The sequence below is a fragment of the Leptodactylus fuscus genome, chromosome 1 (genome assembly GCF_031893055.1).
Source record: "Leptodactylus fuscus isolate aLepFus1 chromosome 1, aLepFus1.hap2, whole genome shotgun sequence".
In the NCBI taxonomy this organism is placed as follows: domain Eukaryota; kingdom Metazoa; phylum Chordata; class Amphibia; order Anura; family Leptodactylidae; genus Leptodactylus; species Leptodactylus fuscus.
In genome coordinates this window covers 367,074,072-367,146,160 of record NC_134265.1, presented here as the reverse complement: position 1 = coordinate 367,146,160, position 72,089 = coordinate 367,074,072, and positions in this window count along the sequence as shown.

The window sequence follows — 72,089 nt, the reverse complement described above, 5'->3', positions numbered from 1 at the left end:
CCTGCAGTGTAGCTCTGAAAAGAGCTGTTTTATGAGAATGTTTTCCTGCTTTTACAACACTAAGGGCCCCTTCACACGGTGTAAGCGCTCAGCTCATTCCGAGCCGTACACGCGAGTGCTTCTAAACACTTCCCATTCACTTCAATGGGAGCATGCGTAAAGTCGGCTTTACGAGCGCTCCCATTGAAGTGAATGGGAAGTGTTTAGAAGCGCTCGCGTGTACGGCTCAGAATGAGCTGAGCGCTTACGCCGTGTGAAGGGACCCTAAAATCAGTTTCTCCCACTGACAACAAGCTCTCCCTATTAATCCAAAATGAAAATGAGACGAAGATGGCCGACACTATTCTTATGAATCAGAGGTCACATGCTTTTGGCAGCCAATGGGTTTTTCAAATGTTTTTTTCAATGCCTACGTTGTCGTAGTTCCTGTCCCACCTCCCCTGCACAGTTATTGGTGCAAAAAACGTGCCGTGGGAGGGGATACAAATTTTTACTGAGTTTGCCGCGTGTTTTTCAATTGGAATCGAATACATCAAACAGCCTGATATTCGATCAAATACCAATCCGATCGAACAATGTTCGCTCATCGCTACCAGCCAGTCCCTTTGGTAAATTGCGCCCCCCTGTGGACCCAGATAGTTCTACCTGTCCATTTAATGTTAATCACTAATGTGAACTTCTACCTCTACTACTGCTGGAGACACAATAAGACCCCGTACATGCTGTATTCTCAAAATAATCAAATTGTGCTCAATATTTTTGAAACTAAAGGTCTCGGTTGCAGCACCCTCCTGGTGGCAATGTTACTCCAGTCACTTACAACAACACAGCAACGCAGTAATATTTGGTTGCATGGCTGGCATTGTCACCAAAGATGATGTGTACCCCTAGCTTTAGTCATGACTCCAAACCAAGTTTGTAGCAGTATACATATAGCATGTCATCAGTAGAGATGAGCGAACACTAAAATATTCGATGTTCATTATTCGTTCCTAATAGCATCTCAATATTCGACTATTCAAATGAATATGGAACCCCATTATAGTCTATGGGAGAAAATGCTTCGTTTCAGGGGATCCCACCATTCCACTCAGGAGAGTCACCAAGTCCACTATGACACCCCAGGAAATGATGCCAACACCTCTGCAATGTAACTGGGACAGCAGGGGGCGCATGTCTGGGGGCATCTAACACACCAAAGACCCTCTATTACCCCAACATCACAGCCTAACAACTACACACTTTACACATTCAAAAAAACCTAGTAGGAAAGTGGGAAAATACCTGGAAACCTTCTTTACTCCCCAAATGAATGGACACAAACCCAAATTTTAAGCTAAAGAAACATTACCAAGCCCCCCTTTAAATCACGTTGCCCATGACAACCACAGATGGAATGGACAATGGGAAATGTCCCTTACTGGCCCCTGCACACAGTATTATGTCCCATAGTGGCCCCTGCACACAGTATTATGTCCCATAGTGGCCCCTGCACACAGTATTATGTCCCATAGTGGCCCCTGCACACAGTATTATGTCCCATAGTGGCCCCTGCACACAGTATTATGTCCCATAGTGTCCCCTGCACACAGTATTATGCCCCATAGTGTCCCCTGCACACAGTATTATCCCCCATAGTGGCCCCTGCACACAGTATTATCCCCCATAGTGGCCCCTGCACACAGTATTATCCCCCATAGTGGCCCCTGCACACAGTATTATGTCCCATAGTGGCCCCTGCACACAGTATTATCCCCCATAGTGGCCCCTGCACACAGTATTATGTCCCATAGTGGCCCCTGCACACAGTATTATGTCCCATAGTGGCCCCTGCACACAGTATTATGTCCCATAGTGGCCCCTGCACACAGTATTATCCCCCATAGTGGCCCCTGCACACAGTATTATGTCCCATAGTGGCCCCTGCACACAGTATTATGTCCCATAGTGGCCCCTGCACACAGTATTATGTCCCATAGTGGCCCCTGCACACAGTATTATGTCCCATAGTGTCCCCTGCACACAGTATTATGCCCCATAGTGGCCCCTGCACACAGTATTATGTCCCCTGCACACAGTATTATGTTCCATAGTGGCCCCTGCACACAGTATTATGCCCCATAGTGTCCCCTGCACACAGTATTATGTCCCATAGTGGCCCCTGCACACAGTATTATCCCCCATAGTGGCCCCTGCACACAGTATTATGTCCCATAGTGGCCCCTGTACACAGTATTATGCCCCATAGTGGCCCCTGCACACAGTATTATCCCCCATAGTGGCCCCTGCACACAGTATTATGTCCCATAGTGGCCCCTGCACACAGTATTATGTCCCATAGTGGCCCCTGCACACAGTATTATGTCCCATAGTGGCCCCTGCACACAGTATTATCCCCCATAGTGGCCCCTGCACACAGTATTATGTCCCATAGTGGCCCCTGCACACAGTACTATGTCCCATAGTGGCCCCTGCACACAGTATTATGTCCCATAGTGTCCCCTGCACACAGTATTATGCCCCATAGTGTCCCCTGCACACAGTATTATGTCCCATAGTGGCCCCTGCACACAGTATTATGTCCCATAGTGACCCCTGCACACAGTATTATGCCCCATAGTGTCCCCTGCACACAGTATTATGTCCCATAGTGGCCCCTGCACACAGTATTATCCCCCATAGTGGCCCCTGCACACAGTATTATGTCCCATAGTGGCCCCTGCACACAGTATTATGTCCCATAGTGGCCCCTGCACACAGTATTATGTCCCATAGTGTCCCCTGCACACAGTATTATGTCCCATAGTGGCCCCTGCACACAGTATTATGTCCCATAGTGTCCCCTGCACACAGTATTATGCCCCATAGTGGCCCCTGCACACAGTATTATGTCCCATAGTGGCCCCTGCACACAGTATTATGTCCCATAGTGGCCCCTGCACACAGTATTATGTCCCATAGTGTCCCCTGCACACAGTATTATGCCCCATAGTGTCCCCTGCACACAGTATTATGTCCCATAGTGGCCCCTGCACACAGTATTATGCCCCATAGTGTCCCCTGCACACAGTATTATGTCCCATAGTGACCCCTGCACTCAGTATTATGTCCCATAGTGACCCCTGCACACAGTATTATGCCCCATAGTGTCCCCTGCACACAGTATTATGTCCCATAGTGTCCCCTGCACACAGTATTATCCCCCATAGTGGCCCCTGCACACAGTATTATGCCCCATAGTAGCCCCTGCACACAGTATTATGCCCCATAGTGTCCCCTGCACACAGTATTATGTCCCATAGTGGCCCCTGCACACAGTATTATGTCCCATAGTGTCCCCTGCACACAGTATTATGCCCCATAGTGTCCCCTGCACACAGTATTATGTCCCATAGTGGCCCCTGCACACAGTATTATGTCCCATAGTGACCCCTGCACACAGTATTATGCCCCATAGTGTCCCCTGCACACAGTATTATGTCCCATAGTGGCCCCTGCACACAGTATTATCCCCCATAGTGGCCCCTGCACACAGTATTATGTCCCATAGTGGCCCCTGCACACAGTATTATGTCCCATAGTGGCCCCTGCACACAGTATTATGTCCCATAGTGTCCCCTGCACACAGTATTATGTCCCATAGTGGCCCCTGCACACAGTATTATGTCCCATAGTGTCCCCTGCACACAGTATTATGCCCCATAGTGTCCCCTGCACACAGTATTATGTCCCATAGTGACCCCTGCACACAGTATTATGCCCCATAGTGTCCCCTGCACACAGTATTATGTCCCATAGTGTCCCCTGCACACAGTATTATCCCCCATAGTGGCCCCTGCACACAGTATTATGCCCCATAGTAGCCCCTGCACACAGTATTATGCCCCATAGTGTCCCCTGCACACAGTATTATGCCCCATAGTGTCCCCTGCACACAGTATTATGTCCCATAGTGTCCCCTGCACACAGTATTATGTCCCATAGTGGCCCCTGCACACAGTATTATGTCCCATAGTGGCCCCTGCACACAGTATTATGTCCCATAGTGACCCCTGCACACAGTATTATGTCCCATAGTGTCCCCTGCACACAGTATTATGTCCCATAGTGTCCCCTGCACACAGTATTATGTCCCATAGTGGCCCCTGCACTCAGTATTATGTCCCATAGTGTCCCCTGCACACAGTATTATGTCCCATAGTGTCCCCTGCACACAGTATTATGTCCCATAGTGACCCCTGCACACAGTATTATGTCCCATAGTGACCCCTGCACACAGTATTATGTCCCATAGTGGCCCCTGCACACAGTATTATGTCCCATAGTGGCCCCTGCACACAGTATTATGTCCCATAGTGTCCCCTGCACACAGTATTATGTCCCATAGTGTCCCCTGCACACAGTATTATATCCCTTACTGGCCCCTGCACACAGTATTATATCCCTTACTGGCCCCTGCACACAGTATTATGTCCCATAGTGGCTCCTGCACACAGTATTATGTCTCATAGTGGCCCCTGCACACAGTATTATGTCCCATAGTGTCCCCTGCACACAGTATTATATCCCTTACTGGCCCCTGCACACAGTATTATGTCCCATAGTGGCCCCTGCACACAGTATTATCCCCCATAGTGGCCCCTGTACACAGTATTATGTCCCATAGTGGCCCCTGCACACAGTATTATGTTCCATAGTGGCCCCTGCACACAGTATTATGTCCCATAGTGGCCCCTGCACACAGTATTATGTCCCTTACTGGCCCCTGCACACAGTATTATGTCCCATAGTGGCCCCTGCACACAGTATTATGTCCCTTACTGGCCCCTGCACACAGTATTATGTCCCATAGTGACCCCTGCACACAGTATTATGTCCCATAGTGGCCCCTGCACACAGTATTATGTTCCATAGTAGCCCCTGCACACAGTATTATTCCTCATAGTGGCCCCTGCACACAGTATTATGTCCCATAGTGTCCCCTGCACACAGTATTATCCCCCATAGTGGCCCCTGCACACAGTATTATGTCCCATAGTGGCCCCTGCACACAGTATTATGTCCCTTACTGGCCCCTGCACACAGTATTATGTCCCATAGTGGCCCCTGCACACAGTATTATGTCCCATAGTGGCCCCTGCACACAGTATTATGTCCCATAGTGGCCCCCGCACACAGTATTATGTCCCATAGTGGCCCCTGCACACAGTATTATGCCCCATAGTGGCCCCTGCACACAGTATTATGTCCCATAGTGGCCCCTGCACACAGTATTATCCCCCATAGTGGCCCATGCACACAGTATTATCCCCCATAGTGACCCCTGCACACAGTATTATGTCCCATAGTGGCCCCTGCACACAGTATTATGCACCATAGTGGCCCCTGCACACAGTATTATGCACCATAGTGGCCCCTGCACACAGTATTATATCCCTTACTGGCCCCTGCACACAGTATTATGTCCCATAGTGGCCCCTGCACACAGTATTATGTCCCATAGTGGCCCCTGCACACAGTATTATCCCCCATAGTGGCCCCTGCACACAGTATTATGTCCCATAGTGGCCCCTGCACACAGTATTATCCCCCATAGTGGCCCCTGCACACAGTATTATGTCCCATAGTGGCCCCTGCACACAGTATTATCCCCCATAGTGGCCCCTGCACACAGTATTATGTCCCATAGTGGCCCCTGCACACAGTATTATGTCCCATAGTGGCCCCTGCACACAGTATTATGTCCCATAGTGGCCCCTGCACACAGTATTATCCCCCATAGTGGCCCCTGCACACAGTATTATGTCCCATAGTGGCCCCTGCACACAGTACTATGTCCCATAGTGGCCCCTGCACACAGTATTATGTCCCATAGTGTCCCCTGCACACAGTATTATGCCCCATAGTGTCCCCTGCACACAGTATTATGTCCCATAGTGACCCCTGCACACAGTATTATGCCCCATAGTGTCCCCTGCACACAGTATTATGTCCCATAGTGGCCCCTGCACACAGTATTATCCCCCATAGTGGCCCCTGCACACAGTATTATGTCCCATAGTGGCCCCTGCACACAGTATTATGTCCCATAGTGGCCCCTGCACACAGTATTATGTCCCATAGTGTCCCCTGCACACAGTATTATGTCCCATAGTGGCCCCTGCACACAGTATTATGTCCCATAGTGTCCCCTGCACACAGTATTATGCCCCATAGTGGCCCCTGCACACAGTATTATGTCCCATAGTGGCCCCTGCACACAGTATTATGTCCCATAGTGGCCCCTGCACACAGTATTATGTCCCATAGTGTCCCCTGCACACAGTATTATGCCCCATAGTGTCCCCTGCACACAGTATTATGTCCCATAGTGGCCCCTGCACACAGTATTATGCCCCATAGTGTCCCCTGCACACAGTATTATGTCCCATAGTGACCCCTGCACTCAGTATTATGTCCCATAGTGACCCCTGCACACAGTATTATGCCCCATAGTGTCCCCTGCACACAGTATTATGTCCCATAGTGTCCCCTGCACACAGTATTATCCCCCATAGTGGCCCCTGCACACAGTATTATGCCCCATAGTAGCCCCTGCACACAGTATTATGCCCCATAGTGTCCCCTGCACACAGTATTATGTCCCATAGTGGCCCCTGCACACAGTATTATGTCCCATAGTGTCCCCTGCACACAGTATTATGCCCCATAGTGTCCCCTGCACACAGTATTATGTCCCATAGTGGCCCCTGCACACAGTATTATGTCCCATAGTGACCCCTGCACACAGTATTATGCCCCATAGTGTCCCCTGCACACAGTATTATGTCCCATAGTGGCCCCTGCACACAGTATTATCCCCCATAGTGGCCCCTGCACACAGTATTATGTCCCATAGTGGCCCCTGCACACAGTATTATGTCCCATAGTGGCCCCTGCACACAGTATTATGTCCCATAGTGTCCCCTGCACACAGTATTATGTCCCATAGTGGCCCCTGCACACAGTATTATGTCCCATAGTGTCCCCTGCACACAGTATTATGCCCCATAGTGTCCCCTGCACACAGTATTATGTCCCATAGTGACCCCTGCACACAGTATTATGCCCCATAGTGTCCCCTGCACACAGTATTATGTCCCATAGTGTCCCCTGCACACAGTATTATCCCCCATAGTGGCCCCTGCACACAGTATTATGCCCCATAGTAGCCCCTGCACACAGTATTATGCCCCATAGTGTCCCCTGCACACAGTATTATGCCCCATAGTGTCCCCTGCACACAGTATTATGTCCCATAGTGTCCCCTGCACACAGTATTATGTCCCATAGTGGCCCCTGCACACAGTATTATGTCCCATAGTGGCCCCTGCACACAGTATTATGTCCCATAGTGTCCCCTGCACACAGTATTATATCCCTTACTGGCCCCTGCAGGATCGGCAAGTGAATAGGGCCCGTAACGGCCTATTTAAAAAAAAAAAAAAAAACGCAACGGTAGCGGCTGTCACCGGGCCCCCTAATGGCCCAGGCCCTGTGGCAGCCACCTCCGCTGCCTCTATGGTAGTTACACCCCTGCCTGCACCATCATGCGCCTCTTCCCAGCCACTCCCCATCTCCCAGGCATTTCATTGCAGGCAGCAGTACAGCACAACCCACCCACATGCCCAAGCCTTTAGCGGCCTCATCTCAAAACTGCTGGCCCTGGAGATGTTGGTGTTTATGCTTCTGGATACCCAGGCCTTCCGTCAGCAGATGGCAGCTGGGGCACCTCCCTATGCTGGGCCTAGCCGTTACTACTTCTCTTGGTGTGCTGTCCCTGCCTTGCGCCTGCATGTGTCCCATAATATCAGTCGGACACAGAGCTCCACGCTTTGTTGCAAGGTCCGCTTGACCACCGACACATGGATAAGCGCCTGTGGTCAGGGATGCTGCGTATCTTTAAGGACAGGCAGGGTGAATGTGGTGGAGTCTGGTCCCCGGGTGCAAACTGGGGTGGCCTATCTCCTCTCCCAGCCCAAAATTCATGGCAGGAGTTAACTGAAACCCTACTACTCTGCAACCTCCACCCCAGCTACTAGCAGCAAACGCTGTAACACTGGCGTGGGGAGATGTCAGCAGGATGTACTGAAGCTCATCAACTTGGGGGACAGACAGCACAGTGCCTCCGAGGTCAGGGATGCCATCCTGGCTGAGATAGCAATGTGTTTTTCCCTGCTACACCTGGGGCCTGGCATGTTTGTCTTGTGTGCTTGTGTGATAATGGCCGGAACCTGGTAGCAGATCTGGAGCTTGCCAGACTCAAACACGGTCCACACATGGCCCACGTTTTCAACTTGTTGGTGCAATGGTTCTTTGAAACCTACACCATTGTACCTGATATACAGGTCAAAGTGGGGCCATTTTCGTAAGTGAGAACTAGCCTCTGCTAGGCAGAAAACATTCAAAGCACACTCCTGTCATCTTCGCACCGTTGGCTGGCGGAGGAAGACGAGGGGGATGGAGTGGCATCTGATGTCACTGTCCCACACGAGGCTTGAGGGTGCACTTCAGTGCATCCCATTGCTTCACCACAGATGGTGTAAAGGGGAGTGGAAAATGGAGGAAATGGAGAGTGACCCTTACAGTTGGGGGCAGCAAAGTCATGCCAAGTAACACACTGGCACACATGGCTGATTTCATGTTGGCTTGCTTTTTAAGAGACAAAGGCATAGTTCACATCATGGAGAGCAAACAATACTGGATTGAACAAAAAATTGGATTGAGCTGATATAGCTTGACTGAAATTCTGTCTCTCCCACATAGGTTTTGGGGGTACACACCCTGGATTCCTGGATTGAGCGTACATAGCCTGACCTAAATGCTCTGTATCCTTGTTTTGGGGTTGCATGCATATAGCAAGAAGTAACTGCAGTGGATTGCTGCAATTTTTCACAAAACAACAAAATTCAAGTTTTTTTTTCAGCTATATGAACTTGTAAATGCAGTGGATTGCTGCTATTCTACTTCCTGGTGCCGCACTGAGTGGCAGCCTCGATACAGAGCTCCAAACTGGGAGCAACCTTTATCTTTCCTTTTCACTCTTTTTGTCTGTATCTTCAAGAATCCTCTAACTAAGCAAACTAGTACTATGAATTAGCAACTATAAATCAAATGGAAGATCCTCTTGTTTCTATTGTTAAAGCATGGACAATGACTCAAGACCTGGAGTTTTCCTGTGTGCACATGTGCCTGTTACCATCCCCCCACGAGCTAAGGACAGCATGGACACCATGAGGCAGAGAAAGCTGGAGGAGAGACTTGCAGGAAAGTGTGGACTTCTTCTTTCAAGGAGATGATTGTTTGTGTCTATTGCTGATGTGTGAAGATGCTACAGCTGACTGGTATTTCTTTCTATTACTGTGGACACATGGGACTCTGTTACAACCTGGGAACCTACCATCACCCACCTACCCTATGAGTTTATGGAAGCTTGGCAAGAGAGCAGCACCCTGTCTACTTGGATGGCTTCAGACTTCTCTGGGCAGTAGAACACAGTGGTAAGAAGAAAGGAGGAGGGCTGTGATGAAGGAGATTTGGGGCATTTTTTTGTGGTTAATGGACAATAGTGCTGATACAAGATACTGAACTATCAGCTGTGAGCAGGAGATCTCACCACCTACCAAAGGAACTACCACATGTTATCATGATAGCTGCCTATGTCCCCCACCTCTGCAAAAAAAGTTTTTTGCCTGTTATATCATCATGCTGTAACCCCCCCTCATGCCCTCCAACCACATTCGGCTGTATTATTAACATCACTCCGCACAGAGAACTAAATGATCCTGCAGTGTGTCTGTGTTTCATTCCTTTTTAGTTGCTCTGATTCCTAGGATTTCTCTATCTGCCATGAGCTTGTATGTGTTTCTCTCTTGTTATATACTACTGTACCATCTATGAAACTGTATCACTGAATGTACCCATTGTGGGACTATTAAAGGATTATCTTATCTTATCTCTCTTATGTTTCAGGCCCCCCCAAAATTCAAGGCTTTTTCCAGCTCTATATGATCTAGTCACTGCTGTGTATTCCGGCTATTCTGTATGCGGACAGCCGACAATGAAAGCTGTTTCTCCGCTATATATGAAGTTGTATCTGTTGTGTGTCCCTGTTTTCCACCGTCCGGGGAAAGCTGGACTGATGTCCCTACAGTGTATAGCTCTGAGAAGAGCTGCTGGTTTTCTTCTTTAGTTCTTCCCTGCCTATCGGAAGCTAATCGCTATCTAGCCCTCAGCAGATGTCTTTCTCTCCCTATGTCTGACCGCAAAAATGGCGAATATGCCGGCGGCCGTTCTTATGAATGGGAGGTCACATGTTTTCAGCAGCCAATGGGTTTTTTCAATTTTTTTCACTGCCTCCGTTGTCGTAGTTCCTGTCCCACCTCCTCTGAGCTGTTATTGGTGCAACAAACGCGCCAGGGAAGGTGGGAGGGGACACAATTTTTTACTGCGTATGCGGCCTTGTATTCGATTGTGAACGAATACATTGAACGCCATGATATTCGATCTCTAGTCATCTATAGATCTCTAGTCATCACGTAATATACTGTATAGTTTCTCTAAACAATGCTTCAACATGAAACAATGATTTGTGGAGCAATAACATAAAGCACCGTCCACCAGTCCGGCAGTCGTTCTGCATCGTGAAGAGTATTACTGTATATTCTACACATAACACAGACTGAAAACCAGGAATCACAAAACTTACCACATTGTTTTTCCACATTAATGTATTATCGTGAATGCGCAGCCACCGATCCTGTGGTATGGATTCCATCGGCTGGAAGTAACTATGTAAGTTTGTTTCAAATCTCGCTCTTTCATTGTAATAAAAGATCCAGTTACATAACACCAGGAATGGTGAGGAAATGTATTTTCCCTCCTTAAGTGATATGGTTTCTCCATCACCATTCGTATATTCAAGTTGTCTCACAAAAAACTTTAGCTTTATAAAATATATAGAAAACATTACTTATATATACAATACTAGTTAGCAAAAAGTGCGAGACCCCCCCCACCACCACCACCCAAAATGATATAATAATAATTATATTAATAACTCCAGATTTATGCTTTCTCCCTAACTTTTTGTTTCAATAATTTTTAAGGGATTATTTAAATTTTTAATACAACAGACATACATTAACGAACAAGCAATACATGACTGTATACGGCCCGAGAATGATGGTCAGTGCACCTAGATTACTAGGACCGCTCAGGGAAAGTTCACACAGGAGTTTTTTGGACCGGATTTTGAGGCAAAAGGCCACCTCAGAATCCGGTCCAAAAAATGGCTAGCTGCGACTGGATGCCGATGCAGTGCATACAGTGCACCGGCAACCAGTTAAGGCATTCTGCTCTGTATTAGGCCCAAATAAATGGGCCTAGTCAGGAGGGAATGTTGCGAGGAATCCGTGGAATCAGCCTGACGAAAGAGCATGTCGATTTTTTTTTTCCGCGAGCGGTAAAAAACCACTCGCAGAAAAAAAAGATTTTACGACTCCCATTGAATTCAATGTGCGGTAGGTTTTTGAGACGGATTTTCAAAAAAATTGTCATACAGCTTAGTAGGTGATTTTACCCCCAACACTCCGCAATAACTTACTGCTACTGCCACTGCCTCTGCAAACCCCTGCACCACTGCTGTCTGGGCAGGTATGGTGCTGCAAAGAGGGTGGTCAACCCTAGGCACATTTGGCTCCCAACCTCCCACTGCTGCCACTGCCTTATGTTTATGCTGCCACCCTCTTCTTCCAATGACAATGAAAACACTTCACCATCTGGCTCCCAATTGCGATCTGCTACATCATCATCCACTAATGTCTTTAGGTCACTTATGTCCTACTGAACAATCTCTCAGCCAGAAGACTGACCGCTCACAACACCAGGTACCTCGCTACTCTCCTCATCACTACTTGCCCGCCTACTAGAGGAAGCGGCAGACATTGGCTGAGCAGTAACTGCTGACTGTGTCTATTAGCTCTATTGAATCCATATCAAATTTTCCAAAACTTTGCTCGTATGTCTTGAAGGAAAGTGAGCAAGATCATTCTACTCCGGCTTCCCATCATCTTCCTTGCTGGCAGGGGACTTCCACTCCTAGCCCATGATCATCTGTATCATCGTCATCACCATCGGCTTCTCCTCCTCCATACCAACTTTTGTCATCCATCATGGAATATGTCTCCAGAAAACAGCAATACAGGTCCATTCATCTGGTGTATGAGCAACTTAACTGGCACCTGGACAAGTTCCTAGAGGTGCCATCCCAGCCACATCAAAATGCGTTTCATCAACCGATTGGAGTCAACCTCGGGTGAAGATACCTAGCTACCATTATTTCTCTAGAAGAGCTGTCCTTGTATTAAATCACCATGCACAATGTGACTCGCTCCTTGGATATGCAGAAACTTTCACACCTCAGAGTTTATGGGTAGGGAGAATACATGACTTCAATGATTTGAGCAGCAGTGGCCACAATCCAGAAACACAAAAATGCCAGTCCTGACACCAACCCATTTGTCAAGTTCCAACACCATATGGGACTCTCCACCTCCTCTGGTTCCTCCTCACTGGACCACTTCTTGCCCGTGACTTTATACTCCCCCTCCCTCATTTCATAGGTTTAAGGTGAATTGCTCTCATGCAGGTTTACAGCGAGTGAATCAGAGACGTCACACAGTAGATATCACACTGAAGTCTTCTGATAACTAGAACTGAGTGCTGATGTCATCAACAAAGGCACAAATATTTTGGCTGCACTAGAGTTGGGTAGAATAATGCATTGACCCTTCATGGTGCATGTGCTAAATTTGGTAATACGCCACTTTATAAACATACATAATGATTTAACCACTTCAGTACTGGCCAAATTTGTTCTCCAGGACCAGACACATTTTAGGGTTTTTTTTTGTCTGTGCAGTTTTTGAGGTCTGTAACATTTTTCTCATATGTTTCATTCATCTAATTTCTGCGTCTTTTTTTCGGGGGCACATGGAGCTTTATTTTTATGTTTTTATTTTTGAAGGTGTTTAATTTTTTTTTACATCTGGGAAAATATAAACAAAACAAGAGGGAAATTGTGTCCGGTTTTCAATTTACTTTTTTTTTTTTAAATTTAATAACACAAAGTGCTACTAAAAAATTTTATAAAATAGTTTTTCCTGTCCATCTGATCACTTTTTTCTTGGTTAGGGAGGCTGATTTCCCCTCAACTTGGGCTGGTACATTTAGCCCCAGTTGCAGGAGGAATACAGCCAAGGCACCGCACTATGTGGTGGGACACTGCGATCTTTGGTCTTTTATGCTGTATAAGGTATGTGGTTGGCGTTACAATTGGTGATGTGTTCTTTATTAGAGAGGTATTCAAAATACTCGTACTCAAAATACTCGTACTTGATCGAGTACCACTCACTATTCGAATGGAAAAGTTCGATGCAGAACCAGCATTGATTGGCCGAATGCTATACAGTCATCCAATCAATGCTGGTTCTTCTCCTACCTTTAGTAGTCTTCTCCGTGCAGCTTCCCCGCGGCGTCTTCCGGCTCTTCATTCACTCTGCCAGGCATCGGGAAGAGTACACAGCAGTCTGCAGACTCTGCAAGACAAGCATCAAAGGAGCTAAGGCTGAACACGAATTGAAGCTTGCAAAAGAGACAAAGAGTAAGGTAAAAGGATTTTGGGGATATGTTAAAAGCAAAAGAAAAGTGAAGGTGACCATTGGAGTCCTGAAGAATGACAAAGGAGAAACAGTTAACATGGTGGAACAGCAGGTGGAGCTACTAAATTCATATTTTGTATCCGTCTTCTCCCAAGAAACTAATGGAAATATCGACGTTAATGGTGATGGAGATGAGGGGAAGGAGAACTCCAAGCTGACTATAAGCGAAGGTCTGGTAAGAGAGCACTTAGCCAAGTTACAGGAAACCAAGTCCCCAGGACCAGATGATTTACACCCTAGAGTCCTGAAAGAGATAGCAGAGGAAATAACAGAACCCCTTGCTATAATCTTCGGCAAGTCATGGGAAACAGGAGTGGTCCCTTTAGATTGGAAAAGGGCAAATGTTGTCCCCATCTACAAAAAGGGGAAAAGGGAAGATCCAGGAAATTACAGGCCGGTAAGTCTGACCTCGATAGCAGGAAAAATCTTTGAGCAAATTGTCAAGGAACATTTACTTCGGTACCTGGATGGGAAGGCATTAATTAACCAGAGCCAGCACGGCTTTATGACCAATAAATCTTGTCAGACTAACCTGATTTCCTTCTACAACAAAATCACTGAATGGTTGGACCAAGGGAATGCCGTGGACATAGTATATCTTGACTTCAGTAAGGCATTTGATAAAGTATCACATAACCTTCTTATTGAAAAAATGATTAAGTATGGCTTTGACAAAAAATCAGTTAGGTGGATTCACAACTGGCTTAATGATCGGGCACAACGAGTAATACTAAATGGCTACACATCCAACTGGAAGAAAGTCAAAAGCGGGGTGCCGCAGGGCTCTGTTCTGGGCCCAGTACTTTTTAATATCTTTATAAATGATCTGGATGATGGAATTATTGGGGAACTCATAAAATTTGCAGATGATACGAAGATAGGAGGAATAACCAACACTAGAGAGGAGAGAGAGTGTATTCAAAAGGACTTAGACACACTGGAACAATGGGCTGAGGCGAACAATATGGTATTTAACAGGGACAAATGCAAAGTTCTACATCTGGGTAACAGAAATGTAAAAAACATATATAGTATGGGAGGAATAGAACTAAGTGATAGCATAGGGGAAAAGGACTTGGGCATAATAGTAGATCACAAATTCAACATGAGCCAACAGTGCGGTGCTGCTGCAAAAAAGGCGAATAAAATTCTGGGATGTATTAAGACAAGCATTGAATCTAGATCAAGAGAGGTCATTATTCCGCTGTACTCTTCCCTGGTCAGACCACACCTGGAATACTGTGTACAGTTCTGGGCGCCTCAATTCAAGAAAGACATCGATATATTGGAGCAAGTCCAGAGAAGAGCAACCAAAATGGTGGAAGGTCTGCAAACCATGTCCTATGAGGAGCGGCTAAAAGAACTGGGATTGTTTAGTTTGCAGAAGAGAAGGCTGAGGGGAGATTTAATAGCAGTCTACAAATATCTGAAAGGTAGTCACAGTGCAGAGGGATCTCCCCTATTCTCATTAGCACAAGGAAGTACAAGAAGCAATGGGATGAAACTAAAGGGGAAGAGATACAGATTAGACATTAGGAAAAACTTTCTGACAGTGAGGGTAGTGAGAGAGTGGAATAGGCTGCCACGGGAGGTGGTGGGCGCTCCATCAATGGAAATCTTCAAGCGGAATCTGGATAAACATACAGTCCTATGAAAAAGTTTGGGCACCCCTATTAATCTTAATCATTTTTAGTTCTAAATATTTTGGTATTTGCAACAGCCATTTCAGTTTGATATATCTAATAACTGATGGACACAGTAATATTTCAGGATTGAAATGAGGTTTATTGTACTAACAGAAAATGCGCAATATGCATTAAACCAAAATTTGACTGGTGCAAAAGTATGGGCACCTCAACAGAAAAGTGACATTAATATTTAGTAGATCCTCCTTTTGCAAAGATAACAGCCTCTAGTCGCTTCCTGTAGCTTTTAATCAGTTCCTGGATCCTGGACGAAGGTATTTTGGACAAACAATTCGCGTTCAGTTAAGTTAGATGGTCGCCGAGCATGGACAGCCCGCTTCAAATCATCCCACAGATGTTCAATGATATTCAGGTCTGGGGACTGGGATGGCCATTCCAGAACATTGTAATTGTTCCTCTGCATGAATGCCTGAGGATTTGGAGCGGTGTTTTGGATCATTGTCTTGCTGAAATATCCATCCCCGGCGTAACTTTAACTTCGTCACTGATTCTTGAACATTATTCTCAAGAATCTGCTGATACTGAGTGGAATCCATGCGACCCTCAACTTTACCAAGATTCCCGATGCCGGCATTGGCCACACAGCCCCAAAGCATGATGGAACCTCCACCAAATTTTACAGTGGGTAGCATGTGTTTTTCTTGGAATGCTGTTTCTTTTTGGACGCCATGCATAACGCCTTTTTTTTATAACCAAACAACTCAATCTTTGTTTCCAAAATGAAGTTGGCTTCTCCAAATGTGCTTTTGCATACCTCAGGCAACTCTATTTGTGGCGTACGTGCAGAAACGGCTTCTTTCTCATCACTCTCCCATACAGCTTCTATTTGTGCAAAGTGCGCTGTATAGTTGACCGATGCACAGTGACACCATCTGCAGCAAGATGATGCTGCAGCTCTTTGGAGGTGGTCTGTGGATTGTCCTTGACTGTTCTCACCATTCTTCTTCTCTGCCTTTCTGATATTTTTCTTGGCCTGCCACTTCTGGGCTTAACAAGAACTGTCCCTGTGGTCTTCCATCTCCTTACTATGTTCCTCACAGTGGAAACTGACAGGTTAAATCTCTGAGACAACGTTTTGTATCCTTCCCCTGAACAACTATGTTGAACAATCTTTGTTTTCAGATCATTTGAGAGCGGGCTGTCCATGCTCGGCGATCATCAAACTGAACTGAACTTGAATTGTTTTGTAGAAAGAAATGGTCCAAAATCCCTTCATCCAGGATCCAGGAACTGATTAAAAGCTACAGGAAGCGACTAGAGGCTGTTATCTTTGCAAAAGGAGGATCTACTAAATATTAATGTCACTTTTCTGTTGAGGTGCCCATATTTTTGCACCGGTCAAATTTTGGTTTAATGCATATTGCGCATTTTCTGTTAGTACAATAAACCTCATTTCTATCCTGAAATATTACTGTGTCCATCAGTTATTAGATATATCAAACTGAAATGGCTGCTGCAAATACCAAAATATTTAGAACTAAAAATGATTAAGATTAATAGGGGTGCCCAAACTTTTTCATAGGACTGTATAGCTGGGATGATTTAGGAAAACATGCACTTGCAGGGGGTTGGACCCGATGGCCCTTGAGGTCCCTTCCAACTCTACCATAAGAATATAGAATAAGAATATAAGAGCCGACTGCTTGTAGTGTGGGCATGCGCAGTCGGCTCTGCGCAGGCCCGATGCCTGGAAGAGTGAATTCAGAGCCGGAAGACGCCGCGGGGACGCTGCACGGAGAAGACTGCTCGGAGGATCCAGCCCGACCCTCACTCGTGGACTTGGTAAGTATAATTTGATCGAACATTGCCTACCCTTGAAACGAGCATTTTCCCCCCATAGACTATAATAGGGTTCGATATTCGATTCGAGTAGTTGAATATTGAGGGGCTACTCGAAACGAATATCGAACATTTTACTGTTCGCTCATCTCTATTCTTTATTAATGAATATGTGCCATCTCACTTCCCATGTTCGTCCTTTTTGTTTAGGTCATCTTTACTGACCCTGGATATGTCTGCTATAATCTTAGGGGCGTGGTGGGGCGGTTTGACAAAAAGGTGCGATGCTTCACTACTGTTGCTGAATTGGGATGAGCACTGTTGTAATGGCCTGAACATATTAATGGACTTTATACCTTCTAATATGACAATATAATCTCTGAGTTACTGCTGAATTTGGATTAATATTGATGAAATGGCCTGAACATAATAACGACCTCCACACAGATGTTGTGATAAGCGCTACATTCATTAACTTCTACCTTAGTTTTATAAGGATCTTTCTTATGTTTTTAATTGATATTTCTGAACTTTTAGATGTCACGCAGGTGAAGGACTTTGGAGACCGAAACATCCGATTATTGACATCAAATACCACGTGAAATTTTTTTTTATATTATGGCTATGGGAACATTTTTTAAGGAAATAAAGTTTGTTGATATCCAAAACATTTGGAAGTTCTATATCATCATTGACCCATGGTATTTTCCGATATCTTCAGGCACCGATTGGGGATTGGATATCCATATAATAAAGGAGTCTGGATCTTTTTTTGTATACTTGGGGTTAACTTGCATGAAGGGTCAAATATATAATAAGAATTCTATGGAAGGTTGATAGCGGACACTTCCTGACATTATTATTATTTCTTTACCTTTTCTTTAAATCTTGACATCGGGCGTCCATTATAAAATCTTTTCTGAAACAGAATCATGTCATGAATAGCAATAGCCATTAAAGTCACAGCTGCGTACACATTAGATACAACTGCGTCCTGTGGATATATAGATTCGGTCACAAAGTATTCATCGGAACAATATTTCAGTATCATTTTCTCTTGGTGTCGTATGAAATTATACCTTTCATTTGAGCTGACACAATAAAAGTAGAAAATTTCTCTCAACAATTCATCCTCGGGGTGATCCTTCGGCCTCAGAGAATGAATAAATTTCCAGAGATCGGGTAATGGGGGTAATGCTGGTGAAAAACTCAAACTACAGTTTACTAACTTCATGTACTGAAAGCCTAAGAATGGATGTGCAAACCAGGAGTCATCCAGGATCAGGGTTTTGTCTTCTATAAACTCATAAGATACTAAAAACTTGAATAACACAGAGAAAGAGCCGTATATTACAATGACCTGGGCTCTGTATTTCTCAATGACCTGACGTTGTTTATCACATTCCTCCAAAGTATTTATTCTAACAATATACTCAATGCAGATTCCATGTCTGGACATCTCTCTGCTGAGCTCCAGCACTTCGGCCTCCGTATTGTCATCCCGGGTTGTTATTATCCCAATCCAGTTCCATTCAAAGTGTTTCAAGCAGAAGATAATAGCCAGATGGTGGTTATGAACATCCTGGGCCATAGTGAAGAATGGCTGCTCCAAATCCTTCTTATTGAACAGTTTATCTTTAATCCCATAGTTTATCTGAAGAAGTCAGAAAACATCCTTGTAAAATGTGACCTTTACCCCTCAAGCCTATAACATACTGTAGTAACATGGTGCTCTTGCCCTCAGATAACCAGGTTCTGGGGCAGGTGTTTGGCCTTCTCTTTGGCTTAATCATTCATAAAGATCCATAAGTGGCCATACAGCTTTTTAAGTTTCCTTCTCTGATTTATATTCAATTTACCCTCCTCACTTTTGTATTAATGGCAGCCGAGTAGTCAATAGCGCATTCTTAGCGACAAAGACACTCATTTCCCTTTCAAGACCTTAAATCCTGACTAGGTAACTTCCGTATCATTGAATAAGTCCCCGGTATCCATCTAGAGTCCAATGCTAAATCCGGAAAGCTATGGCTCCCCTAGATCTGCTACATCCCAATATGGACTGTCTTTATTTCACTTTCATTGACTACATTGGTCTTGAATACATAAATGTACAGTCGAGAAGACCTACTCCACCGAATCTTCACTTATTATTGCAGTTCCTCTTGTATTCTATTCTACATAGATGAAAATCTGCTTATGTCTAAATCTAATGGATGCCTCAACATCTCCCAGGTTGCAATGTGACTGCATTAACTTACATTAGAGGAGTTGCAGATAAAGTCACCATGTAGTCCTGGCTTTACACAGAGGGCCAGGGGCCAGGATTGAAGTCGTAAGTGGGGGTGGGGAGGCCTAAACTGAGCTTTCGCACCAGGGGTCATGAGTCTTTAGCTACCCCCTTCATTCAGTACAATATCGCTACATTCTAGCAAGACTCTTCAAAGGTTACAATTCACCTGTCACATACACACATTTATACATGCTATGTAGTATCTTAACTAGAGATGAGTGAACAGTAAAATATTTGATATTCGATATTCGTTTCGAGTAGACCCTCAATATTGGACTATTCGAACGAATATCGAACCCCATTATAGTCTATGGGAAAAAAAAGTTTGTTTCAGGGGAACCCACAATTCGAATCAGGAGAGTCACCAAGTCCACTATGACACCCCAGCAAATGATGGCAACACCTCTGCAATGTAACTGGGACAGCAGGGGAAGCATGTCTGGGGGCATCTAACACACCAAAGACCCTCTATTACCCCACTATCACAGCCTAACAACTACACACTATACACACTCAAAAAAACCTCTATCAAAGTGGGAAAATACCTGGAAACCTTCTTTCCTACCCAATTGTATGGACAGAAACCTAAATTTTAAGCTAAAGAAACATTACCAAGCACCGCTTTAAATCACGTTGCCCATGACAACCGCAGATGGAACCCCTGAACTGTCATTGTGTGTGTGTGTGTGTGTGTATGTGTGTGTGTGTATGTGTGTGTGTATGTGTGTGTGTGTGTGTGTGTGTGTATGTGTGTATGTGTGTGTGTGTGTGTGTGTATGTGTGTGTGTGTGTGTATGTGTGTGTGTGTGTGTGTATGTGTGTGTGTGTGTATGTGTGTGTGTATGTGTGTATGTGTGTGTGTGTGTGTGTGTGTGTGTGTGTGTGTGTGTGTGTATGTGTGTGTGTGTATGTGTGTGTGTATGTGTGTGTGTGTATGTGTGTATGTGTGTGTGTGTGTGTGTGTATGTGTGTGTGTGTGTGTGTGTATGTGTGTGTGTGTGTGTATGTGTGTGTGTGTGTGTGTATGTGTGTGTGTGTGTATGTGTGTGTGTATGTGTGTATGTGTGTGTATGTGTGTGTGTATGTGTGTGTGTGTGTGTATGTGTGTATGTGTGTATGTGTGTGTGTGTGTGTGTGTGTGTGATGTGGTAAGACCTTCAAAAATTCACTTTTCTAGCCCTTAACATGAGCCCTTCCAAATTAAGTTACAGTCCCTTAAGTTGAGCTACTAGCAGAGTTTTTTGCCCTTTTGGTGAGTACAGCCTTGCACCAGCAGAGTGTTAGCCCCTTTAAAACTCTTTGCCCCTAAAACGGTGGTTCCAGAACCATCACTCTCATTGTGTTGGATTGATGCAGTGGATTGGACTGAGGACCCAGACATTAAAGGGGCTCTATCAGCAAAATCATGCTGCAAAGCCCCACATATGTGTGAATCGCCTTTAAAAAGACTATTCAGGCACCACTAAAGTTATATTAAACTACCCCCCCCCCAGTTTTAAAATAAAACCCTAAAAAAGAATGTGCTCTACTTACACATCGTGCATGCTGGGCGGGCATTCAGGGTGCGCCGTCTTGTTCATCCACGTCTCTTCTTCCTCCGATGTCCTTGGGTCCCGTCCTCCTCCGGTGCTCGCGAACTGACGTTGATTTAAAAAAAAAATGGCCTGGGCGCTTGCGCAGTAGCCGTAGTAGAAGCCGCATGCTACTGCGCAGGCGCCCAGGCCATTCTTTTATATCAATGTCAGTTCGTGAGCGCCGGAAGAGGACGGGACCGGAGGACGTCAGAGGAAGAAGAGGCGGGGATGAAGAAGACGACGCACCCTGAATGCCCACCCAAAGTAGATCATATTCTTTTTTAGGGTTTTATTTTAAAACTGGGGGGTAGTTTAATATAACATTTACGGAGCCTGAATAGTCTTTTTAAAGGCTATTCACGCATACGTGGGGCTCTAGCAGCAGGATTTTGCTGATAGAGCCCCTTTAACCTTGATTTGGATTGTGAAATTGATAACATTTTGGCATCAAGTCCTGGGGGTAACTTTTATTTAGAGGGCCGCAAAGGTGGAGAATTGGCTGCAACCACTACTAGCGGTAATGGTCCTCTAATATGGGACTCTACATGACCTATACAGGGTTCTGATCAGGTGTTAATAGTCCAAACAACATGCTCCAGTACTTTACATGTAGATCAGAAACCACTTTCCCTTCCGACACCAGATTTAACCAAGTTTCACCATCATCATCCTGCAGAGATGGAGCCACTAAAGGAAACCTTGCCTTCAAAGGCACGTCCTGGAGCTGCGACTGAGCCAAATCTAAACACAGAGTCCTTTGGAACTGAACAAAATTCAAAGAGTCAAAAGATTTTCGAGACTGTTGAAAGTAGTGTGATCCAGAATGAGGAGTTCATCACAAGGCTGACAGACCCAACTCCACATGCTGCAGCACAAGCAACCAGCAGTCAGACTAAGATGATCTCTTCTTCAAGTAAGACACAAGAATCTTTGGAACCAGAACAGGAGACCCCAGTGATTGCCATTGCAGCAGTGCCTAGGCCATCTCTCAGAGCAGGTCATTCAGATTGAATTGGTGAAAATAAGGACATTTACTGTGATCGAGTCTTCATGCACATTAGTGGGCATGGACAACCTAACATACAAGATCCTCATGCTGAGCTGGCCTCATTACTGAAGACGATCAACCAGGATAATCAGGGCTGGAAACAGCCATCACATCTTACCGAAAGTTTGGAAAGAAGCCATCTAAACATTGCACCTTTAATTGAGTTGAGCATTGCACCAGCAGATTGTTAGGCCCTTGGGGTTAGTTGAGCCTTGCACCAGCAGTGTTTTTGGCCCTTGGGGTGAGTTGAGCCTTGCACCAGTATGTGTCCCGTAACATCAGGCGGGCCCTAAGTTCTGTGCACAAAGTTCCTCCTGACCACCAACGCGTGGACAAGTGCATGCGGCCAGGAACGCTACATCTCAATCATGGCACACTGGCTGAATGTAGTTGAGGCTGGGACCGGGTCGCAAACTGTGGCGGCCTGCCTTCTCTCCCCGCCCCAATATTCATGGCAGGAGTGCTGAAACACCACCCTCCTCCTCCTCCTCCGCCACCGCCGTTATATCGACCCCAGCTATGAGCTGGAAACGCTGCAACACTGGCGTGGGAAGACATCAGCAGGCCGTGCTGAAGCTCAACAGCTTGGGGGACAGACAGCACACTGCCTCCAAGATCAGGGATACCATCGTGGATGAGACGGCAATGTGGATTTCGCCGTTGCACCTGGGCCCAGGCATTTTTTCGTGTGTGATAATGGATGGAACCTGGTAGCTGCTCTGGAGCTTGCCAGCCTCCAACACGGTCTATGCCTGGCCCACGTTTTCAACTTATTTGCAACAGTCTTTAAAAACGGACCCCAATGTTCTTGAGCTACTGGTGAAAGTATGGCACTTGTGCACCCACTTTGGCAAGTCTACAGTAGCTGCTGCTAGCCTCAATACACTCCAGCAACGCCTACATCTGCCTGAAGCACCGGCTGTTGTGCGAGGTCACCACACGCTGAAACCCTAGATACGATATGTTGAGCAGGGTGTGTGAGCAGCAGAGACCTTTGATGGAGTACCATCTCCAAGACCCAAGGGTTCAGCAAAGTCAGCTCAGTTTCTGCACTATGAATGCCCATGGATGGCAGACTTATGTGAAATCCTAGTCCATCCTTTCCACTGGACACTAGAACCTCTATGAAAGTGGATAAATAATTGGAACCCTTTTTTCCTCTACATTAATATGGACAGAAACATAACTTTAAACCGAAAGAAACATTAGCATGCGCTCATCACAATTCCTGATTTGACAGCTACGTTAAGCCGGGTGCAGGGTACAACGCAGACCAGGCCCGAGCACCAGGAACAGGTGTTACAATGGCTAGCAGATAATGCTTCCAGCAGCCGGTCAGCCACTACCTGCAGTCGTGTTCATACCCAAAGGTCTGCCCTCCTTCCTCCCATCATGCCCAATCTTCCCAGCAGAGTGATCCTACCCTTGCCCCCTCCCAGGATCTCTTTTCAGTTCCTTTTACTGTCTCTCCCTCTGTTGAACCACTTCCCGAATCCCAGGAGCTACCAGACAACTTTGTGTGTACTGATGCCCAAACACTGGAGCATCTGTCATCACCTAGCAATTTTGTGCTTGTGGACCCGCAACCAGCATTTTTCGTCCTCAGTGATGATGATGAGACACAGTTTCCATCAGGGCATGCTGTTGCCATGTGCGGTTTGCAGTAAGAGGAGAGTGAGCAACTGGAAGAGGATTTGGTGAACGACGAGGCCACGACCCTAAATGGACAGGGGTGATGTCTAGTGGGGAAAGCAGTGTAGATGTGGAGGCAAGCTAAGCAGGAAAAAAGGTGGCTAGAGGAAGAGGCATGGACAGGGGTGATGTCTAGGGGGGAAAGCAGTGTAGATGTGGAGGCAAGCACAGCAGCAAAAGAGGTGGCTAGAGGCAGAGGCATGTCCAGAGGCACAGGACAACTGCTTCACAGAAGCCAGGCCAGAGGCAGCAAGGCCCAAGATGTTCCCTCTTCTAGCCACCTGAGAGAAACTCCCCCATCAAGGCCACGTTCCTCAATGGTGTGGAGATTTTTCAATGTATACGCGGAGGACAAATTTAGTGCGGTTTGCACACTTTGCAAGTCTAAACGGAGTAGGGGCTCTGAAAAGAGCAACCTTACCACCTCTGTTATGCGCCATCATTTGGAAGGCAAGCCCTGGCCTCAGTGGGAGATAGCAAACGCAGGACAATTGTCGGCCGGTATTGCCAACCCTGACTCTTCCACAGTTTCCAGTCCTGGGGATGCAGTCCAGACCACCTGCCTGGACATCCTCGTCTGCCCCTTTTCCTGCCTCTGCTCCTCTCGCCTGCACCATCATCTTCCCAGCAACTCCCCATCTCACAGGCATTTCATTGCAGGCAGAAGTACAGTGCAACCCCCCCACATGCACAAGCCTTCAACGGCCACATCTCAAAACTGCTGGCCCTGGAGATGTTGGCGTTCCTGCTAGTGTAGACTCAGGCCTTCTGTGACCTGATGGCAGCTGCGGCACCTCGCTATGATGCCCCTAGCCGTCACTATCTCTGTTGGTGTGTCGTCCCCGCCTTGCACCAGCACGTGTCCCCTAACATTAGTTGGGCCCTGAGTTCCACGCTTTGCTGCAAGGTCCACTTGACCACTGACGCATGGACAAGCGCCTGCGGTCAGGGACAATGCTTCTCTGTAAAGACAGGCCGGGTGAATGTAGTTGAGGATGGGCCCGGGGTGCAAACTGGGGTGGCCTATCTCCTCTCCCAACTTGACCACACCTGCGATCTGTAAGTGCTTCAGCACTGGGGTGTGGAGACGTCAGCAGGTCGTGCTGAAGCTCATCAGCTTGGACGACAGAAAAAACACTTCCCCCAAGGTTTGGGATGCCATCCTCAATGCGACGGCAATGTGATTTTCCCCGCTGCACCTGGGCCCAGGCATGTTGGCGTATGTGATAATGGCCGGAACCTGGTAGCAGATCTGGAGCTTGCCAGACTCAAACACGGTCTACACACGGTCTACACATGGTCTACACACGGTCTACGTTGGCTGGCGGAGGAAGATGAGGAGCATGGAGTGGCATTTCATGTCACTGTCCCACACGAGGCTTGAAGGTGAAGTTCAATGCATCCCATTGCTTCAGCACGGATGGTGTGAAGGGGATTGGAAAATGGAGGAAATGGAGAGTGACCCTTACAGTTGGGGGCAGCAAAGTCATGCCAAGTAACACACTGGCACACATGGCTGACTTCATGTTGGGTTGCTTTTCAAGAGACAAAGGCACAGTTCACATCTAGGAGAGCAAACAATACTGGATTTTTGCAAGCCTTGACCCCTGGTATAAGTAAAAACTCTCGTCCTTTTTTCTGGTAGGGGAGAGGAAAAAATCTCCCCTACCACAAGCAACTGGTGCAGAATATGATGGAAAGAGAGGAGATCTCCTCCATGAGGCTAACAACTGCCATCCGGTCCAAAACTACCAGGGGAACACTCTCCAAGGTTCGGGACACGTTAATGCCCCCCCCCCCGTCCAAACTACCACCACTGAGGGGCCTAGTGTCATCAGGAGGGAAAAGTATAGGCACAGGTTGCTTGAATACCTGGCCAACCACAGCTCTGTCTGCTCCAATCCCTCTGCGCCTTACACGTATTGGGTGTAGAAGTTGGACCTGTGGCCCTTGGGGTGAGTGGAGGCTTCCCCCAGCTGAGGTTTGGGTGAGTTTGGCGAGGGGGTGCAAGTACACCCCGCAGTTAGCCTTGAGAGCTGTCAAATGTACAGTATGTATGTGTAAAGGGATTTCATTTAGTTTATTGTAGGACGTGCTCCGTGCCTGGCATTATTATGGAAGGTTGTGTTACATAGAATGACTTGTAGGATCAGTTAATTTTGTAAGCCGGTTTAGAGCAGTGCACCTGTATAATTCTGACACATCAGGCCAGGGTCCGATAGCAATATAAGCCAGCAATAAAGTGCTTGAGTTTATACCTTATGTTAAGTAATGGACAAAAAATTGCAAAGATAAGGGATCCACAGTTTTGACCCTTTGCACTGTACACTATATAGCGAACGTGGAGAGTGGTGGAACTGTACTTGGACTGATTGTGACGTCGGGAGCATGACCAAGATAGCCACGTGTTTTACACAACCAGGAAAGCTGGATTCAGTGTATATATACTATACACAGATTTTCTGTATACCACTTAGGTGTTTGGGGGTACACACCGTGCAAAGCTGGATTGAGCGTATATAGCCTGACTTAATTGCTATGTATCCCACTTTGGCGTTTGAGGGTACACAGTGTGGAAAACTGGATTGAGCGTATATAGCCTGACAAGTGATGTGTATCCCAGTTAGGTTTTGAGGGTACGCACCGTGCAAAGCTGGATTGAGCGTATATAGCCTGACTTAATTGCAGTGTATCCCAGTTAGGTTTTGGGGGTACACACCGTGGATAGCTGGATTGAGCGTATATAGCCTGACTTAATTGCTATGTATCCCACTTAGGTTTTGGGGTACACACCGTGGATAGCTGGATTGAGCGTATATAGCCTGACTGAATTGCTGTGTATCCCACTTAGGTTTTGGGGGTACACACCGTGCAAAGCTGGATTGAGCGTATATAGCCTGACTTAATTGCTGTGTATCCCACTTAGGTTTTGGGGTACACACCGTGCAAAGCTGGATTGAGCGTATATAGCCTGACTTAATTGCTGTGTATCCCACTTAGGTTTTGGGGTACACACCGTGGATAGCTGGATTGAGCGTATATAGCCTGACTTAATTGCTGTGTATCCCAGTTAGGTTTTGGGGGTACACACCGTGGATAGCTGGATTGAGCGTATATAGCCTGACTTAATTGCTGTGTATCCCACTTAGGTTTTGGGGGTACACACCGTGGATAGCTGGATTGAGCGTATATAGCCTGACTTAATTGCTGTGTATCCCACTTAGGTTTTGGGGGTACACACCGTGGATAGCTGGATTGAGTGTATATAGCCTGACTTAATTACCGTGTATCCCAGTTACGTTTTGGGGGTACACACCGTGGATAGCTGGATTGAGTGTATATAGCCTGACTTAATTGCCGTGTATCCCAGTTACGTTTTGGGGGTACACACCGTGGATAGCTGGATTGAGTGTATATAGCCTGACTTAATTGCTGGGTATCCCAGTTACGTTTTGGGGGTACACACCGTGGATAGCTGGATTGAGCGTATATAGCCTGACTTAATTGCTGTGTATCCCACTTAGGTTTTGGGGGTACACACCGTGGATAGCTGGATTGAGCGTATATAGCCTGACTTAATTGCCGTGTATCCCAGTTAGGTTTTGGGGGTACACACCGTGGATAGCTGGATTGAGTGTATATAGCCTGACTTAATTGCTGTGTATCCCAGTTACGTTTTGGGGGTACGCACCGTGGATAGCTGGATTGAGCGTATATAGCCTGACTTAATTGCCGTGTATCCCAGTTAGGTTTTGGGGGTACACACCGTGGATAGCTGGATTGAGTGTATATAGCCTGACTTAATTGCCGTGTATCCCAGTTAGGTTTTGGGGGTACACACCGTGGATAGCTGGATTGAGCGTATATAGCCTGACTTAATTGCCGTGTATCCCAGTTAGGTTTTGGGGGTACACACCGTGGATAGCTGGATTGAGCATATATTGATTCCTCTCCCTGCAGTATAACTATGAAAAGAGCTGTTGTTGTTCTTCAGATTTCCTGCCTAGCAGAAGCTAATCCCTCCATAGCCCCCAGCAGATCTCTGTCCCTATCTCTCCAAGCCGCAAATGAGACAAAGATGGCAGCCACTATTCTTAGAAATCCGAGGTCACATGTTTTCGTCAGCCAATGGCTTTCTCCAATTTTCCGCTGACTGGATTGGTCCTGTTTTCTCCATAGCCCTTATTTCGTCACCCCTGCCCATGTGTAAGAGATTGAAACAGCCCCTGTGTAGTGAATGTGCCTGTTTCTGTAATTGAGTTGGTGTTTTCATAATTTGACATTTTGTTGTTTGACCACAAGAGGTCGCTGTTGTAAGATCACAAGTAAAAGGAAAAAGGCTGTATGCCCCTGGAGGACTGATGTGGAGACCCTGTTTGGAGGAGGTGGGCTCAGGTGCAAGGGAGAGTGTGTGCAGGAGCCATTTTGAGACAGTGTGTGCTTGGATCTGAAGTAGAGGAGAGATCTGTGGAGACATCTTTGTGCGGAGAGGGTCCTTGGAGGGAAAAGCCACAGCAAGTATAGCTGAGAATTCGAGACTTTCAGAGTTTGTTCAGACACCATCCTAAGGAGAAGATTACTGTCAGAGACTTGGCTGAGAAGTGAGACTGTCAGTGAGACCGCATGCTGTCCGAGGAGCTTCTCTTCACCCTGATGCTAACAGAGACTAAAAGGTACCCAACAGAAGTAAGCGTGCACGCACCACACTGCAAGTTTGGCGCCAAATTGCTGGGGACTGAGTAAAAAGCCTGTAGTTAGTTAGTTAGGTATAAACATCACCCCAGGCTGCAATACTGGTGAACTATCTACCTGTCTGGTAAAAGGACTAAGTCACAGAGGATTTCTACAGTTATATCTCCCAGAGAGGGACTTGTAAGGAAGTCTGGGAGCAACATTTAGTTTAACTTTACACTGTTTGGCTTGCAAGCTATCCAACTATTATACTTGCTTGGTTGTACTTGGTTTGGAGGGAATTCAGTAGTATTGTGATAAGATTGTAAACCCTGGTGTTACACCGCCGGATGCCTGTGTCACACACACTGAATTGTTCCTGTGTAATAGGGTAATAACAGGTAACAGGCAGCTGCATAGGGGCAGCCTGCAGGTAGGTAAAAGCTTGGAGTATATTGAAGGCCACACTAGTGGGCACCGTGCTGTATAACACCAGGGTCCCAGCCTCTAGGCTGTGTAAATGTAATACCTGGGAGTGTTCTTTTGCGGAAAAAGAGGTTATCTAAACTAAGTAAAGTCCTATCTTGGTTAAATTTAATTTGACTCACTTCCTTTGTTGGTGACTTCGCTGTATCCTGGGGAGCCCACCTCGGTACACGGCTTACACATTAGCTTTTCTTTTAAAGTCAATTTCAAACTCAGGTTTCTTAAATCTACCTCTAGTATATTCATCTCCGTACTATCCTATCCCCCCATGGGACGTCACCACCATCTATCAGCTACAAGTCAGACTCACCTTGGTGTAGCCGTACAGTTGCAGAATTTGTTCCATCTCAAAGTAATATCCTACAAAACCAGCCACTTCTCCATGTTCCAGGCAGGAATAGTTCGGGACATTCTTATATGCACCAGACAGAATATGTAGGACGCTTTTTATGGATTTTATTTCATCTTCATAAGCATCAAATGCATGATAGCCCAGAGTGATATTGGGGAGAATATCTGGATTGTTATTAATCTCGGCGACAGCATAGAGGAAGGCGAGTAATGCAGCGTAGCTCCTTAGGAGAGGTCTGTGAGATTGGGTTGGAAAGCAAAATTATATGAAAGTGACTATATGATAAAAGATATAGATTATTCAGTGTTCAACTTTGTCGTGAGACACTGTCCCTTTAATTATGAAATATACCTGTATATAGGGTTAAAAACAAACAGGCACAGATTTTAGGGACCCCTTTGCTTTTACTCCACATAAAAATAACACATTTTTTCATTATCTAACTCCTACAATAATAATTGTTATCATTTTCTATTGACCTACCTGTATAGGGGCTTGTGTTTTGTGTACTGACTTGACGTTTTTACCACTTTGGCGACAAGTAATATATTGATAATTGTATTATCTTACTTTTATGTGATGGAGCTAAAAAGGGAAACTCTGCAGTTCTTTAAGCCTAAATACCTTCATACTGTGGCCCCTACCTCCTCGCTGTACAATACTCACCTCCTGATACACCAGTGTAAACATCCAGACACTTGTGGCCAAATCCTGAGGAGCAACAAGACTTACATCACAGTGTTACCTGCACCACAAAGAGGGCACCAGATGGTGACGCAAGACAGGAACACCAACCCCTCAATTATAGTCTGCATCTTAAGGAAACTGACACAATTGGATTACAAGATGGGGAAAGATCTTGGAGTCGCTTCCCTTACAGTCTAACACCCTGTGAGCCTACATGGTTTGCATGTGGCTGAGGTTGGCCATGGCTCCAGGTTCCAGGTTTATGGCAGGGTGTTACTGTTAGCGACTAGAGATAAGCAAGTAGGTATTCGATCAAGTACTATGGTATTCGAAATATTCGTACTCGAACGAATACTACTGCTGCTATTCGCAGTAAATATACAATTCAGAGCCAACGTTGATTGGCCAAATGCTATACAGTGTATAACATTCGGCAAATAGCTCCTCCTTGCTAGTCAGGAGAGCTGGCAGCTTGAGGTTACGAGGGAGCTTACTTTTTATCAGCACAACTGCAAGTGCTGTGCAGTTAAAGCGCACGGATCCCATAGACTATAATGGGGTCCATGCGCTTTAACTGCACAGCGCTCCTCCTAAACACTCTCCTCCGGCTACTCATGGACTTGGTGACTCTCCTCATCTCTATTAGTGACATTTAACACACGTGGAACATTTCGTAATAAAGATCTGTAAGTTACATACTGAATAGTCAATCTGGAGCTTGTGACGCATGGTACAGACACGTAACACTCCCTTCTACATAAACCAGTAGAGCATCATGTTTGGAAGGCGACCTGATCTCCGTGCAGTCACTTTATATGGTTACACATACGGCATTATCTGCCACCTAACAAGGCTCCTTATAGACTCCATATAAACCCTGAAGATATAAACCCCAGTGTCTGGGACAACAGTTCTCACTAATGTGAAATCCCTTCTGCAGCTCCACTACATAGTATAAGGCAGCCAGTGCACATATCAGTGACAAGAGACAAGTAAAGCTCTAGGAGGACGTCATGGAAAGACTTACCGATTGATTCCCAGTCTTTCTTCATATGTTTTAAAGGTCGGTTTTCTCTGATTTATCCACATAACAGAGAAGAGCCCCCCGATAATGACGTCTCCTGTCTTATAATATTCATAGCTCATTCTAGGAGCTGTAAGGCGACATTGTGAGGATGAGGAGGAAAAATCTTCAGTTGCTTTTGTACAAGATGATGAAAACAGGATAATGGTCCAGAATATGAGTGTAAAGACATAAGTTGTGATGTCCACCAGGGAGCGATCCATGGGCAGCGGATTCTTCACTCCATGTTGTCAGTGACAGCTCTGCAGACCTTCAGCACTCCAACATCCCGGGGTGATAATACAGCGAGTGCCTGCACTTTATATAATCCATCTATCATCAGCTTACAGCACCAGGTGCAGAGTAACGTCACCCAGATAAATCCAGACTGGCAGCTAATGTTCTATAAAATGTTGTTTTCCTCAATATTTTAAGTATTTTTTTTAATTATTTTACAAATGGCAAAAATCTCTAAAGAAGTTCAGGAATAATCCCATTCAGTTACCCTGTACACTAAGTCCTATCAGCCTCACTAGTACACTGCAGTATACGTATTCCTATACAATACAGATTTTTTAATAAAATTTGGGAATAAAGTTTTAGTTTTTTCACAATCTTCGATTGAGTCCGTGAGCAATAGACAATAAGTAGCTACAACACTACTGAACCTCATAAATTGTAGAGAGGCAGAAATACAGTTGTAGAATAAAAGGCAATGTGTAAGAGAGTGACGTGAAATTGTGGGACGATCCGTCACAGTGATAATTCTATCCATTGTAAGCCCTGGTCGCATCAAAACAAAGGTGCCGTGCAGACCTGAGCATGATAATGAAAATAAAAATGAATTACTTCTGAGACTGCGGTGGTGATGCCAACTGAACAAAGATTATGCTTGGCTGACATTTGCTTTATGGTTATCGGAATGCCAGAGCATTGCTGATTCCTTAACATGACAAGAACCTATGGAGCTTGGAGAAAAACAATGGCCAATAAGGGATCCTTCAATGTTTTGTTGAGTTGCAGAGGGAGCCGGTTCCCAGCTAGAGACAAGAGAGTTACCTGGGGAAGAAGAAGCTGGGGACACAGAAAGTCTAGGTCAGACAGGGCTTCCAAAGGAAGAAGACTGCAGTGTTGGAGAGCAGAAGCAGTGTCTGCTAATAGAGCTCCAGGGTGGTGTCATGTAGTGACCAAAGCCAAGCAGAACAGCCCAGCCAGGTACAGAAGTGCTGCAGCAAGCAGAGAACATTTCTGCACTCAAGGAGGAGAGCAACACAGACCAGCGCAAGTAAGTCAGCATCACACATCAGAGGATTAGATATGCGTAGATACACCGCTCAGCACACAATATTACAAGTTAGAGGGTTAGATACACAGTTCATCACACAGTATCACACATTGGAGGGTTAGATACACAGTTCATCACACAGTATCACACATCGGAGGATTAGGTACATGGCTCAGCACACAGTATAACACGTCGGAGGATTAAATACATAGCTCAGCATACAGTGTCACACGTTGGAATGAAGGTACACGACTGAGCACAGAGTATCACACATCAGAGGATAGGATACGCTGCTTAGCACACAGTATTTCACATCAAAGGATGAGATACATAACTCAGCACACAGTATCACATGTAAGAGGATTATATATGTGGCTCATCACACAGTATCAAACATTGGAGGATTAGATATGTGGCTTTTCACAACTATCACACATCAGCGCATTAGATATATCTGAGGAGAAGATATGTGGATCAGCACACAGGATCACACGTTAGAGGATTAGATATGCAGCTCAGCACACAGTATCACATGTTGGAGAATTAGATACGCAGTTCAGCACACAGTATCAGATGTTGTAGGATTATATACATGGCTCAGCATACAGGATCACACGTTAGAGGATTTTATACGTATCTCAACACACAGTATCACACAATGGTGAATTAGATACGTGGCTCATCACACAGAATCAAACATCGGAGGATATGATATGCAGCTCAGCACACAGGATCACACATAAGAGGATTAGATATGTGGCTCAGCACACAGTATCACACATCGGAAGATGAGATTCTGGGCTCAGCACAAAGTATCACACATCAGAGGATTAGATATGCAGCTCAGCACACAGTACCACAAGTTGTAGGATTAGATATGCAGCTCAGCACACAGTATCACATGTTGGATGATTAGATACACAGCTCAGAACACAGTATCACACTGCAGAGGATTAGATACACAGCTCAGCACACAGTGTCAAATGTTGGAGAAGGAGAAAGGCAGCTCAGCACAAAGTATCATATGTCTAAAGATAAGATACGTGGTTAAGCACACAGTATCTCTCCTCAGAGGATTAGATACACAGATCAGCACACAATATCACATGTCAGTATAAGATATATGGCTCAACACAAAGAATCATTCATTGGAGGGTTAGATACACGTAGATACATGGCTCAGCACACAGTATCATATGACGGCAGACTAAATACACGGTATAGCACACAGTGTCACACATCAGAGGATGAGATATGCGGCTCAACAAACAGTATCACACATCAGAGGGTAAGATACACATCTCAGCACACAGTATCACACATTGGAGGATTAGATACATGGCTCAGCACACATAATCACACGTTTTAGGATTAGATACACAACTCAGCACACTGTACCACATGTTAGAGGATTTAGATACACAGCTTAGCACACAGTATCACACTTCAAAGGATTAGATACACAGCTCATCATACAGTATAACATGGAGGATTAGATACAGTCCTATGAAAAAGTTTGGGCACCCCTATTAATCTTAATCATTTTTAGTTCTAAATATTTTGGTGTTTGCAGCAGCCATTTCAGTTTGATATATCTAATAACTGATGGACACAGTAATATTTCAGGATTGAAATGAGGTTTATTGTACTAACAGAAAATGTACAATATGCATTAAACCAAAATTTGACCGGTGCAAAAGTATGGGCACCTCAACAGAAAAGTGACATTAATATTTAGTAGATCCTCCTTTTGCAAAGATAACAGCCTCTAGTCGCTTCCTGTAGCTTTTAATCAGTTCCTGGATCCTGGATAAAGGTATTTTGGACAAACAATTCAAGTTCAGTTAAGTTAGATGGTCGCCGAGCATGGACAGCCCGCTTCAAATCATCCCACAGATGTTCAATGATATTCAGGTCTGGGGACTGGGATGGCCATTCCAGAACATTGTAATTGTTCCTCTGCATGAATGCCTGAGGATTTGGAGCGGTGTTTTGGATCATTGTCTTGCTGAAATATCCATCCCCGGCGTAACTTCAACTTCGTCACTGATTCTTGAACATTATTCTCAAGAATCTGCTGATACTGAGTGGAATCCATGCGACCCTCAACTTTAACAAGATTCCCGATGCCGGCATTGGCCACACAGCCCCAAAGCATGATGGAACCTCCACCAAATTTTACAGTGGGTAGCATGTGTTTTTCTTGGAATGCTGTTTCTTTTTGGACGCCATGCATAACGCCTTTTTTTATAACCAAACAACTCAATTTTTGTTTCCAAAATGAAGCTGCCTTGTCCAAATGTGCTTTTTCATACCTCAAGCAACTCTATTTGTGGAGTACGTGCAGAAACGGCTTCTTTCTCATCACTCTCCCATACAGCTTCTCCTTGTGCAAAGTGCGCTGTATAGTTGACCGATGCACAGTGACACCATCTGCAGCAAGATGATGCTGCAGCTCTTTGGAGGTGTCTGTGGATTGTCCTTGACTGTTCTCACCATTCTTCTTCTCTGCCTTTCTGATATTTTTCTTGGCCTGCCACTTCTGGGCTTAACAAGAACTGTCCCTGTGCTCTTCCATTTCCTTACTATGTTCCTCACAGTGGAAACTGACAGGTTAAATCTCTGAGACAACGTTTTGTATCCTTCCCCTGAACAACTATGTTGAACAATCTTTGTTTTCAGATCATTTGAGAGCGGGCTGTCCATGTTCGGTGACCATGAAACTGAACTGAACTTGAATTGTTTTGTAGAAAGAAATGGTCCAAAATACCTTTATCCAGGATCCAGGAACTGATTAAAAGCTACAGGAAGCGACTAGAGGCTGTTATCTTTGCAAAAGGAGGATCTACTAAATATTAATGTCACTTTTCTGTTGAGGTGCCCATATTTTTGCACCGGTCAAATTTTGGTTTAATGCATATTGCGCATTTTCTGTTAGTACAATAAACCTCATTTCAATCCTGAAATATTACTGTGTCCATCAGTTATTAGATATATCAAACTGAAATGGCTGCTGCAAACACCAAAATATTTAGAACTAAAAATGATTAAGATTAATAGGGGTGCCCAAACTTTTTCATAGGACTGTACATGTAGATACACAGCTCAACACACAGTATAACACATTGGAGGATTAGATACGTGGCTCAACAGACAATATCACATGTTGGAGGATTAGATACACATCTCAGCATACAGTATCACACGTCAGCAGATTAGATTCACTGCTCAACACACAGTATCACATGTCGGAGGATTAAATACACGACTCAGCACACAGTATTACACATCGGAGAATTAGATACATAGCTCAGCACAAAGTATTATATGTAAAATGATTAGATATGCAGCTCAGTTTACAGTATCACAAGTCCTAGGATGAGATATGTGGCTAAGCACATAATATCATACGTCGAAGGATGAGATACGCTGCTCAGCACACAGTATCACACATCGGAGGATTAGTTATGAGTAGATATACAACTCACCACACAGTATCACGCGTCAGCGGATTAGATAAAAAGCTGTGCACACCTTTTCACATATTGGAGAATGAGATACACAGCTCGGCAGACAGTATCACTAATCTAAGGATGAGATTCATGGCAGAGCAGACAGTATCACACGTCAGAGGATTAGATAAGCAGCTCAACACTCAGTATCACACTGTTAGGATCGGGTCCCGCAGGCTTCCTGTCCAGCACATAGCGCCACCTGCGGGCCAATCCAACCCTTGCTCTCGGTGTCGTGCAGTGAGGTGTCTGGAATCTAAGTCCAGCTTTCGGCCCACTGAGCATGCTCGGACCTTTTGGAGCCGCTCAGAGGCTAAGTCCCATTCATCACACCAGAATCATCACACCAGAACTGCACAAACACCACTGCCAGTGCAGTTAACTGGTAGTGCGCATTCAGGCAGACGGCTGCCCACCTGGGCCTGTGGACCTCACTGCAGTGCTCTGAAGTCTAGCGGTTCCGTCTTGGTTAAAATTATTATTTTCCATATATATATAGACAGAACCGTAATACACACGTTGGAGAACTAGATAAGTGGCTAAGAACACAGTATCACGCGTCGGAGGATGAAATATGCGGCTCAGCACACAGTATCACATGTCTGAGGATGAGATACATGGCTCAGCACACAGTATCACACGTTGGAGGATTAGATACATGGCTCAGCACACAGTATCACACATTGGAGGATTAGATACATGGATCAGCACACTGTGTCACACATCGGAGGGGAAGATACATGGCTCAGCACACAGTATCACATGTCAGAGAATAAGATATGCAACTCAGCACGCAGTATCAACTATCAGAGGATTAGATATGCGTAGATACAAGGTTCAGCACACATTATTACACGTCAATGGATTAGATACACGGTTCAGCACACATTATCAAATGTCAGAGTGTTAGATATATGGCTCAGCACACAGTATCACATGTCGGAGGATTAGTTACACAGCTCAGAACACAGTACAACACTTCAGAGGATTAGATACACAGCTCAGCACACAGTATCACAAATTGGATAATTAGATACACAGCTCTGCATAGAGTATAACACGTTGGAGGATGAGATACGTGGCTCAACACAGTATTACACATCAGAGGATTCGATACACAGCTTAGCACACGGAATCAAAGGTCGGAGGTTTAGATACACAGCTCAGCACACAGTATAACACATCGGAGGATGAGATATGTGGCTCAGTATCATACATCTGAGGATAAGATACCAGTCTCAGCACATAGTATCACACATCGTGTATTAGAAATGCAGATCAGCACACAGTATCAAACCTTGGAGGATTAGATACGCGGCTAAACAGACATTATCACACGGAGAATTGAATACGTGGCTCAGCAAACAGTATCACATATTGAAGGATTAGATACGCAGCTCAGCACATAGTGTCACACGTCGGAAGATTATATACGTGTAGATTCATGGCTTAGCACACAGTATTACACGTCGCAAGATTAGATATATGGCTCAGCACATAGTATCACAGATTGTAGGCTTAAATATGCGGCTAGGACCCGGTCTTCACTATCTCAGCCTGTTACGTTTGGGTGTGGAGTGTCGGAACGGCATTCTACATGTGAACTGTCCGATGCGCACTAAGGGAATGTTCACACTGGCATGCGGTATCAGCGGTTGCACTCTGGCATGGATTGTGCTATGAGCTGCAGTGCTGACCATTGCTAGTGTGTCTTGGCCTCGGAAGGGGTTACGTTTCTCTGCTGTGTTAGGACTCTATTCAGGTGGTTCTGTTATCCAATTGGCCTTCTCTTTACTCCTGCTGTTGGCTATTTATACTCTGCCTTGCACTCTGTCAGTTGGCGGTCTTAAATCCTCAGTGCCTGTGTCCCAGACATGGTCTGTCTGTCTGAAGCCTGCAATTCCATTTGCATCTGAGTCTTGGCCCATTCAGCTTCCATAGCTGCCTGTTCACACTATATGGATCTTTTGTTAAGTATTGAGCTCCTTATCCAAACATAGTTGTTCCGGGCGCAGTGAGCCCTAGCTTAGTTTTCTGTTTGGAGGTTTGGATTTTTGTAGGTTTTTTTTGTGTGTGATATAAGTTCTGTATTTCCTATATCTTTGCATAGTGTCAGTATTTCTGTGTTTCACATTTATTTTCTGTTCATAGTTTTTGTTCCTCATATTCAGCGTTTGTCCAGTCTGGACATCTGTGGGGGGCTTTTCTGTGTCTTCCCTCCACTCATAAATGTGAAACTAGTCAGGGGCTTCTGTTTCACTGGTAGGTGAGTTATTTCTCTGGCTGTGTCTGCACCCACTCAGGCAAGTTAGTCGGGCCCACAGCTACTTCTAGTGTGCAAGGCAGGGTATAGGAGTATCACACACTAGCTATTCCAAACTGCTCATTACCTTTGTTTTTTCTTATGTTTTCTATTTTACTTGACTGAGAAGTTATCAGTCAGGGGCCAGTCCATGGTCAGAAGTGTTAGACATACATCTCGTAACACAGTATCACTTGATAATGGAATATCTACACAGCGCAGCATGCAGTATAAAGGATGACATGCACGTCAAAGGATGAGATACGCGGCTCAGCACACAGTATAACTTGTAAGAGGATAAAATACATGGCTCAGCACAAAGTATCACACGTCGGAGGATTCGATACATGGCTAAGCACACAGTGCCACATGTCGAAGGAGAAATGTGAAGAGGTAAACTGTTTTCTGTTATGTTTCCATGTGATTTCTTCTTTGTAACCTTAGTGGTGGTATAGCAGTCCCCAGATCTGGTAATATCTCTGTGTGAATGTTCTATTCCTGCCTCTTATTCCTTTCTTTCCTCATTAGGCTGGCCACCTAATGCTCTATTTTCCTACTATTTCTTGTCTTACCATCTGGGAACCATATACTAACACTAAGGAACTGTTCACATTAACATGGATTTATAAAGTGTTTTTTTTTATATATATTTACCTGCATGAGTGGAGTTGCACTGGGTGTGTCCACCCTGATCTTATAAGAGGCAAGTCTGCAGCAACTCCAGGGTTTTATAGGGAAAACTGCAGAGGATTATGGGAAATGTCTAAGGTATAAAATGATTCCAATTCCCAGAAAGCTGGGTATGTGTGTGTTGGTGAAGTTCACATGGTGAATAGCTTGTGAGACTACAGCAGCCTGAGGTACAAGGTGTTTGTTGTATACACTATGGAAATTTTCTGAAGAATTATTTTTTTTTGTTAAAACTGGACTTCCTGAAATAAACTCCTTGGATTCTTTTCATCAATCAAGGTCCGATTGTTTTTTGAAAAATCCCATGCTTCACATATGGTGTCAGAAACGGGATGATTTTTGGAGTATTGCTGCAAGTACTCAAGCCTAAAGAAACAAGGGAGTTATGTACAAGACACGTTCCTGGCGTATTAATGCAAAGCCACCAACTAAGTCTGCAAAGCGAACTGTTGCAAGGAAGCTGGTGAATATGGAAAGTCAAGGTGTCAGATAGAGAGCACTGCTAGAGGAGGATGCAGAAGTGCAAGGAGCCACAGCTGCTCCATTAACTCCAAGTGTTGCTGAGCCTTCTGAAAAGACTTTACCAGAGAGCATTGCTGACCTTATGAAATGGTTAACTGTGCAGCAGATCAATGCAGAAAAAAGGCAAATGGAGGAAGCCAAGAGAAATTGCGAGGAATTGCGACGTCAGGATGAACGCTGGAGGGAGCTGTTTCAAACCCTGAGACCGCCTGTTGCTTGGAAAGACCCTCGCCTGACAAAACTTTCTCCAGAAGATGATATTGAAGCCTATTTAACCACATTTGAAAGAATTGCACATACCTGTCAGTGGCCTAAGGAACAGTGGGTGATAAGACTGGCGCCATATCTTACTGGACAAGCCCAACTGGCATATAGCCACATGAACATGAATGATGCAAATAACTATGACTTGGTTAAAGAGACTATTCTAAGGGGATATGACATCAGTGAGGAAACCTATAGACAGAGGTTCAGAGAACTCAAGTACAGCTACACTGATGGTCCAAGGGAAGTCTTTACTCGCCTGCAAGACTTATATATGAAATGGATGAAACCAGACAACAAGACGACTGAGCAGATTAGTGAAGCGATCATACTTGAACAATTTTTACAAATTCTTCCAGCTGATGTTCTTGCTTGGGTTAAAAAACATCGGCCCAAAAATGCTGACAAAGCTATTTCTTTAGCAGAGGACTTTATCCTAGCAAAGAGAGACCTAAGCAGGTCTGCAACTGGCCCAGCCAAACTATTCAGAACTTTCTCTGGAGGGAGAGGTCAAGAAGCCAGAAGTCCATTAAAAACTGTCACCAGTGAAAAAATGTGCTATATTTGCCAAGAAAAGGGACACATAGCTAAATTTTGCCCCAGGAAAAGCATTAAAGGCACAAAGTCTGGATCGTTTTTTGCTAGCAGTGACTTCATGCTGCCAATCCAAGTTAATGGACAGAACGTGGATGCTTTGCTTGATTCTGGCAGTAAACTAAGCTTGGTAAAGGAGAACCTAATAACTCAGAAGATGGACTCTCCCAAAGTGCCAATTACTTGTGTTCATGGAGATACAAAAAAAATACTCCACATCAAATATTGACCTGCAGTTGGATGAGAAATGTTTTACCATGCCAGCAGTTGTTGTTCCAGAACTACAAGTACCAGTGATCCTTGGAAGAACCACACCCGGATTCAAAGATTTGCTAATGGGGAAAAGCCAGCTGTCTGCTGTGACTACCAGAGCTAAAGCAAAGGCACACAAGAGAGGTGAGACATTGGAGGACATTTTCCCATTTCATGAGGACATCATGGAGCCGCCATCATCAAAGCCTCTGAGAGTTCCAGGACAGCAGGATGTCTCTAGGAGAAGAGTTTCCCTGGATGGCAAGTATAAAAATGCTGACTTGTGGGACACTGATATTACATTTGAACAAAAACAGGACATTGACTTATATGCATTGTATGAACAAGGTTTAACTAACAGTAAAGTGGTTGCAGAAAGTGGTAAGCAGCTTGTTACACCCTATTATCTGGTGGAAAACAATATTTTATATAGAGTGTGTAGTCACCCAAAACCAGGAGAACAAGTGCAACAGTTAGTTGTGCCAAAAAAGTTTAGACCAGAAATTTTGAAATTAGCGCATGATGTTCCTGTTGCTGGACATTTGGGTTATAAAAGAACCTTGGCCAGAGTACTCTATCAGTTCTATTGGCCTGGAGTTTATGATGAGATCACTACTTACTGTCGTAGTTGCCCAATATGTCAGTACACTGCTTCAGCTCCTCCCAAAGCAGAGCTTATACCCTTACCAATAATTGATGAACCATTTAATACTGTGGGTATGGATATTGTTGGTCCACTAGAAAAAAGGTCCAAAGGTAACCGTTTTATACTTACAATTGTAGACTACTGTACCAAGTATCCTGAAGCCATACCTATGCGCACAGTTACTGCTAAAAGAGTTGCTGAGGAAATTCTGAATGTGTTTAGCAGGATTGGATTACCTAAGCAAATCCTTACTGATCAGGGGAGTAACTTTACATCTTCCTTTCTCTTAGAAGTCTATAAGCTTCTTGGTATACAGCCTCTCAGGACTACCCCTTATCATCCACAAACTGATGGGGTGACTGAACGGTATAACCAAACCTTGAAAAACATGCTTAGGAAATTTGCACATAATGATCCAAAACTGTGGGACAAATGGTTGCCCTTTCTGTTATTTGCCTATCGTGAGGTTCCACAAAAGTCTACAGGGTTTAGCCCTTTTGAATTGTTATATGGGAGACGACCCAGGGGACTCTTGGATGTTATTAAAGAGGTATGGGAAGGTAAAGATGGTCATCAGAAGAATGTGGTGGAACATGTATTGGAAATGAGAGAAAGATTAATGAAATTGATTAAGGTAGCTCATGATAATGTCCACAAGGCAAAAGTTTACCAAAAGAAATGGTATGATCAACATGCCAAAAATAAATCAATTAAAGTTGGGGATAAGGTTCTTCTCTTGCTTCCCAGCAGTGAGAATAAGTTGTTGGCCAGATGGCAAGGGCCATATAAAGTGGTTAGACAAACAGGTCCTGTTGACTTTGAAATTGAAACCCCAGATAAAAAACAAAAAAATAAGGTTTACCATGTAAATTTATTAAAACGTTGGATTGAACCAGAGGTTGGTCCTAAAGATAACACTACGTGTACTATTGTAGCAGAGTCTTCACAAGATATGTCTGAAGAAATGTATGATTTGTTGAAAAATTGTGCTCACTGGTCAGAGATAACATTGAATCCAAAGTTATCTAAAGAGCAATATTGTGACCTGAGGAAGATTATTGGGTCTAGTTCACATATTTTTGGAAGTAAGCCTGGCCGTGTGTCTTTAGTTTCTCATACAATAAATACTGGAGATCATCCACCTATCAGACAGAGACCTTATCGAATACCTGAAAAATTAAAGGTTAAGGCTGAAAATGAGGTTCAAGAAATGCTTAAATTGGGAGTTATTGAACCCTCTAAAAGTCCTAGGTCATCACCTGTAGTGATGGTTGGGAAAAAAGATGGGGCAATAAGATTTTGCATAGATTTTCGTAAAATTAATGCTATATCTAGTTTTGACAATTACCCAATGCCGCGTATTGATGAGCTCATAGATAGATTGGGGTGTGCAGAATATATTTCTACCCTAGATTTATGTAAGGGCTATTGGCAAATTCCACTTGATGAGAAATCAAAAGAAAAAACTGCCTTTGTGATGCCTAATGGTCTGTATCAGTTCAGAAACATGCCATTTGATCTTCATGGTGCTCCAGCCACGTTTCAAAGAGCCATGGACTTACTCTTGAAGGATCATATGGAGTACAGTGCTGCTTATTTAGATGATGTGGTAATCTTTAGCAAATCATGGGAAGAGCACTTGTATCACTTGGAAAAGGTGATAACTGAAATTGGGAAAGCAGGATTTACAATTAATCCACGTAAATGTGCTTTGGGATTCCAAGAAACAAAGTACCTTGGGTTTATTGTGGGTAGTGGTAAAGTAAGGCCAGAGATATCCAAAGTACAAGCCATTCAATCTGCGACTATTCCAGCCACAAAGAAAGAGGTCAGATCCTTTTTAGGTCTTGTTGGCTATTATAGACGTTTTATTCCAAACTTTGCTACTATCGTTGCTCCCTTAACCGACCTAACTAAAAAGAACAGTAGAGAGGACGTGATATGGACAACAGAATGTGATTTAGCTTTTGAACAAATAAAATAAATTTTGTGTAAAGAACCAGTCTTACAAAGTCCAAACTTTGACAAAGCATTTATTGTACAGACGGATGCATCTGAGGTGGGACTTGGGGCAGTCCTGAGTCAAGAGATTAATGGTGAGGAACACCCTATTCTTTACTTAAGTAGGAAACTTTTTCCCCGTGAACAAAAGTATTCTACAATCGAGAAGGAAGGGCTGGCGATAAAGTGGGCATTGGAGGCATTACGCTATTATTTATTAGGAAGAGAGTTTACTTTAGTGACGGATCATCATCCCCTCACTTGGATTCATACCATGAAGGACAAAAATGCCAGAATAACTAGATGGTATTTAGCATTACAGCCATTTAAATTTGAGATACAACCTCGGTCAGGGTCCAAGCACCAAAATGCCGATCATTTGTCTAGGTATGGTGCTGAAGTGAAAGCTGTCTGAAGAAGGACAAGCTTCTTCTTAAGGGGGGAGGAATGTGAAGAGGTAAACTGTTTTCTGTTATGTTTCCATGTGATTTCTTCTTTGTAACCTTAGTGGTGGTATAGCAGTCCCCAGGTCTGGTAATATCTCTGTGTGAATGTTCTATTCCTGCCTCTTATTCCTTTCTTTCCTCATTAGGCTGGCCACCTAATGCTCTATTTTCCTACTATTTCTTGTCTTACCCTCTGGGAACCATATACTAACACTAAGGAACTGTTCACATTAACATGGATTTATAAAGTGTTTTTTTTATATATATATATTTACCTGCATGAGTGGAGTTGCACTGGGTGTGTCCACCCTGATCTTATAAGAGGCAAGTCTGCAGCAACTCCAGGGTTTTATAGGGAAAACTGCAGAGGATTATGGGAAATGTCTAAGGTATAAAATGAGTCCAATTCCCAGAAAGCTGGGTATGTGTGTGTTGGTGAAGTTCACATGGTGAATAGCTTGTGAGATTACAGCAGCCTGAGGTACAAGGTGTTTGTTGTATACACTATGGAAATTTTCTGAAGAATTATTTTTTTTGTTAAAACTGGACTTCCTGAAATAAACTCCTTGGATTCTTTTCATCAATCAAGGTCCGATTGTTTTTTGAAAAATCCCATGCTTCACAAGAAGATACATCGCTCAGCAAACATTATCACACGTCGGAGGATTAGATATGCGGCTCATCACAAAGTATCACTCGTCGGAGGATTAGATACGCGTAGATACATGACTCAGCAAACAACATCACACATCAGTGCTTTAGATACATGGCTCAGCACACAGTGTCACACTTTGGAGGAGAATATACGCAGCTCAGCACAAAGTATCACATGTGAGAGGATGAGATTTGTGGCTCAGCACACAGTTTCAGATGTCGGAGAATGAGATACGCAGCTCAGCACACAGTATTACATGTCGGAGGATGAGATATGCGGCTGAGCACACAGTATCACATTTCCGGGGATTAGATATGCAACTCAGCACACAGTATCACTCGTTGGAGTATTAGATACACAGCTTAGCACACAGTATAAAACTTCAAAGGATTAGCTACAGAGCTCAGCAAACAGTATCACTCATCTGAGAATTAGATATGCATTGATACAAAGCTCAGCATACAATATCACACGTTGGCAGATACACAGCTCAGCACACAGTATCACACTTCGGAGTGCTAAATACACTGCTCAGCACACAGTATCACATGTCAGAAGATAAGATACACATAGATACATGGCTCAGCACACATAGTCACACATCGGCGGATTAGATACACGACTCAGCACACAGTGTCACACGTCAGAGGAGAAGATTTTCAGCTCAAGTATCACCTGTGAGGATGAGATACATGGCTTAGCACACAGTTTCAGATGTCAGAGAATGTGAAACGCAACTCAGCACACCAAATTACATGTCAGAGGATGAGATATGCGGCTGAGTGCACATTATCACACGTTGGAGGATTAGATACACAGCTCAGCACACAGTACCACACATCTGAGGATTAGATACAAGTAGATATACATCTCAGCACACAGTAAAACATGTTGACGTATTAGATAAAAGGCTCAGCACACAGTATCACACGTCGGAGGATAATATTACAGAGCTCAGCACACAGTATCACACGTCGGAGGATAAGACACGCGGCTCAGCACACCTTTTCACATATTGGAGAATGAGATATGCAGCTCAGCACACAGTATCACACGTTGGAGGATTCAGAAAGCAATTTAGCACTCAGTATCACACGTCGGAGAATTAAATAAGCGGCTCAGCACACAGTATCACATGTCAGAGGATAAAATATGTGGCGAAGCACACTGTTACACATGTTGGAGAATGTGATATGCAGCTTAGCACACAGTATCACATATCAGAGAATGAGATATGCGACTCAGCATACAGTATCAAATGTCGGAGGATTAGATACGAGTAGATATACGGCTCAACACAGTGTCACACATCGATGGATTAGATACATGGTTCAGCACACAGTATCCAATGTTGGAGGATTAGATACAAAGCTCAACACACGGAGTCACATGTAAGAGAATTAGATACACAGCTCAGCAAAAAGTATAACACGTTGAAGGATGAGATAAGCGGCTCAGCACACAATGTCACACATCAGAGGATGAGATACACATAGTATCACATGTCTGAGGATTAGAAACGCAGCTCAGCACACAGTATCACACTTCAAAAGATGGTGGAACCATTGTTATCATGGATAAGTCCAGCTACACAAAAGAAATTAAACACCAGTTAGCTGACTCCGATGTATACACCCCTTTAACTAGTAATCCTGTCTACAGGATCACCAACAGAATCCAAGGAGCTCTTGATAAATACCTCGAGTACAAAACCATTGATACCTATGCGGCTAACTATTTTAAAAAAAACAGGACCCGGTTACACCGGTAATTTATGTATTACCAAAGATTCATAAACACCTGGTAGATCCACCGGGGTGGCCGATTGTAGCATCGAGTGATTCCATAATGTCACCCCTGTCCATATTCGTTGAAAAGTTATTAACTCCCCACATAAAAAATTCCCGCTCAATTTTACTCGACACTTCCACCTTTTTGAAACTAATACAGGAGACTCTTCCATCCAAATCATTTCTTGTAACTTTTGATGTAGTGAGTCTTTACACTTCTATAGAGCACACTAAAGGCATATACAGAAAAGAGACAGACAGAAATAGTCTTTTACATTTTGACAGTTGCCATCCAGAATCCACCAAAAAAATCACTCCCGAAATCTCAATTTTGTCAGGTCAAACAAATTGTCCAGGACACAGCGACTAGAGAACTTAGGTTTAAGGAGATGGAGAGTAAGTTCAAAGCCAGTGGATACCCAGAAAGACTACTGACTAACACACTGCAACAGATAAGACAGGACGTACCAAACAGGACACTAACAACCTCCAATAACATCACAGGGGACAGCAGGGGCACATTCATCCACACACCTATCATCCATTCACCTACAAGATCCACAGTATTATCAGGACACATTGGCTACTCTTAGCCAGAGCCTACCCAAACATCTCAGTCTTCGCAAACAACTTGTTCGCCCTTGTTTTAGGCATCCACTTAACTTCAGGGATAGATTGGTACAAGCTGTCTTGGGCTCCAGCATTAAAGTTTCACGCCAATCTTTCCTGAGTAGCCCAAGAACTGGCACTTTTCCATTCTTGAGCTACCAACAATGATCAAATGTGTTAATGAGTAACAGAATCCACCATCCTCATACAAGTCAAATACTGACAATAAGGGACTACTTTACGTGTAATTCAAATTTCGTGGTGTACTTAATCAAATGTCCGTGCGGTCTTGCATATGTTGAGGAGACTACCCAACGTGTGCGAGATTGCATAAAACAACACAATTCCAAAATCCGTTGTCGTAACTTGTTACTCCCTATACCTGCACATTTTGAAAAATTTGGACACAATGTCTCGCAATTAAGGTTCCAGGTACCAAGTCGTGGTGGAAATAGGATTGCAATGTTAAAAAGAAGGGAGGCCTTTTGGATACATAAGCTCCAAGCCATGGAGCCAAGGAGTCTAAATCGTGAGTATGAAATCCAGGCGTTCATTTAGAGGTATCACCCCCTGCTTAAGTACACAGTTTTATTACACAACACTAGCTTGTCTACCACCCAAAATTTACTTACCTTTCTCATTTCTTTACAGGCTCCTTAGGACCACCTCTGATTGACTCTCTGGGCCCGCACCCAACCATATCCATTCGGTCATGATAGCATTAACCTATTATTTTCTAGTTATTTCATTTTTACTTTTTGAATGCTTAATTTTTATTTTTTATTTTTAATTTTAATTTTTATTCTTAATTTTTATTTCTTATTTATTTATTTTTTAGCTCATTTTTCCACTTCCGTCTTCCATTGTAGTATGTTTTGTCATGTAACCACTTCTTTCCATCACATTTCATTGTTACTTACCTGTTCTTCTTGTGTATCGCAGTATTGATAGTGCTCTATAAGTATGTATATGGTTCCCTCTGCTGGCGATCCCAGCTTTGCTATACTGCTGTTTGTTCCTTCAATATACTATAATAATACCACATCGTAGAAATCGGGTTATTTGGTTTGTCTCTCAGATAATTCCGGGATTTTTTGGATGTGTACAGTCCCTTCTCTGTATTTCCAGGCTCTTATATGTCTAGATTGCAACTCTTTCCTGTGTATACACTACAGCACCACTCTATATCGTCACACTGCTCCGTATGAGCGATTCCACGCATACACGAACATGCGCGTGCGCATTACACATCACTCTTGATGAGTTCGTACAAGCGCTAATGCGCCTGGACACCGGTGGCCAATCGGACTGGTCCGGCGCCATTTTAAACATATGGAAGACGCTGTACATTTGCGCTCTTCCTCCTTGCCATAGGCATTCATGCTGCGCTGACACTCTGCATTCGGGACTTGTTTCACTTTTTGTGTGGGCCTGGATGGGCAGAACCGGAGGTAAGGACCCCTGACAACGAGCATGTTGTCTGCTATGGTTATCTAGTATATACCCTGATGCTTATCGTATATACCACATCACTTATAGGTATACCGGATTCGTTCCCAGTATACACTGAACTTTGATGTACGATTTGTACTCATATATACCAGGTGAATTACAATTGTGCTCCTATACGATTGTATGTATGCTCTTTATTTGCATTTATACCTGCTATCACCATGTTATATGAATGTAGGATGGTAACAAGCGACCCAGATCCAACTTTATAACTGTTCAGCTGTTACAATGTAAATTATATTTCCTTGACCATTTTATCATACGGGAATAATTTCTACACATTCCAGAAAATGAATCTGTTGTAAGAATCCAGATTATATTTATATTACATTTTGTAGATATTGTATATGAACATCACCTGCATGTGATATATAACATGTAATACTGTGATTACTTGCTCACACTGTGGTTTTATGTTCTTTATGTAGAGTCTGAGGAAGGTCTTAGGACCAAAATCGTTTACTCAACTTAATAATAACAACAATAATAAATAAGAATAAAAACAATAAATGGTGATTGGTTTACGCAATTTTGTGTGAAGTTCATCTACCTATCTATTAGACGGGGTGGGACCCTAACTTCACAAGACGGGACCACAACTGTATCCCTATACAAACATGTCAGAGAATTAGATACACAGCTTAGCACACAGTATCACCAGTGAAGATTAAATTCACGGCTAGAACACAGTATCACACATCAGAGGATTAGATATGCAGCTTGACACACAGTACAACACGTCGGAGGAATAGATACACAGCTCAGCACACAGTAACACAAGTCGGAGTGTTAGATGGGTGGCTCAGCACACAGTATCACAAGTTGGAGGATGAAATTCACAGCTCAGCACATAGGATCACACGTCGGAGGATTAGCTACACAGCTCAGCACACTGCCTCACACGTTGGAGGATAGGATATGCAGCTCAGCCCACATTATCACACATCTGAGAATAAAATATATCACTCAGCACACAAGTCAGAGGAGAAGATATGTGGCACAACACAAAGTATCACACATTGGAGTATTAGATATTCAGCTCAGCAAACAGTTTCAGGTGTCAGAGAATGAGAAAGGTGACTCAGCACACAGTATCACACATCATAGGATTAGATTCCCAGATTAACACACAGAGTCACATTTCAAAGGATTAGATACACAGCTCAGCACATAGTATCACACGTCGGCGGATTTGATACGCGTAGATACATAGCCCAGCACACATTATCACACGTCGGCGGATTTAGCTACACGGCCCAGCACACATTATCACACATCAGAGTGTTAAATTTGTGGCTCAGCACACAGAAACACATCAAAGGATTAGATACACAGCTAAGCACACAGTATCACATGTCGGAAGATTAGATACACAGCTCAGCACAAAGTATCTCACTTTCGAGGATAAGATACAGAGCTCAGCACAAACTATCACACTTCGGAGGATTAGATACGCAGCTCTGGTTACATTATCGCTTGTCTAAAGATGAGTTATGCAGCTCAGCACATACATTGGACGATTAGATCCACCTTTCAGCCCACATTATCACACATTGAAGGATTAGATATGCAGCTCAGCACACAGTTTCACACGTCGGCAGATTAGATACACGGCTCAGCACACAGTATTACATGTCATAGGATGAGATATGCGGCTGAGCACACAGTATCATATGTCGGAGGATGAGGAACACGACTCAACACACAGTATCACTCGGAGGATTAGATACACAGCTCAGCACACATTATTACACTTCAAAGGATTAGATACACAGCTCAGCATACAGTATCACACTTTGGAGGATTAGATACGCGTAGATACAAAGTTCAGCACACAGTATCAAACATCAGAGGATTAGATACACAGCTCAGCACACAGTATGACACGTCAAAGGATGAGATACGCGGCTCAGCACACATTATCACATAACAGAGGAGAAAATACGCAGCTCATCACAAAGTATCACACGTGGGAGGATGACATTTGCGGCTCAGCACACAGTTTCAGATGTCGGAGAAAGAGATACGCAACTCAGCACACAGTATTACATGTCGGAGGATGAAATATGTGGCTGAGCACACAGTATCACATGTTGGAGGATGAGATACACAACTCAGCACATAGTATCACTCATTAGAGGATAAGATACACAGCTCAGCACACAGTATCACATTTCGGAGGATTAGATATGTGTAGATACAAAGCTATACATTATCACACATCGGCGGATTAAATACACAGGCTCAGAACACATTATCACACTTCAAAGTGTTAACAACACTGCTCAGCACACAGTATCTCCCGTCGGAGAATGTGATACACAGCTTAGCACACAGTATCACACATTGGAGGATTAAATTCACGGCTCAACACACAGTATCACACATTGGAGGATTAGATATGCAGCTCAACACACAGTACAATATGACAGAGGAATAGATACACAGCTCAGCACACAGTAACACAAGTCGGAGTGTTAGATGGGCGGCTCAGCACAAAGTATCACACGTCAGAGGATTACATACGCAGCTCAGCCCACATTATCACAAGTCTGAGGACAAAATATGTGGCTAAGCACACAGTATGACAATCCGGAGAATTAGATGCACGGCTTAGCGCACAGTGTCACACATCAGAGGAGAAGATACATGGCTCAGCACACAGTTTCAGATGTCAGAGAATGAGAAACGCGACTCAGGACACAGCATCACACGTCATAGGATTAGATTCCCAGCTTAGCACACAGTATCACACTTCAAAGGATTAGATACACAGCTCAGCACATAGTATCACACGTCACAGAATTTGATACGTGTAGATACATAGCTCAGCACACAGTATCACATGTTGGTGGATTAGATACATGGCACAGCAAACAGTATCACAAGTCAGAGTGTTAGATACACAGCTCAGCACACAGTATCACACGTCGAAGGATTATATATACAGCTCAGCACACAGTATCTCACTTCGGAGGATAAGATACACAGATCATCACAAAGTATCATACTTCGGAGGATTAGATACGCAGCTCTGGTTACATTATCGCTTGTCTAAAGATGAGATATGCAGCTCAGCACACAGTATCACACATCGGTGGATTAGATATGCGGCTCAGCACATAGAATCACATGTCGGAACATTAGATACGAGACTCAGCACACAGTGTCACACATCAGAGGATTAGATTCATGGCTCTGCACTCAGTATCACACGTCAGAGGATTAGATACACAGCTCAGCCCAAAGTATCACAATTCAGAGAACTAGATACACAGCTCAGGATACAGTATCACATGTCTAAGGATAAGATATGTGGCTCAGCACATAATATTATACATCAGAGGATTAGATACATGGCTCAGCACACAGAATTACACGTCAAAGAATTAGATAAGCGGCTTAGAGCATATTATCACACGTCGGAGGATTAGATATACAGTTTAGCGCACAGTATCTAACTTTAGAGGATTCGATACACAGCTCAGCACACAGTATCACTCGTCGGAGGATTAGATACACGGCTCAGCACACAATGTCACGCGTCGGAATAGAAGATATATGGCTCAGCACACAGTATCACATGTCGGAGGATAGGCTATGTGTAGCTACACGGTTCAGCACACAGTATCAAATGTCGGAGTGTTAGATGCATGACATAGTACACAGTATCAACGTCGGAGGATTAGATACACAACTCAGCACACAGTATCACATGTCGGATAATTAAATACACAACTCAGCACACAGTATCACGTCGGAGGAGAAGATACGCGGCTCAGCACAGAGTATCACACTTCGGAGAATAAGATATGCGGCTCAGTACACAGTATTTCTGTAATACTGTGTGCAGGGGCCAGTGTGAGGACATAATACTGTGTACTGAGCCAGTATGGGGACATAATACTGTGTACTGGGGCCAGTATGGGGACATAATACTGTGTGCAGGGGCCACTATGGGACATAATACTGTGTGCAGGGGCCACTATGGGGGATAATACTGTGTGCAGGGGCCACTATGGGGGATAATACTGTGTGCAGGGGCCACTATGGGACATAATACTGTGTGCAGGGGTCACTATGGGACATAATACTGTGTGCAGGGGCCACTATGGGACATAATACTGTGTGCAGGGGCCACTATGGGGTATAATACTGTGTACTGGGGCCACTATGGGACATAATACTGTGTGCAGGGGCCACTATGGGGGATAGTACTGTGTACTGGGGCCACTATAGGACATAATACTGTGTGCAGGGGCCACTATGGGGCATAATACTGTGTGCAGGGGTCACTATGAGACATTATACTGTGTGCAGGAGCCACTATGGGACATAATACTGTGTGCAGGGGCCACTATGGGGTATAATACTGTGTACTGGGGCCACTATGGGGTATAATACTGTGTGCAGGGACCACTATGGGACATAATACTGTGTGCAGGGGCCACTATGGGACATAATACTGTGTGCAGGGGTCACTCTGGGGGACAATACTGTGTGCAGGGGCCACTATGGGGGATAATACTGTGTGCAGGGGCCACTATGGGGGATAATACTGTGTGCAGGGGCCACTATGGGGGATAACACTGTGTGCAGGGACCACAATGGGACATAATACTGTGTACTGGGGCAGTATGGGGACATAATACTGTGTACTGGGGCCACTATGGGACATAATACTGCGTGCAGGGGCCACTATGGGGGATAATACTGTGTACTGGGACCACTATGGAGACATAATACTGTGTGCAGGGGCCAAAATGGTTTTTTTTAGTGTACGCAGAAATGCGTGCGGGGGGGTAGCGGTGGTGGTAGGGGTCAGTTGGTCGAGGTCTTCAGCGTTGGTCGGGGGGGGGCATGTCAGAAGTTCGCCATGGGGCCCCGCCATTCCTAGATACGCCACTGCATTCACGGCTCAGCACAAATTATCACACACCGGAGGATGAGATAGAGTGCTCAGCACACAGTATTACTCATCCAGGGATAAGATACGCAGCTCAGTGTACAGAATCACATGTTGGAGAATGAGATATGTGGCTCAGCACACAGTATCACACGTTGGAGGTTATATACGTGACTCGGCACACAGTGTCACATGTCAGAGGAGGAGATACATGGCTCAACACACAGTATCACACATCGGAGGATGAGATACGTGGCTCAGCACACCGTTACTTATGTTGAAGAATGAGATACACAGGTCAGCACATAGAATCACATGTCGGAGGATTAGATACACGTAGATACCTGACTCAGCAAACAGTATCACACATCAGCAGATTAGATACACAGTATCACACGTCGGAGGATGAGATATGTGTCTCAGCACACAGTATCACACATCGGAGGATTAGATACACTGGAGGCTCTAAGGTGTTACCTCCTAGGCAGAAAATTTATGTTGATAATTGACCATGCTCCACTCACATGGATGAAGATAAATAAGGATAGAAATGCTAGAGTTACCCGATGGTTCCTGTCTTTAGAAGAAAAAAAATCAGTGTGGAGCATAGACCCGGGAAGCTATTGGGAAACACTGATGCCCTGTCAAGGGTACACTGTATGATGGCCACAAATGCCCAGCTCTCTAGTCTGGAGAAGGAGGGGGGATATGTAAGCTGATGGCTGGGATAATACTGGAGGGGGTGTACAGTTCACCCAAATTGCTTAGGCCCCATTCACACGGCACAAAATTGCGACCCCACAGAAAGTGCAGCCCTTCCTACAGTACCTGGCCTTCTAGAGATCGGTTGAAGGGTGACTGTATATTGTTACATTTTGTACAATTTTCTGTTCCAATCTTATATTTCTGGACTCGGCATAATTTTAGTTTCTCAATTTGCAACAAACAGACAAAGACTGATGAAATGAATTGTATTTTAAAGAGCTGCAAAAATATCTGGAAATCTTGAAATATCTGCGCCCTTTGTGAGACTGTATATAAGGCGCTGCCTGTAGCCGGTTAGTCCCGTAGTGCTGCGTAGCTGTAAGGCTGTCACTATGTCCGGGCAATGAAGCTGCTTGGACTGATGATGGATTTGCCTTCCATCCATGTTAGTTATTGTGTCTTCTCCGTACTATTCTATCTGCTGCTCCTGTGTGTCGCGTCCTGTGGAAAGTTCTCATCGAGACCCTTCTCATCCTCATCGTATAAACTCGTTTCCAACAAGCCGACATTCCAGTATAAATATTACCAGGATGGAGACATCATCATCGGAGGAATATTTTCTATAAACTCTTTCATTGCTGGAATCCAGTCTTATGAGTTCTTACAGCCGAGACTCTTTTGCACAATGTGAGTAAATTCTCCGATCTTCTCCTTGTCACCAGATGGATTAGACAGGGTACATTATATCACATACATGGTCACCAGACTTGTGGGTAAAAGTTAAAGTATTTTGCAAATATATATATTGAAAGTTTTTCTAAAATTTTCTTGCAATAGTAGGCCATTGTTTCGATAGATTGCTAATAGATACGACCAAGACTGAAGGAACTTTCTATGTTCTGGGAGTTGCGAGAAACCCAGCCATGATGTTGTCATTGTGGACAGGTTATCAGGCAGAGATACTACATGTATGAGAAGATAATCCGACCACAATAAGGACATCATGGCTGGTTATCAGGAGGACACTACATGTATGAGAAGATAACCTGACCACAATAAGAACATCATGGCTGGTTATCAGGAGGACACTACATGTATGAGAAGATAACCCGACCACAATAAGAACATCATGGCTGGTTATCAGGAGGACACTACATGTATGAGAAGATAACCTGACCACAATAAGAACATCATGGCTGGTTATCAGGAGGACACTACATGTATGAGAAGATAACCCGGCAAAAATAAAGACATCATGGCTGGTTATAAGGAAGACACTACATGTATGAGAAGATAACCCGACCACAATAAGGACATCATGGTTGGTTATCAGGAGGACATTACATGTATGAGAAGATAACCTGACCACAATAAGGACATCATGGCTGGTTATCAGGAGGACACTACATGTATGAGAAGATAACCTGACCACAATAAGGACATCATGGTTGGTTATCAGGAGGACACTACATGTATGAGAAGATAACCCGACCACAATAAGGACATCATGGCTGGTTATCAGGAGGACACTACATGTATGAGAAGATAACCCGACCACAATAAGGACATCATGGCTGGTTATCAGGAGGACACTACATGTATGAGAAGATAACCTGACCACAATAAGTACATCATGGCTGGTTATCAGGAGGACACTACATGTATGAGAAGATAACCTGACCACAATAAGGACATCATGGCTGGTTATCAGGAGGAGGACACTACATGTATGAGAAGATAACCTGACCACAATAAGGACATCATGGCTGGTTATCAGGAGGACACTACATGTATGAGAAGATAACCTGACCACAATAAGGACATCATGGCTGGTTATCAGGAGGGGACACTACATGTATGAGAAGATAACCCGGCAAAAATAAAGACATCATGGCTGGATTTCTGATACGTCTCAGACCCTAGAAAGTTCCTACATGTTCTTATCCATTTGCATGAAGTGAACAGACTGCCAATCTTAGGATTACGAGAGAAAATCTTTAAAACTTTGCAAAATGTTTAATAACTTGTATTTGAAAAAATGTAGAACTTCTGATTATCTACAAATGTTTTTGTTATGATGTTGACGGGAAACCCCTTTATAGACCCTCTAGCCTTATTATCATACAGGTCACCGTGATGTCCTACAGCTCTAGCCCTCAGAACTTCCTGCATTGTTATTGAGTAGAGATGAGCGAACACTAAAATGTTCGAGGTTCGAAATCCGATTCGAACAACCGCTCACTGTTCGAGTGTTCGAATGGGTTTCGAACCCCATTATAGTCTATGGGGAACATATACTCGTTAAGGGGGAAACCCAAATTCGTGTCTGGAGGGTCACCAAGTCCACTATGACACCCCAGGAAATGATGCCAACACCTCTGGAATGACACTGGGACAGCAGGGGAAGCATGTCTGGGGGCATAAAAGTCACTTTATTTCATGGAAATCCCTGTCAGTTTGCGATTTTCGCAAGCTAACTTTTCCCCATAGAAATGCATTGGCCAGTGCTGATTGGCCAGAGTACGGAACTCGACCAATCAGCGCTGGCTCTGCTGGAGGAGGCGGAGTCTAAGATCGCTCCACACCAGTCTCCATTCAGGTCCGACCTTAGACTCCACCTCCTCCAGCAGAGCCAGCGCTGATTGGCCGAAGGCTGGCCAATGCATTCCTATGCGAATGCAGAGACTTAGCAGTGCTGAGTCAGTTTTGCTCAACTACACATCTGATGCACACTCGGCACTGCTACATCAGAGCCGAGGGTGCGCTTGAACCCTTGTGCACACTCTGCTTCATCAAGCTAATAGAATGCATTGGCCAGCGCTGATTGGCCAATGCATTCTATTAGCCCGATGAAGTAGAGCTGAATGTGTGTGCTAAGCACACACATTCAGCACTGCTTCATCACGCCAATACAATGCATTAGCCAGTGCTGATTGGCCAGAGTACGGAATTCGGCCAATCAGCGCTGGCTCTGCTGGAGGAGGCGGAGTCTAAGGTCGGACCTGAATGGAGACTGGTGTGGAGCGATCTTAGACTCCGCCTCCTCCAGCAGAGCCAGCGCTGATTGGTCGAGTTCCGTACTCTGGCCAATCAGCGCTGGCCAATGCATCCCTATGGGAAAAAGTTTATCTCACAAAAATCACAATTACACACCCGATAGAGCCCCAAAAAGTTATTTTTAATAACATTCCCCCCTAAATAAAGGTTATCCCTAGCTATCCCTGCCTGTACAGCTATCCCTGTCTCATAGTCACAAAGTTCACATTCTCATATGACGCGGATTTGAAATCCACTATTCGTCTAAAATGGAGGTCACCTGATTTCGGCAGCCAATGACTTTTTCCAATTTTTTTCAATGCCCCCGGTGTCGTAGTTCCTGTCCCACCTCCCCTGCACTGTTATTGGTGCAAAAAAGGCGCCAGGGAAGGTGGGAGGGGAATCGAATTTTGGCGCACTTTACCACGCGGTGTTCGATTCGATTCGAACATGGCGAACACCCTGATATCCGATCGAACATGTGTTCGATAGAACACTGTTCGCTCATCTCTATTATTGAGACTTTATGTTCTGCTGGTCGTGGGGATTTCATCAATAACCAGATTTAGTCATTTTGGTCAATGTATTAAGTTTTAGATTTAAGTTGGTTTATTGATTGAAGTTTATTTCGATTATTTAAGGCATTCACTAAATTGTAGTCATGTAGTAAGACATTGCAGTGTATTGTATTGTGATCTCCAGCCCTTCCCCCCTGGACTGTAGTATTGATATCTGATAAATGGTGTTGTTGGGGGTCAATTCTAGCGATTCCAATGTTGATAGTTGATAAATGTCCATTGTATGCCAACAACTAAGTGATTTTATATCCTCACAGTCCAAATGTGGAGAACTATGTGGACCTGATGTCTTTCATCTTTGCTATTAATGAAATTAACCAGAACTCAGATCTTCTGCCCAATATTACCCTGGGATATCATCTGTATGATACTTGTGGAGATTTGATCCAGTCTGTGCAGGGCGTCCTGGCCATTTTATCTGGAGAACAAGGGGAGGTCCCGAATTATTCCTGCAGTGAACATGGAGAAGTTGCCGGTTTTGTCGGTGACACTAACCCAATGGCACAATTGCTGGGTATCTATGGGTACTCAAAAGTAAGTCACAATGAAACCTGACATTGCTTTGGTGCAACATCTAGTGTCAAGTGATGCTTGGTATTTACTATATACACTTACTATATACTGGGGCAGAATCTTTAATAAATTTCATATTAAGGCAATGCTGACCTCTTCACAAATCAGGCAACATCCGGGCTACAAACTCAGAAAGAACACAAGTGTATGTATGATGATAATAATAACCAACATATAATATACATGTAAATGAACGGTGCAATGTGCTCTATACATCACATTATATACATGTAAATGAACGGTGCACTGTGCTCTATACATCACATTATATACATGTAAATGAACGGTGCACTGTGCTCTATATATCACATTATATACATGTAAAAGAATAATAGAATAGATTTAATAATAACAGCACCAAATACTACACACCTGTAGAATTCATACAGAAAACCCAATAATACACTGATAACACCAATTCTAAATAATGAGGGACACATTAAAGCAAATACAAAAAAAGAAAACAAGCATCAAAACCCACGGACATAATACCAGCAACCAATAATGGCGTCCACTAACGCTACCGCAACATGTTTCACCATAAAAGGCTTCATCAGGAGTGACCATTACTATATACTGGGGAAGAATCATTTATACCATGGCACCCCTGACTAGAGATGAGCGAACAGTAAAATGTCCGAGATTCGATATTCGTTTCGAGTAGCCCCTCAATATTCGACTACTCGAATCGAATATTGAACCCTATTATAGTCTATGGGGGGAAAATGCTCGTTTCAGGGGTAGGCAACGTTCAAACAAATTATACTTACCAAGTCCACGAGTGAGGGTCGGGCTGGATCCTCCGTTCAGTCTTCTCCATGCAGCGTCCTCGCGGCATCTTCCGGCTCTGAATTCACTCTGCCAGGCAACGGGCCTGGGCAGAGCCAACTGCGCATGCCCGCAGTACAAGCGGACATGCACAGTCGGCTCTGCCCAGGCCTGACGCCTGGCAGAGTGAATGAAGAGCCGGAAGACGCCGCAGGGAAGCTGCACGGAGAAGACTTCTAAAGGTAGGAGAAGAACCAGTGTTGATTGGCCGACTGTATAGCATTCAGCCAATCAATGCTGGTTCTGCATCGAACGTTTACATTCGAATAGCGAGTGGTACTCAATGGAGTACGAGTATTTTGAATACTGTAGTATTCTATCCAATACCTACTCGATTGAGTACTACTCGCTCATCTCTACCCCTGACGTATGAAGAGGTTCTGATTTCTCTACAACCCAGGCACACGTCCGTGCTACACTGTATGGACTGGACACTGTTTACGATGCACGGAGGCCCATACACCGTCTAGTAACGCCTGGAGCTGCAGCCCCGCTCCCAGTCACTTGAATAGGAACAGAGCTTCTTTTGGCTGTATACACTTAGTATATGGCTTTCATTGGCCAAAACATCTTATCAGCACAGGGTCTAGGTGTCAGACCTCGATGGATTTGATACTGATAGGTCATCAGTATCAATTACCTTCAGGTTCTGGACAACCCCTTTAAGTATATTCTTATCTTTCCAATGTCTTAACCATTTGTTCATGGTATGCCATTTGTGTAGATCAGCTACGACTTTCCCGACCCATCATCTAGTGACAGCGATCTACACAACACCTTTTTCACAACCGTCCACAAAAATAACTTCCGATATTTGGCTATTTCGCATATTATACGTAACTTTGGATGGAATTGGGTTGGAATTCTTACACCCTTCGATGACAGTGGAGAAGAAGAAGCACAAAAATTGAGTAAAGAACTGAAACTCCTTGGAATTTGTGTGGCGTACGTAATAAAACTGTCCATGGAATTACCCAGTAATGTGGAAAAACTCAACATCATGGAGCGATCGCGAGCCCGAGTTATCATCATCTGCGGGAAATTCTTTCTACATTACGGCTTCTTGAAATATTTGGATCTTGTCCGAGAAAATACGACCCTGATCCTCCATGATTCCTGGTCTTACGGTTATCACCTAGAAGACATATTCTTACAAACCATTAACTGCAGTTTGGTAATTTCACCTCCTGAATACGATGTTCCCGGACTGGAGAGTTTCCTGAATTCTATAAATGTCGATAACCGTCCAAGCGATCCGATACTGGAGGACACTTGGTATTATTATTTCTCTTGTTTCATTCCAAACCAACAAAAACTTTTTGCTTTTCAAAGTGTTTATGACATCCCGCTCCATAACTGTACTGGTAGAAGATATAGCATTACATCGGTGTTAGTTAAACCTAAGAACCCCAGCTTCTACCTTGTGTATACCGCGGTGTATATATTGTCTTATGCTGTGAGGGATATGATTGTCTATAACAAGGGAAGTCATCGAGGCCTTACAAAGAAATACAGAAATCAGGTAACTAATAGAGATGAGCGAACACTAAAATGTCCGAGGTTCGAAATCCGATTCGAACAGCCGCTCACTGCTTGTTTCAGAGGTATGCACAATTTGATAAAATTATACTTACCAAGTCCAAGTCGGGCTGGATTCCCCTTGAAGTCTTCTCCCGGCGCAGTGCTCCCGTGGCGTCTTCTGGCTGGAATTCACTCTGCCTAGGCATCGGGGCCTAGGCAGAGCCGACTGCGCATGCACGGTCGGCTCTGCCCGGCCTGACGCCTGAGCAGAGCCGACTGCGCATGTGAAGGCATGCCCGCGCATGCGCAGTCGGCTCTGCCTAGGCCGGATGCCTAGGCAGAGTGAATTCCAGCCGGAAGACGCGGTGGGGACGCTGCACAGAGAAGACTTCTAAAGGTAAGAGAAGGACCAGCATTGATGGGCAGAATGTATAGCATGTATAGAATGTATAGTATGTATAGGATGTATAGCATGTATAGAATGTATAACATGTATAGAATGTATAGCATGTATAGGATGTATAGAATGTATAGTATGTATAGGATGTATAGCATGTATAGAATGTATAACATGTATAGAATGTATAGCATGTATAGGATGTATAGCATGTATAGAATGTATAGCATGTATAGAATGTATAGCATGTATAGAATGTATAGCAGGTATAGGATGTATAGCATGTATAGGATGTATAGCAGGTATAGAATGTATAGAATGTATAGCATGTATAGAATGTATAGCAGGTATAGAATGTATAGCATGTATAGGATGTATAGCATGTATAGGATGTATAGCAGGTATAGAATGTATAGCAGGTATAGAATGTATAGAATGTATAGCATGTATAGAATGTATAGCATGTATAGGATGTATAGCAGGTATAGAATGTATAGCAGGTATAGAATGTATAGAATGTATAGCATGTATAGAATGTATAGCATGTATAGAATGTATAGCATGTATAGAATGTATAGCAGGTATAGAATGTATAGCATGTATAGAATGTATAGCATGTATAGAATGTATAGCAGGTATAGAATGTATAGCATGTATAGAATGTATAGCATGTATAGAATGTATAGCATGTATAGAATGTATAGCATGTATACAATGTATAGCAGGTATAGAATGTATAGCAGGTATAGAATGTATAGCATGTATACAATGTATAGCAGGTATAGAATGTATAGCATGTATAGAATGTATAGCAGGTATAGAATGTATAGCATTCTGCCAATCAACGCTGGTTCTGCATCGAACCTTAAACTTCGAACAGCTAGTAGTGTTCGATCGAGTACGAGTATTTCGAATACCGTAGTATTTGATTGAACACCTACTCGATCGGACACTACTCGCTCATCTCTAGTAACTAATAGTAATGTACAGACGTGCCCTGCCTTACCTATTGTCTGCACAGATATGTTTGCTTTATTATATACTACCCCAAAGTGATATGCGACCTGTCCTATATGTGTCTATAGGTGACCACTCACTAATTGTGTTGCCAGATTTCTTTTACTTTATTGTTTCAAAGAGAAATTGTAATCTTTACGGCTAAGACCCCACGGGACGTCCCCCAGCCAAAGAGCGCTGCGGGAAAAACTGCAGCGGGAACGCATCACGGTTCTTCCCGCAGCACTTTAAGCAGAAAGTTTGCAGAGTTTTCCTCTGCGGACTTTCTGTTACAATTATATCTATGGGGAAATCACCGGCATTTCCATAGGTATAATTGATATGCTGCGATTTCCAAAACTGTGCTGGTTTCGGAAAATCGCAGAGTGTCTGCACTGCAAAGTGTGCAAGGGAATCCCATCCACTTTGCACTTACTGTAAAATGCAGCGATTCTTTCTATGGCGTTTCCGCCACGGGCAAATGGTGGCGTTCCCAACCCGTGGGGCTGCAGCCTCAAGGAGTTTTCCATCACCAAATGCATTTTTGATACTGATGACTTATCCACAGGTCATATCTGATGTTTGGACCGTGCAGAGGTCAGATGTTCTGAAGTCCTCAGGTCACCTAGAGGAGTGCATGTTGTCTGCTTCTATACAAGTAATAGGAGCACAGCTGTAGGCCTGCAGCCCCATCCACTCTATAGCGGTGGTGCCCGGTTACTGCGCCTCTGATCCTATTTGGGGAAGGAAACCCCTTTAAATGATTGTTCCAAGTGTTCCGTCCCTGTGTGCTATATATAAGATAATAATGGCTCCTCCCATGTGACATTTCCACCTTTTCTCAGTTACAGCGATACATAAGAAACGTTCGTTACAGAGATCACACCGGACAAACCATCACATTTAATACAGACGGAGAACTGTCCTTTCCCATGTCCTTATATAACTGGATATTTTACTATGGAGAATCTGGGAAAGTCTTCACATCAAACATTATAGGAGGCGTCGAATACTCTGAGGAAGAGAATACATATAAGGTGCACATGAATGACACCGCAATAAGGTGGAAAACAAGTGAAGTAAGCCTCGTATTAGTGTTACCATTATCAGTACTAGTATATCTGCTGAGCATACAAAGATCTGTGGCATGGGTCCTCAATATCAGATTGGTGGGGTCAGACCTGCCATTGGTAGTGACCTGCTGAGATATCATTAGAATGGTGCAACACCAATGCTCAGTGCTCACCGTCATACTGCCTTCCCCCACACACCTTGCTGCCTGGCGACCTCTGTGAGGGCTCCTGTCTCTTTAAGCATTAGTGTTCTTACTGCTAAGCTTCCTCCTGCCAATCCCTGTCTGCCTGTATAGATTTTTAGTCTCAGCAATGATTTCAGTTCTCTGTTCATGTTCTGTTCATGTCAAGTCCTTCCATATGTTATGACTGCAGTATCTCTGTGGCCTATGGCTTCTTCAGTATCTATTACCTGTTGGCCTGTGGTCCTCCGAAGTTATGTCTATTAATTGTGTCCTATAGCTTCTGTGATATATGTTACCTGTGGTCTTTGTCTTCTACAATGCCAACCCTGAAAGTCTGCTCTTCATTTTAAATCCATCCAGTTTTTAGTCCGTGTTCATATTCTGTCTCTCCCATTTTCAGCCAGTGTTCACATGAAGTTATTTTTATGTTTCTGTGATGTTCTGCACCATAGTCCTGATATTGTCCTGTATTGTCAACTATTACAAAACAGGGACCATCTCAGGAGGTAGTATGCCAAGTGGGGGAAGGGGACGAGAAGTAATGAGACAGGAGGGAAGGGCTGGGGATGGGAGGAGTTTAGTGAGGGGATGGGACGAGAAGGGAGAGGATGGGAGGGGAGGGCTGAGGACAAGAGGAGAGAGAGGGCAGATATAGTATGTGACCCCCATCTCCGCAAGCGGCGACACAGAGAATCACAGGATATTATGAAGATGTGCCTGGGCGGGGGGTCACGTTACTACCCTGGCAATCATGGTAAATATTCCCTTTTGATTAAAAAAAAAGTGATTTATAAAGCAGACGGGGTGAAGGGCGGGGTTAGTTTAAGGAAAAAAATGTCTTTTTAACCCAGATAACCCCTTTAATATCCCCTGAACAGTAACATGGGAATGCCAGGACCTCATACACCTGGATGACCCTGCTGTGACGGGAGGCAGTCGTCCCATCTGCATAGGCTGGCCTTCTCTCTTCAATGCAATATACATGTATTACACATATACAGTGTTGGCCAAAAGTATCACCCCCTGCAGTCCTGTCAGATAATCCTCGCTGTCCCCCAGATAATGATTACACAGCACAGACTCTTATATAGTATATAAGTGACACAGGGTATATACAGTATAAGTATCGCCCCCTGCAGTCCTGTCAGATAATCCTCGGTGTCCCCCAGATAATGATTACACAGCACAGACTCTTATATAGTATATAAGTGACACAGGGTATATACAGTATAAGTATCGCCCCCTGCAGTCCTGTCAGATAATCCTCGCTGTCCCCCAGATAATGATTACACAGCACAGACTCTTATATAGTATATAAGTGACACAGGGTATATACAGTATAAGTATCGCCCCCTGCAGTCCTGTCAGATAATCCTCGGTGTCCCCCAGATAATGATTACACAGCACAGACTCTTATATAGTATATAAGTGACACAGGGTATATACAGTATAAGTATCGCCCCCTGCAGTCCTGTAAGATAATCCTCGCTGTCCCCAGATAATGATTACAAGCACAAACTCTTTGGTAATACCTTCATTTATTTTGCTTGCAATGAAAAAACACAAAAGATAATTTAAAAAAAAAGTCACATAATTGATCATTTTACACAAAACTCCAAACATGGTCCGGACAGAAGTATTGGCGCCCTCAGCCTAATACTTGGCAGCACAACCTTTAGACACAATAACTGCGCACAACCGCTTCCGCTAACCAGCAATGAGTTTCTTACAAGGCTCTGCTGGAATCTTAGACCCTTCTTCTTTGGCTCCTGCTCCAGGTCCCCCCTGAGATGTGAAGGGGGCCTTCTCCAAACTGCCACCAAGAGATCTCCCCTCCCCCACAGGTGTTCTATGGGATTCAGGGCTGGACTCATTGCTGCCACTTTACAAGTCTCCAGGGCTTTCTCTCACCACCATTTTCTAGTGCTGACCTGAAGTGTGTTTTGGGTCCTTGTCCTGCTGGAAGACCCCTGACCTCTGAGGGAGGCCCAGCTTTCTCACACTGGGCCCTACATGATGCTGCACAATGTGTTGGTCGTCTTCAGACTTCATAATGCCATGCACACGGTCAAGCAGTCCAGTGCCAGAGGCAGCAAAGCAACCCCAAACCATCAGGGACCTCCGCCATGTCTGACTGTAGGGGGCGTCTTCTTCTCTTTGAAGGCGTCTTTTTCCCTGTAAACTCTATGTTGAGGCCTTTTCCTAATTTTGTCTCTTCTGACCAGAGAACATTCTTCCAGAACGGTTTTGGCTTTCTCAGGTAAGTTTTGGCAAACTCCAGCCTGGCTTCTGTCTCTGGGTAAGAAGTGGGGTCTTCCTGGGTCTCCTACCATACAGTCCCTTCTCATTCAGACGCTGACGCTGGATAGTACGGGGTGACACTGTTGTACCCTCGCACTGCAGGGCAGCTTGGACTTGTTTGGATGTTAGTCGAGGTTCTTTATCCGCCATCCGCACAATCTTGCGGTGAAATCTCTGCTCAATGTTTCTTTTGCGTCCACATCTAGGGAGGTTAGCCACAGGGCCATGGGCTTTACACTTCTTACTGACACTGCGCACGGTAGACACAGGAACATTCAGGTCTTTGGAGATGGACTTGTAGCCTTGAGATTGCTCAGGCTTCCTCACAATTTTGCTTCTCAAGTCCTCAGACAGTTCTTTGGTCTTCTTTCTTTTCTCCATGCTCAATGTGGTCACACAAGGACACAGGACAGAGGTGGAGTCAACTTTAATCCATTTCAACTGGCTGCAAGTGTGATTTAGTTATTGCCACCACCTGTTAGGTGCCTCAGGTAAGTAACAGGTGCTGTTAATTACACAAATTATAGAAGCATCACATGATTTTTCAAACAGTGCCAATACTTTTGTCCACCCCCATTTTTTATGTTTGGTGTAGAATTATATCCAATTTGGCTTTTTGACAATTCTTTTTGTGGTGTTCCATTGAAGACAAATTAAATGAAGAAAATACCAAAGAATTTGCGATTGCAATCATTATCTGGAAGAACAAGAGTATTATCTGACAGAATTGCAGGGGGGCCAATACTTTTCGCCAACACTGTATTGCAGTGTATACTATTGAACCAGTGATTAGAGCATTACTGCTTCAGGTCCCTTAGTGGGAAACAATACATATTTGGCATTGCCACATCCGTAACAACCCGTTACACCTCTCAGAAGATGGAGATAATTGATTTATATCCCCAAATGGGTTTTTGTTCTGCAAGATTAATAAAGCCTAAAAACACTCTAAATAATGTATCACCACCATCGTACCGACCCGCAGAATAAAGGTCACATGTTACGTATACTGTACACTGCATGGTGAAAAATGTAAAAGGTAAACACATGCCAGAATTGATGGGTTGTTTCTAATCATCCAAGAAATAGTGAATGAAATTCAGTCAATAAGTTAGGCCTCAAAATGGTGTCACTACAAAATAAATGTCATCCCGCAAACAAGCCCTCATATGGCCATGTCATAAGAAAAATAAAGAAAATGTAGATTTAGAAATGACAAGGGAAAAGACACCAGAAGTGACACCAAACCCCAGTGCCGCACCTCTCATGAGGTGACCTGAAGCGACCACATTTTTGCTGACGTAAGCCAGTCCAGGACAAGCTGTCCTGGACTGGCTTAGCGTCACCGTCTCGGCAGCCCGGCATGGGAAGCGAGCGATGGATTGGGGAGGCCGTAGGAGCAGCGCTGCTCCACCGGCCTCCACTGACGCTCAGGCAGAGAGCAGGTCCTCTCCCTGCCTGCTGTCTGCCTGCTAACACCGCCCCGTCCACTCTGCCCCGCCCCATCTCTCCACCCCTTCTGCTCTGCCCGCTCTGCTCCGCCCCCTCCTCGGGGGGGGGGGGGGGCGGCTTTCTGTCGTCCGCCGCAGGCAGCATAAAAGCTAGGTTCACCCCTGCTTCCCCAATCCCCCCAATCCTAGGAGCTACTCAGGAAATAGTCGGGCATTCGGTGCACAGAAATTGTATAACAATCTGTGAGATGCATTTTCTCCTTTAACCCTTTGTGAATTTGTAAATTTTAGGGCTAAATGAACAAATGATTGAAAAAAAATTAATCTTCACAAATGTGGTTTTGAATTATTTGAGGGGTGCGGTTTTGCTAATGGGGTGATTTATGGGGGCTGCTTATCTATAGGCCTTTCTAATCCCTTTCAGAACTGAAATAATCCATAACAATTGGGTTTGGAAATTTTCTGGTAAATCTGGAAAGTCGCTGTTACACTTATAAGCTTTATAATGTCCAAAATACGCTAAAAGATGGCGCCAATCTAAAGCAGAGATACGGTAGATAATATTGATTGATGTAATTGGGGGGGTGAATATCTGGAAAGCACCTTTTGGAAAATTGTGAATTTTTCCAAATTCCATCAAATGTCACCTTTTTTTAAATAAAAACAAAAATATTGACCAATGTTTATCACAGAAATGAAGTCCAATGTGTCTCGAAAAAACAGTCACAAAATCACTTGTGTCACTTAGGGGGCGTTCACATTACCGTCGGTGTCCGACAGGTAGTGTCCGCTCAAAATCTGTCACGGACATTAGGAGCGGACACTAGCTGTGTCCGTGACTCCTGTCATTTATTTAAATGGACATCGGGTGCGTTCTTTTGCACTTCATGTCTGTCCTTCCCTGTCCGCATGTAAAGATGTCCGACTTCTCAAGCGGACAGAAGAACTCTACATGTCGGGTTTTTCTGTCCGCTTGAGAAGTCGGACATCTTCACTTGCGGACAGGGAAGGACAGACATGAAGTGCAAAAGAACGCACCCGATGTCCATTTAAATAAATGACAGGACTCACAGACTCAGCTAGTGTCCACTCCTAATGTCCGTGAGAGATTTTGAGTGGACACTAGGAGCGGGCACCGACGGTAGTGTGAACGCCCCCTTACAAGTTATTTGTCATTGCCATATAAAGGGACAGATGAGTCTGTGTCCTTAAGGGGTTAATTGCAAAACTGTATGGCAGCGATACTCCTTACTAGAGATGAGCGAACACTAAAATGTTCGAGGTTCGAAATTCGATTCGAACAGCCGCTCAATGTTCGTGTGTTTGAACGGGTTTCGAACCCCATTATAGTCTATGGGGAACAGATACTCGTTAAGGGGGAAACCCAAATCCGTGTCTGGAGGGTCACCAAGTCCACTATGACACCCCAGGAAATGATGCCAACACCTCTGGAATGACACTGGGACAGCAGGGGAAGCATGTCTGGGGGCATCTAACACACCAAAGACCCTCTATTACCCCAACATCACAGCCTAACAACTACACACTTTACACACTCAATACCACCTCTCTGACAGTAGGAAAACACCTTGAAACATGTGTATTTGGCACTTGCAGTGAGGAGAGCTTGTCACCAGCAGTGAATTTGGCCCTTGTAGTAAGTTGAGGTTGGCACCAACATTTGTTTTGAAAATCAGGGTGGATTGAGCCTCTAACCAGCAGAGTTTGGGCAAATTCATGGTGGAGGGAGCCTCTAAAAACCCCAGTTTGGACCAATTCATGGTGGAGGGAGCCTCTAACCAGCCCAGTTTGGGCAAATTCATGGTGGAGGGAGCCTCTAAAAAACCCAGTTTGGACCAATTCATGGTGGAGGGAGCCTCTAACCAGCCCAGTTTGGGCAAATTCATGGTGGAGGGAGCCTCTAACCAGCCCAGTTTGGACCAATTAATGGTGGAGGGAGCCTCTAACCAGCCCAGTTTGGACCAATTAATGGTGGAGGGAGCCTCTAACCACCCCAGTTTGGACCAATTCATGGTGGAGGGAGCCTCTAAACAGCCCAGTTTGGGCAAATTCATGGTGGAGGGAGCCTCTAAAAAACCCAGTTTGGACCAATTCATGGTGGAGGGAGCCTCTAACCAGCCCAGTTTGGGCAAATTCATGGTGGAGGGAGTCTCTAAACAGCCCAGTTTGGGCAAATTCATGGTGGAGGGAGCCTCTAACCAGCCCAGTTTGGACCAATTAATGGTGGAGGGAGCCTCTAACCAGCCCAGTTTGGACCAATTAATGGTGGAGGGAGCCTCTAACCAGCCCAGTTTGGACCAATTAATGGTGGAGGGAGCCTCTAACCACCCCAGTTTGGACCAATTCATGGTGGAGGGAGCCTCTAACCAGCCCAGTTTGGACCAATTCATGGTGGAGGGAGCCTCTAAAAAACCCAGTTTGGACCAATTCATGGTGGAGGGAGCCTCTAAACAGCCCAGTTTGGGCAAATTCATGGTGGAGGGAGCCTCTAAAAAACCCAGTTTGGACCAATTCATGGTGGAGGGAGCCTCTAACCAGCCCAGTTTGGACCAATTAATGGTGGAGGGAGCCTCTAAACAGCCAAGTTTGGACCAATTCATGGTGGAGGGAGCCTCTAAAAACCCCAGTTTGGACCAATTCATGGTGGAGGGAGCCTCTAACCAGCCCAGTTTGGACCAATTAATGGTGGAGGGAGCCTCTAACCAGCCCAGTTTGGACCAATTAATGGTGGAGGGAGCCTCTAACCACCCCAGTTTGGACCAATTCATGGTGGAGGGAGCCTCTAAACAGCCAAGTTTGGACCAATTCATGGTGAAGGGAGCCTCTAAAAACCCGTTTGGACCAATTCATGGTGGAGGGAGCCTCTAACCAGCCCAGTTTGGGCAAATTCATGGTGGAGGGAGCCTCTAAACAGCCCAGTTTGGGCAAATTCATGGTGGAGGGAGCCTCTAACCAGCCCAGTTTGGACCAATTAATGGTGGAGGGAGCCTCTAACCAGCCCAGTTTGGACCAATTAATGGTGGAGGGAGCCTCTAACCACCCCAGTTTGGACCAATTCATGGTGGAGGGAGCCTCTAAACAGCCAAGTTTGGACCAATTCATGGTGGAGGGAGCCTCTAAAAACCCCAGTTTGGACCAATTCATGGTGGAGGGAGCCTCTAACCAGCCCAGTTTGGACCAATTAATGGTGGAGGGAGCCTCTAAACAGCCAAGTTTTGGGAAATTCATGGTGGAGGGAGCCTCTAACCAGCCCAGTTTGGACCAATTCATGGTGGAGGGAGCCTCTAAACAGCCCAGTTTGGGCAAATTCATGGTGGAGGGAGCCTCTAAAAAACCCAGTTTGGACCAATTCATGGTGGAGGGAGCCTCTAACCAGCCCAGTTTGGACCAATTAATGGTGGAGGGAGCCTCTAACCAGCCCAGTTTGGACCAATTAATGGTGGAGGGAGCCTCTAACCACCCCAGTTTGGACCAATTCATGGTGGAGGGAGCCTCTAAACAGCCAAGTTTGGACCAATTCATGGTGGAGGGAGCCTCTAAAAACCCCAGTTTGGACCAATTCATGGTGGAGGGAGCCTCTAACCAGCCCAGTTTGGGCAAATTCATGGTGGAGGGAGCCTCTAAACAGCCCAGTTTGGGCAAATTCATGGTGGAGGGAGCCTCTAAAAAACCCAGTTTGGACCAATTCATGGTGGAGGGAGCCTCTAAACAGCCAAGTTTGGACCAATTCATGGTGAAGGGAGCCTCTAAAAACCCGTTTGGACCAATTCATGGTGGAGGGAGCCTCTAACCAGCCCAGTTTGGGCAAATTCATGGTGGAGGGAGCCTCTAAACAGCCCAGTTTGGGCAAATTCATGGTGGAGGGAGCCTCTAACCAGCCCAGTTTGGACCAATTAATGGTGGAGGGAGCCTCTAACCAGCCCAGTTTGGACCAATTAATGGTGGAGGGAGCCTCTAACCACCCCAGTTTGGACCAATTCATGGTGGAGGGAGCCTCTAAACAGCCAAGTTTGGACCAATTCATGGTGGAGGGAGCCTCTAAAAACCCCAGTTTGGACCAATTCATGGTGGAGGGAGCCTCTAACCAGCCCAGTTTGGACCAATTAATGGTGGAGGGAGCCTCTAAACAGCCAAGTTTTGGGAAATTCATGGTGGAGGGAGCCTCTAACCAGCCCAGTTTGGACCAATTCATGGTGGAGGGAGCCTCTAAACAGCCCAGTTTGGGCAAATTCATGGTGGAGGGAGCCTCTAAAAAACCCAGTTTGGACCAATTCATGGTGGAGGGAGCCTCTAACCAGCCCAGTTTGGACCAATTAATGGTGGAGAGAGCCTCTAACCAGCCCAGTTTGGACCAATTAATGGTGGAGGGAGCCTCTAACCACCCCAGTTTGGACCAATTCATGGTGGAGGGAGCCTCTAAACAGCCAAGTTTGGACCAATTCATGGTGGAGGGAGCCTCTAAAAACCCCAGTTTGGACCAATTCATGGTGGAGGGAGCCTCTAACCAGCCCAGTTTGGGCAAATTCATGGTGGAGGGAGCCTCTAAACAGCCCAGTTTGGGCAAATTCATGGTGGAGGGAGCCTCTAAAAAACCCAGTTTGGACCAATTCATGGTGGAGGGAGCCTCTAACCAGCCCAGTTTGGACCAATTAATGGTGGAGGGAGCCTCTAAACAGCCAAGTTTGGACCAATTCATGGTGGAGGGAGCCTCTAAAAACCCCAGTTTGGACCAATTCATGGTGGAGGGAGCCTCTAACCAGCCCAGTTTGGGCAAATTCATGGTGGAGGGAGCCTCTAAACAGCCCAGTTTGGGCAAATTCATGGTGGAGGGAGCCTCTAACCAGCCCAGTTTGGACCAATTAATGGTGGAGGGAGCCTCTAACCAGCCCAGTTTGGACCAATTAATGGTGGAGGGAGCCTCTAACCAGCCCAGTTTGGACCAATTAATGGTGGAGGGAGCCTCTAACCAGCCCAGTTTGGACCAATTAATGGTGGAGGGAGCCTCTAACCAGCCCAGTTTGGACCAATTAATGGTGGAGGGAGCCTCTAACCACCCCAGTTTGGACCAATTCATGGTGGAGGGAGCCTCTAACCAGCCCAGTTTGGACCAATTCATGGTGGAGGGAGCCTCTAAAAAACCCAGTTTGGACCAATTCATGGTGGAGGGAGCCTCTAAACAGCCCAGTTTGGGCAAATTCATGGTGGAGGGAGCCTCTAAAAAACCCAGTTTGGACCAATTCATGGTGGAGGGAGCCTCTAACCAGCCCAGTTTGGACCAATTAATGGTGGAGGGAGCCTCTAAACAGCCAAGTTTGGACCAATTCATGGTG